The sequence below is a fragment of the Carica papaya genome, chromosome 6 (assembly GCF_054855325.1).
Source record: "Carica papaya isolate Zhongbai chromosome 6, ASM5485532v1, whole genome shotgun sequence".
NCBI classification, from domain to species: domain Eukaryota; kingdom Viridiplantae; phylum Streptophyta; class Magnoliopsida; order Brassicales; family Caricaceae; genus Carica; species Carica papaya.
In genome coordinates, this window is record NC_142314.1 from 1312781 (window position 1) to 1383042 (window position 70262).

The window sequence follows — 70262 nt, forward strand, 5'->3', positions numbered from 1 at the left end:
ATCATATCTGAATCAGATGCTATAGTCCACAATCCAGTTAAAATGTTCAAGCAGTACCTTATCTATTGTGCCATTTGGAAACACTGAATAAAACAAAAGTCCATCCCCTCTTCGTGGCTTCACTTTTAAGCCAATGCACTGCTTATAATCATAGCCAGTACCTATATTGGAGCCATTCTACAGGTCGAAGCAGTAGAGTAAATAGTTAGATGAGCAGTTTACCACTTTGTTATAATCAATGAAAGTAAACGCGATGGTCAAAACTTACTTCAAAGGGGAACATGGTTTCTCCACCTTCTTCTACATCAGATAAGTACAGCAAGAATGAAGCAATCTGCAAGAGGGTTAACAAGAAAGGTTCCACTAATTCATCAGAACTTATCAAGTGAGGTAACAATAGGGGAACGGGGGAAGGCAATTTCTCAGAGATGTACCCTTTGACTTGATTGTGGACCATATTCAGCTGGATTGAATACATCATAATGAGAATCATACTTCTGCCCAAGCTCGTATCGCAAAATGTTGAATGACTGCAGGATGTTGTCATGAACATATTACTAAGGGTAACATGGCTGATAGACATCGCCAAGTTAAAGAAGGGAAAAGTATTTCATGTTTCCAGCGGACGGTAGAATCAAGTATGAGAAGTAGAAATGAAAAACCCATGGACCAAAAAGAACTCAAACAGAAAAAGCATGATTACGTGCAAACCTGCCAATATACATGTTTTGCATAGAGCTAAAAAACAAAACCACTTAAATCATTATATAAGAAACAACTGTCTGCATAAACATGAGACCAAGTGTAAAAGTAACAGAATCCTGCAGCTCTTAAGTACCATCATCACCATTTTTCCAATGTCTCAAATTGATCTAGGACAAAACTAAAAGTTTGGAACAAAAACCAAGTGGACTTAAACCATTTACCAATTACCACTATTTCCATTTTTCTAACTTTTGCTAGAGAAAACTTTTTCAACCAACTCAGAGACAGTAGAACCCTTGAACTCCAACTATGGATGCCCAATATAACCAGACCATTTAAAGCCAGTTGGTTAAGTACATTCTTTCCTAAATCCTTCGCTTGCAAAACAAATTACAAACAATGTAAATGAAACAACAGATCAGTACAAAAATCTCACCTCTCCATGGGTATGAGGAACCATTGTGGCCCTTGCAATTTTTCGTTCAACAGCATCCAAGACACCAGTTTCATCTTCTGATGCACTAATAAATGTTCCTGAACTGTTGAAGAATAGTGTAAACAAACATTTGTAAGGTCTAAATGCATCAACATTGACACAAGGTTTGGGAGTTAAAGAGGGGAAAGAACAGTATCCTTTTTAGAGTATGGGATAAATAAGATTGAAAACCTCATTTTTTTTATTTAACCAAAAAAAGAAACCCTTCTTTTTTAGGAGAGTTTCACAAAATACAGAAGGGAAAATTTTTTGATCCTGTCACATCTGTAGAGAGAAGAAAAACTGACACAACCTAATCAAACCCAAATCAAATAAGAAAAATCACTTGAAACCCGAATCAACCAAACCTGAAATAAATTGATGTCCACATTACCCAAGTCCTTCGAGAACCCTTGAACCCAAATAACATGATATCCAAGACAAGAGGGCTAATTTAGGAGGCAAAGGACAACTAGTATACTTCCTCATTCCTTTACTTTCTGAATACCCAATTCCTGGGTTGAAATTTGGCTGTTTGAGGGATTTGGGCAAAATTTATAACACTCTTAAAACCCTATACGCTCTTAAAAACTCACAAACAGAGCCATCCAGTGCCTTTCTTTTACTCTCCTTATTCCCACCTGCGAACGCTCCTCCTCCCCCGCCGAAAAAAACACACGAAGTGTTGCCTTACCAACTATTAAAATGTGAATGACTTTACCATGTTATGGCCAAATGCTAAGACCGTTTGGTTTATATCTTCAATTATATACAATCTCTTGTCCTGAAAACCAACTATTTGTAAGATCTTGCAGATAAATGGACCCAGTAAACTCAAATCTAATATTGTTGGGAGTATGAAAATGAAATGAGAATGCACAGCATACCTTGTTCTAGTGCCCTTGGTATTCTCAACAGTTTCTCCCTTTCGCAAAGCCAGGGCCGAAGGTTTAAGGTTCGCCTTTGCCATTTCAATTATCCTTTCACATTGTTGGGCAGTTGCAAACTGTGGGAAGTAAAGAGCTCTTGGTCTCCAACTTAAGACCTATATCCAAAGAATAAGAAGGAAAATTTTTAACTAGAGCACTATCCAATGCTTATGGTATGAAGACTCTAAATGTCAATTTAACAAACAACTTTTTCAGTTTACCATCATTCTTTCTGTAAACTCCTTTAATTATTGGCACCATCTTAATCTATTGTCATTGTAATTTATGTTCTACTCTTCCTCTGCAGCTATCCCATGAACACTCTAATGCTTCCAGTTATTGACAAAAGAATCTAGAGCGCCCCTGTGGTAGAGTGCCTACCAATGGATCTAGTTATGGGTCATTTTACATAGAATTCTTAGATAAAAAGTTCTGAGTATTTCTTGGTTTCCTTCCCTTCACCTATTTTGAATCTAATTTATGGGCTCATTAAGAATGAACTTGTGAACTCTTAACTAAGCACTCAACACTTATCTTGCTAGATTTGTCAATCTTAACAAACTACCAAGACTACTCAAGTACCCTTGAAAGAATGAAAGGCATGCAGATTATCAGGTCAACCATTTCTAAGATCCAAATACACGACATACATTTTCCGAACTACTTCACCAAAATTTTTTACAACATCATCCACGATTATTAGAATCTGGATTCAGCAGTATGAAATTCCAAATTCCGATCCGATTACAAAACCAAAATTTCCCCCGATTGAACACGAAATTCACCTGAAACGGAATGGATTCAATAAACTCTTCCCCAGTCTCACCGTGTGCCATCGGAACACGCTTCTTTTCCTCCACCACTTCAAGCATCCTCAACCTTGGTCTAACACTAGGCGCATCCTGCAATCAGAAAATCAGCCCAAGCAAACCAACACCTGGATACGGACACTTACAATTATTTGCACAACGTACCTGGAAAATTAGAGTGGATCCAAAAAAACCAGCAACAAAGAAAACAGAACAGAATAAGAGGGCAGCGGGTAACCCTAGCTTCCGCTTGGAGAACTTTCCCTTCCCTTTCATTTAATCTATTGAACTATATAAAAAAATTACGTGATTTCCTTCTTGGCCAATGCCACGATCACTTCATTTAATTCTTTCTACTTCTATTTAGGGTTTGTTCATGCAATGCTCACAGACTCGCAGAAATTGCCGAGAGACGAAACCGTTTCTTTTTTTCTTTTCAACACTAATTAATGCACATACACATATAATAGATGTGTATCTAAATATATTTATATGTATGTTCATTTTTTGGGCTCTTTCCCTCTATGGCTATATATATAATATATATATACATATATACTGTCCTTTGAACAGAATGGCATGAACGCGTTAATGGCGGGAGTCTAATAAGCTCTCTTCGCTTCGACGGCAAGAGGACGTGGTCCGCGCAGACCCAATTTTAGAAAATAGAAGTTTTTGGACACATATTTTATTTTATTATTAAATAAAAATTGGCTTAAGTTTTTTTATATATTAAGCGATATAAAATCAAAGAAAAATATACGTGAATAACTATAAATATTATATTTTAAGAATAAATTTTAATATTTATGTTTTATTCAAATTATACAATAAATTTGTAATCTTCATATCCAAAAATCAGTTCGGTATAATTTTTTTATTAGATTAATTATCTAATAATTATATAAAAATGATTAATTTATTTATTTTATTTTTATTTAATTAAATTTTTTTAAAAATATGAATTAGGGACGACGACCCAGCAATCCGACAGCCAAGGTTCGATCCTGTGCACGTGAACTAATCAAATTCGTTCTTTTCTTAAACACAATCAGGTGAACGAGATTAATCGTGATGAACAATACAGATTTGCTTACGCAATTAACCTAAATAGGTAAAGATCGGACGACCATCCTCTCTCCACGTCGACGTGAATGGACGGTCCAGATCGATGCAGGATGAATATAAATACCTCGCGTCACAGGGGAAGTCAAACCCTAACGCCGAAGAAGAAGAACTAGGCGCTAAAGAAAAAGGCCGACCGCCGATTGCCGTTGCACTGGAGCCACCGCCGACCGCTAAAAATAGTAAAAAAATTTCTTACCCATTTGGAATTCGATTCCAAGCCTCCCTATGACCATATCGAAGCAAGAGAAACAGCGGGTGAGCCGAAAACTACGGATAAAACCTAGCGGAGCTGGTGTGGTCAAAACTTAAAAATCTCTTTAATGAGTCTCTTTCCGCTTCCTGTTTTACGCGATTTTTCAATCATTATGTTCACCGTCCTTTTCTGTACATGTTAACCAAAGAAAAAACCCCAGCCACGAATGAGGACTGGTGGAGCCGCCGCACCCGAAGACTCCTCCGTCGGTAGGTTTGATTTTTTGTGATTTTTTGGCCAACCGATACCTCCTAATGTATTTTTTCGCTGGGATACATGTAAAATCGGTCAAAACCAACTAGATCATAACGAACCGCCGCCATGCCATAACTTCAAAATTGGCCGAAAAGAGTTTTGGACACTGATTTTAGATTTCTGGAGTATTTTTAGGTACGTGACAAGTGTTTTGGATTTCATATGAAAAATTCAGGAAACTCGGGACCCGTTAGGAAGTGTAGTAAATAGTGCAGCATCTCGAAACACTAATTCGGGTAAGGATCCCTCACTCTATTCCCTGTTACGGTAAAATGAGACTTAACCATGTATAATTTTATATTTTTGTGAAAATTTAAAAAATCTTAAAAATAATTACATGTCACTAGTGAAGTCGGAACCAGTTAGTTCACAAATTTCCTGATTTCTTATTTATTTTCCTATATTATCCTATTTACTTGTTATCATATTGTGCATATTCTAAATTTATAGTTTTTATGATTTTATCGATTTATCTTGTTTATTCGATTATCTGGTTACTCGATCCCTTATTATGATAAATTATGCCGTCTAATTAATTTGTAAATACAATATGAGATATTGGTATGCGTTTGTTATTTGTTTTGTTAATAGAAATCTTCATGTGAAAGACTTACTAAGTACTGAGAAAAAAGACATACGAGTCCGGTACATAAGAAACCCTACCGTGAATCCCTTACCGAAAAAGTTCGAGAGATATGGTTCACTCTCATATCAGACGGGATATCGAAGTGATGAAAAATTTAGCGCCCATTACCAGACGAGGTGTGAGGACGACTGGTTAATTGTTAAAACTGGATATTAGTTTCACGAATAGAAAAATATCTCTATGAACTCCCAAAGATACCAGTAAGCAAATAAGAGAGGAAAATTATCGTATTTTATGCGTAAAAATAAAAAGTGGTATGGGTATGAGTTTTAATATATTATTTTTTGAAAAACTCGTAACAGTAAGTATCAAACAAACATTTTTAAGTTAAATGTATTTAATTAAAGTAATTACTACATTAGTTGTTTTTCTTATTTTTATCAATATTTAGTTTTCCGTATCAGTGAGTAATGTGATATTTTTATTAGATTCGTGTAACTCGTTCTTTCATTAACCATTTCAGATCAATATACAGACTCCGATCAACAAGAAAACTGTGAGTAGTTTACCTCCCGGATCCCTTCAATAACTAGTGGAGGTTAACTCTATGATATTTATCTATTTATTTTAAATCATTTATTTACTTTTTTTTTTACGAACTACTGTAGTAGTAACATTCTCATAACTCTATTAAGCATTTTAATTTATTGTGTAAAGAATGTAAACCATAACATATTATTCGCTTTTGCATTTAAATTATAAATTCATCTCCTTTAAGATTCCGAATTTTTATAAAATTTATTCAAAAAATATTTATAATTTAAATAAAATATTACACTAATTACTTAATTTTCGAATCTGGACACTTATTACATTTTAATCGTTACTATTTTTTTATAATTTTATTTATAATATTTTTTATTTATTTCAAGTACTTAATTTATTTTTATTTTTAACAAAAAAATTTAAAGATCTATATTATTTTTTTTTACTTTTGAAAAATAATTTTTATTAATTAATTAATTTAATAATCTAAAAATATTATTATTATTAATTTATTAATATATTAATTAATTAATTAATATTATTTTTAATTCAAAAATAACTTAATCATTTTTATTTTTTCTCTTATAAAATAGAATAAAATTAATTATTTGAAATGTTTAAAAAACATCACGAAATCAATTGTAACATAAAAAAAAAAAATTATGAATCAAATTAAGTTTTAGAAATTAATTTAATAATTTATTCTAAAACATTTTAATATACAACTTTTCTAAATAAAATATAAACACACACATTTGGTCTGTTACTCTTATTTTACTAGAAAACAAAGGATTAAGTGACAACGACCCAAAAGGAATAATGAACCAAATTTCAATAATTAATTATAGAAACTATATATTAATTTCCTACATTATTTTATAAATTATTAAAATGAATTTAATTTGTAATATAATTTATAAAATATTTACATTTTTAAATTTTTGTAATAATTTTTGATAAAGAAGAATAAGTCCTTGTTATTGTGAATATTTTCTTAAATATAAGAATCCAATTCCACCCACCCTCTTTTTTCAGACATTCTTCATTTAATATAATATTTAAAATACATTAAAAAAATTTAAATATTTTTATAATATTAATATTTATATCATTTTGTACTACTATAAATTAATCGGGTTTATCTATGTAATTAATGCGTCATTCCTTATAAAACAAGGTGTCGACTCGAATAAAATTATAAATTTATAAATATTTTTTCAATGTTATGATATGATGAATGTGTATGCATAATTTTTTTTTAAAAAAATAATTATTAAAAATTTATTGTATATACCAATAATTTATTATTTAAATTGTGAGAAATTTTATTCACTAAGTAAAAAGGAAAATTTCATAAAATATTATACATATTTACTAAATCAGCAATCGTATTAAATACGATGTATTATAAAAAATTTACATTTTTAATTGGTTGATATAAATTGGATCAAAAATAATTATTGAATGAAATATTCAATTTTATAAATTAATTAAAAATATATATTTATTTTTTTATAAATAAATAAATAATTAAAAAAAAAAGTTACATCATCAATGATTTAAAAAATTTAAATTAAAAAAAAATGTAACTCTGATACTAATGTAAAGTAATGATCTGAAATTTAAAAAAATAAATAAATTATAAATTGAATGAAGAAACGAAATAATAAAATTAATTTATATAAACTGATATAATATTTGAAATCGAATCATAACTTTGGATACGTAAAATGTACGAGTTTAAATGATTAGTTGTGCATTCCTCACATGTTCTATTCAATTGGGTTATAATTGATTTATGGACAGGGTGATTACTTAATAAAAATATGTGAATACACACATACACATATATATGTATATATATATGTATGATCGACCATAATTCCAACTAGATCTCAACTCCAAACTTCCTCTACAGAACTAAACAGTAGAACTCGGCTACAATCCAAAGAGAGGGAAGCAAAGAGTCACATCTAATTTCCTTTATAAATCCAACTCAACCACTCTTTTCAAACAGATCTATATATTCTAAATGTACCCTAAACAAGATCAAACGCAAACGAAAGCATCAATCTCCCACAACCCTTCTTTAAATCCATTTATGAACTAAAAAGCATCTTGTAATTTTTCATTTTTTTTTACAGCCGCAGATTGCTCTCTGAAAACAGAGCATCACAACATGTCTTTGAAAAACAGAGCCCTCCATACTACCACTTGTACTTTATTACCGTCTTTACCTCTTTTTTTTTCCTCTGAAATTTCACCAGATGAGTCCAAACGAACATATTCTTGAGTTTCAGTATAAAATACTGCGTTTGTTTGTTGTAAATCTCCATTGTTTTTGAAGTTTGTATACTGCAGAGCAGGAATTCAGTGTGTTAGTTCTTCTTTGAGTTGCTCTGTTTTTTTTTCAAGAGATGGCAAGAGCTGGGATTTCGAAAACTAAGATGTTAATCTTTAGGTAAATGTTTTAAATTTGAGAGTTTGATGGTTTCAGAGTTCATAGAGATGAGGAAGTTTATTTTTTTGGGATTTGATTTTGGATTACCGATTAGTTTCAGTGAGTTTACTGGGTTTTTTTTTAAAAAAAATTCCTATATTTTTCCTCTTCTTGTTACTGAGATCATGCTGGTGATTCTGCTAAGGAAAACACTTGGGTTTCTTTTGATCTTGACATTGTTTTCGGTCTGCTAATTATCTTCTGGTTTCCACCATTGTTGATCATGATTCAAAGTTCATGAAGTTGTAGACTAAAAATATAGACCGAGTCAGTCGGTCTATTTTTTTTATTTTCCCACTCTTTTCCTGTTCTTAATTAGTGAGATTAAGCTGATGATTCTGCTAAGAAAATCATCTGGGTTCCTTTTGATCTTGACGTTCTTTTCGGTCTGCTAATTATCTTCCCATTTCCACCATTGCCGATCATGATTCAGAGTTCATGAAGTTGGCTAGACTGAAAACATAGACCGAGTCAGTGGGTCAACTGGGTTTTTTTTTTATTTTTCTACTCTTTTCCTGTTCTGGATTAGCGAGGTTAAACTGGTGATTCCGCAAAGAAAATCCTCTGGGTTCTTCTTGATCTGTAAATTCTTCAGTAAAAATAATCTGGGTTCTTCTTAATTCTGACATTCTTTTACATCTACTTATTATCGTATACTTTTATCCGCCATTGTTGATCGTGGTTTTACCAGTTCATGCAGGGAAACTCAGCGAGTTGAGCGTCCATTTACGAAGCTTTCAGGGGCAAACTACTATGGGGAGAAATTTCGTGGGTCGTCGTCGGGGAAGAGTGATGAGAAATCAAAGGTCGAGGCTCAAACGACGTCGTCCTGGGTTCCTCATCCTCGAACAGGCATTTACTTCCCCAAAGGCCACGAATGGGTAATGGACGATGTGCCGGCAACGGCTGCTTCTTTTCCCAGGACTCACTGGTTCAGGAATGTTGACGGCGTTGACAAACCAGACCCCTGAACATATATATATACATACACCCATATCTTTCAGAAAGTGTCTACAAGATGATAGTATATATATATATGTATGTATGCATGGGCATGTGTATGTATGGGTAATTAACTTAAGGTAATTAAATATATGAATAAATTATTAAATTAATTGTCCATGTTTATTATTTAAATATTTTTTATTTGGTTACAACGTTCAGTTTGTTTTTATCTTTTAACAGAAAAATTAAAATAATTAAAATATATTTAAATATTTTACAAATAACTTCAACTAATTAATTAAATCAATAATCTAATAACAATAAAAAAGAAATTAATATTACAATTAATTGACTAATTTTATTAATGTAATTAATTAATTGTTTTAAATTATTTTTTAAAAAATTAAATAAATTTTAATTATTTTAAGTGTTTTTATTTAAAAAAATTATAAATTTAAAATAAATAGAAAATATTAAAAATTAAAGTAAAAATTACGAAAGAGAAACGTCAGCACCAAATACAACTTTCCTTTCCGTTTCGTGTTTTTAAATTCAACAACCTGACAAGTAGCATAATAAACCTTCAACGACCATCCATCTTCAGCCTGTCCCAGTCTATAGAATTTATATATATGTATATATATACACACCAGTTATATGTCTCTCCCGCTCTGCAGAAAGACCTTAAACAGAAAAAACGCATTCATCTTCCTTCCCATTTCTCCGTCTCTGCTCTGTCTTTTCCGGATCTTTAAAATTTTAGTAAAAAATATTAGAATTTATACACATATATATACATATACATTTGTATTTCTAGTTTGTCTTTGTTTAGCAAGTTCTTCAGCCGCCGCGCACTTAGCTCCTCTCTTCTTCTCGGTTATTTCGGAGGAAATATTTTGTTCTTGGTGCATGACGAGCGCGTCGGAACTTTTTTACAATCGGAGGTTACGATTGGGCCGGGATGACCAGGATTTAGGATCTTATCCTTCTAGTGACCGCAGTTTTCACAAGAATTACAACCGTCGCCACCATCGTCATACTCACCGCAATGATTTGGACGGTGGTGACCCCTTCCGGCGCCCGCAAACCGCGAGGCTCAGTCCCCGTGCCTCTCACTACGTAAGTTCGATTCATTTCTCTCACTATTGTTGCTTTTAATTATGGTTTTGATTTAGTTTCTGTTTGCTTCTGGAAAAATAATAGAAAACAAAAGGAACTATGGATTAGGTTTATGAGAAGATTCGGGAATTATAAATACGGAGTTCTAAGCTGTGTTTTGGCTTAGCAATATTTCCGGTGCTGGTAATAACAAATAATAAACCAAATATGTTTCTCTCACTGCCTCTATTTGCTTCTTATCTGCATGGAGCATTAGACCTGATGGCAATACCTAATTGGTTTTGGCTTGACCAATAAGGCAACTCATGGTTGATTTTCAGTCAAACCTGCAATGGATAAAAACACTTATGAAGGAATGGAGCAAAATTAAGAACAAATTAGCAATTAACAAAATTAGAGGAAGCAAATTTCAATTAGTGACTCCATGCTGTTGATAAAATTAACTTAAAACAGAAGATGCTATGCGTTATGTCAAGATCCTGCGGATTAAGGTTGTTACTTACATTCTTTTAAAAGAAATTTTGTTTTCACTGTTTCCAAATTGAGGTAAGGATGAACAGATAGCCTGTATATGGTGTCAAGTCCTTAGGAAACACATTCAGGGAGAATAATATTAGTTTTGTTCATCATCTGAGTAACATATTAATAGAGAAGAAATCAGTGTGCTGAGCTGATGGGGATCTTGCTGTTAAGAAAGAACCAAAGTCCTAATCGTGACTGAATTGCCAGAGTATCTATCTTTTCTTATTGCAGCTGTTATGGGAATCTTATTACCTTGTACCTAGTCGTGTTTGACTTACTGTGTAATTGATTACTAAAAAGAAATCGGTCTTTAAGTTTAGTTAGAGGAGATACATTTTCTTTAAAAAATTTTTATTCATTGTTTTTAGAAGTGCTTTAACACGCCTTGATTTGTTGTCTTTTATACATACATACATATATATATATAGAAATTTGTGTTAATAGAATAGTTAAAGTTTCAGGAGACCTTATTTAACTGTTTACATCTGAACGACAATACTTCCATAATTTCTTTTTTCCCTTTCATGACCAGAAGAATGAGATTAAAGAAATGGTCTCGTCTAATATATTGATGAAAAACAACTAAACAACCTAGAATGTGCACGACAGTGCAAAATGTTAGTGCAATACTAAAAAATTTAAAAGGAAGAGGTCATGTCAGAGCATTCCTAAGAGAAAATTTTTAGTTGGTTGAAAGAAAAAAGAGAAAATTTTGGTCCACTTTGCGGATTATTTTTGCAAGTGGCTTGGCATGGATTGAGAGGACTGTCCAAACTGTAATTTTTGACAATATGTAAGATCAAGAATTGCCTAGGAACAGCAATTCCTTCTGATCTAAGCAAGTCTTTTAGGTCTTTACTCTATTGCTTTTTGATTGCCTAGGAGCGTGCATCAGTTCGGCTTGATCAAGGCACTAGTCAGTTTACGTCAAGTAACAATGTCAATATAGAAACTTTAAGCAGAATGAGGAGGCTGAGTTCAAATGGAAATGAGAGACTTCCAGGGACAGTGCTACTTGCAAGGGCAAGGCTTCTTGAGAGACTGAGAGGCGTGTCTGCTTCTCAGAACAGGTTGGTGCTCTGAACAACATGGGACGTTTGACATTAATAATGCATGGATTCATATCCTTTCTAATGGAAGCCATTAGACTCATTTGATCTATATATCTATGTACATATCACCAGATTCTTTCTTTTATATGTGCGGACTTCTGCATATTTGCTACTTCGACAGATTGCACTTTCACTTTAAAAGCTGCAGGAACTTTTTGATACTAGATAGATCAACTTCACACATTTCAATCCTCTCTATTTCAATGCAGGATGCTTTTTAGTTTGTTTGTGCAATGACGGCCACTGTTAGTTATTGTGAACATAAACTTTAGAACCATTATTACTGTTACAGTTACTAAATATTATAGTAATAATCTTGAATTTGTAATTGGCAGTTTCTTTTTCATGCTTGTTATTGTGTACAATATGACGATAATGATTCTATGTGCATGTTCTTTTCTTTCTCTTTGCTGTTGCTGCCAATCCTCAGCCCACTTTCAAGATAATAATGTATGTTATGTTTGCACTTATTCAGCCGGAGCAGCAGAGCTTCATCAGAAATTTCCCGAAGGGACTCCCTGATTGTGGATGACTTGAGACTTGTTGATGCAGGGGACTGGGGAACTGATAATTCTCTGGGGCAGTCTTCCCCATTTACTGACTTGAACATTCAAATGGAAAGATCACAGTTATTGCAACAACAGAAACCACCAGGTCTCAATCAGGAAGCTCTGGACAATCTGCATATGGAGGTATACAGTTGCACAGAAACTGATACTGAAGGAAGAGTATCAAGTGCATCAAGTGATTGCAGCATATGTTTAGAGAGTTTCATGGAGAATGATGTGCTTGTAAGTCTGCCATGCGGGCATCGATTCCACTCATCCTGCTTGAACCCTTGGGTTAGAACTCGCGGAGACTGTCCTTATTGCCGAAGATCCATACTCCTTGGTAAGGAGAGCCACACTTGTGAAATCAACACAATCTCTTCTTAACTGAATATCATCCTTATCTTTTTGTTGTAGCATAAACTTACTGTACCCTTTAAGATGTCTCAGAAATGCTTTGTACTCGTTCGATATTTTGTCTCTACCCCGATATTACACCATGCTGAGTTTCACATCTAATTTCATGTGAGAAAGGCTTATTCACATGTTACGATCAATACCATTCTCATCAAAATTTCAATCACTTCAATGATTGCAATGCATGACACTGGATGTGAAGGTTGGTTTGGTGAAAATTTTACAAAATCTGAACTATGTGCTTCACAACTCCAAAATTATAGGACTCTAGATGTTTACACGAAAACAAATAGGAGAATTATATTCTGATTGACATAAAAATCTTACTAAAATTTCCTTTTGGGTGTTGACAAAGAGAACTAACTTTGAACAATTTTGGATGATTGCATGCGTTTCTTAGAAATAAAGAACTGAGGACATGCTGCTTTCCAAGCAAGTGAAAGAATCTTTGGTCCACAACCACGATGGGTGCAATAAAGTTGCAGAAATCATATGACAAAAAGTGGTACCACACCTTTCTTTGTTCTTTCTTTTTCCTAGCAAGTTTATTCATTTTCTATTAAAAGGCCATCCATCTCATTTACTAATCTCACATCACTAAAAGTTTTCACATCACACAAAATTAACCTTCATTAACTTTCTTCTTCCTCCTGTTTCTCCATTCTTCCCAACTAATATTTTGATCATTCTTCTTCAAATTCATTAAAGAAACCGCAACCATCTTTACCCATTTCATGTGAAAAAACAAATCATAGCCCCTCCTTCCTTCACCCATTTCTTCTCGTTGCGGCATCTCTCGTAAAAAAAATTCAGACGAGTAATATGTGTTTTCAGAGATCAGCACCCATGAAAAATATCTTCATAAAAAAGCAAGATTCTATGCTATTTGCATCATACATAACCTTCCGAGTCTTCCAATCACATCCCTCACTCTATCACTACCATATATTTGTTAGCAATATATCAATTGTAACACACAAAAAGCAGCCTAACTGATAATTTAGTAACATTAAATTTTTTTAGTTGGGTAATCATAATATATTATAGCTAAATTTTTTATAAATAAAAAAATAAATAATTTAGTGGCCATAATTACATTGTTTACAACTCAAACTCTTAAAGATGATATGCAAGTCCAATTTGGATATTTGAAAATGAGATTTCTACACAATTTATTAGTCTTTGACTATAAATTTCACATGGGATTCAGGCTGTTTTTGTAAAGTTCTGAAAAATAATAAAATTTAGCAATAATAAAATAATAACGATTTCAAACTTTCTTTTTTTTTTTTGAACAAAATGGTTTCAAACTTTCCGCAATCAGAATATATATAAACTCTATTTTTATATTTTTTATAGATGCTTAAATTACACTGATATTAACTTTTCAAATTCTGTGTAAAAAAAAACTTTTCAAATTTACAAAAATCTCTCACAAGTTTGCTTGGATTATATACCAACCTAGAAAAGTTTATTTACCTAAACACTGTTAAAAAAATATACAATGTAAGCCTGAAAAACAAAATATCCTTTTATTTAAATCCCTACGTTTTTATTTCTATCTCTAAAAATACTAACTAATACATTTTAAATAAATTTCCATACTTTATACCATAAATTTATATTCTCACATATCATGAAAATAATTACAAAAACATCTAGAATATTTGAATTGCTAAATCCAAATATATAAATATATGTATCTTAATATCATAAATTCCTAATGATGCAGCTCATGTGCTTTTTCCTATTAAACCCAAATGAATCTTTTAGCTATTACACAATTTCTAGTAGTATGCAGAAATAGAAGTCCCACAACTCTAATATGTTGAACAGGGGGTTCTTTTCTAATTAAAACTCATAAATTATGGATAATAACCTCAATAAAACTCAAAAACATTAACTAGCAACTGTGGACAAAATCACCTTAGACCCCTATTCAGAGATCATAAGTTACAGCTCCAAGTGAGATAAGAACAGGAAAACCAAAAATATCGGGCATTTTGTATATGCTGATTTTCAAGTAATGTTTACCTTTGCCACTTTGATACCCAGAAAGGGAGATAGCACAACTGCATTGATTACTGTCTGAGTGTAAGCAATGACCATTGTCTAAGCGTTCTGGTAATGGTGCAGCTTGTACAACAACACTTTTCCAGCAGCATTTCCCACAGCCATGAAGCCACCAGCAGGACTGAAATCCATACAACGGGGATAACGAAGGGCCGCGTTCTGGGGAGGCCAGTTGGAGAAAACAGTAAGTGATGGGATATGTATTAACTTCATGCTGTTGTTCTTCACGGTGGAGCATATTGCCAATATCTGAGAATCATGGTTAAACTTCATGAAATCCACTCTGGTCGTCAGATTCTCGACAGTCTTGATTGGTTTTTTCTTTCCACCCAAAAACTCCTCCCTCTTGTAGATGTTCACTATCCCGCTATCCGAACCAGCTGCAAAAAGACTTCCATTGGGTGAAGTGCAAAGGACAGTACTGTTTATGCAGCCCTCATCAACAGCTTTATGGATGCATCTTCTTGTTCGCAAGTCCCAGTGGTACACGTGACCATCTCCTCCAGAGCTCAATAATTGCTTCCCATCCTCAGCAAAAGCTAAAGAACGAACAGTCCCATTCATTTTTAGCGTCCCAATCAGTTCCTTTGTTCTCGAAGAAACCAACAATATGTAACCTTCATTACCCACAAAAGCAATCGTATTTGAATCAGGGGAAACCTCGAAAACTTCTAAACTTTTTTCCTCCCTACCAACCAAGGGACCTATTTTATCAAATTTTGCTTTCACCAAATCAAAGCTGTAAAAGAACTTTCTTCTTCCAGCTACAATAACTTGTGAACCATCAGGTAAGAAGCTTGCCCTCCTAATTGGGCAATCATCAAGGAAAATGCTTTGTATTTTTGTATTTCGTTTCCCATCAATCTGGAAAAATCTGACCTTTCGATCTGATCCAGCTGTAAGTAGCAACTGAGCATTTCGATGGAACTGAACTGAGTTAATCACGCCATTTGAAGGATCCTCTGCATTTGCATCCACAAGTTTTGAATACTCAAGGAGTCCAGGCAACAATTTGACACTGCTCTTCACCACAAGTTCTTCATTTGTTCGAAGAATATTATCAGCAGCTTCAATATCTTTGTAACCATGGGCCAGTTCAACCCTATTTTCTTCATCTGACGATTCATCATCACAATAGTTATCACTCTTGGATTGTGAATCAAGCTGGGCCCACTCTGTGCCTGGATTCAACTTCGCATGGTGGGCCCTCAATCTTAAAACATACTCTGAACCAGAAATCAAACCCTCGTCTTCTTCTTTCCTCAGCTTCCTCAATCGATTAACTTTAGCTATATTCACATTGATCTGTTCTTCTTCCTCGTCCTTCCAAACTGCTTTCCTGGTCTTTGGGTCTTCTTCATACCCACTCTCTTCTGAAATCCCGTCATCATTTTCATAAACAGTTAGTTCTCTATTTGCAGAAGGAACCACAACAAATAAATCATCTCCGTCCTTTTCTTCTTTCTCTTCCTTTCCAAAGACAACAGGGGAATAGAGAGATCCAAACAAGAAATTCTCCAGCTTCTTCCTTTCTTTTTCTTGTTCAATTTCTTCTTCCCTTTCTTTCTCTTTCCTTCTCTTCTTTGTCTTTGTGATGTCTAGATCAGAATCTGTTCCATTTTCAATGTTTCTTTCATTCTCCAAAAGTGCAGCCTCATCATTATCCTCCCTTTTCACCTTGCCTACACTCCTAGATTTCACATTCCGCGGTATCAAACTCATCTTTTTCAGGAAGAAAACTCTATTCTGCAAACCAGAACATTGCAGGATCAACAATACACTTTAAATCTCTCAAAAATATACATAATAAATAAAAGGGTATCTTATACAAGACTTCCACCACAATCTTTAAGTAATGAAAAACACCCTAGAGTAATAATTAATTGCTACACTACTCATACTTAATAATTATCACTACATGTGAACTTGGGCAATATTAAACTTCAATTACATTACCCAATCATTTCACAAACTGTAATTATTTATCTATATGCCAACGCATAAAAAGTTCTTTACATACAGTCTCTTTGTAATTCACTACATGAGCACGACACCTTCTAAATCCTACATCACTAATCCCCATATTCCTTCTTTACAAAATCTATGGCATTTATTGGCTTCTACTTCATTTAACAGGCTCTGAAAATCAAACTTAAACAAAAATTCACCTTTCAACGAGTAGTCCAACAACAACTCCAACTTTTTTCAGAAAAAATAAAGAACAATATCAACTTACCAATCATAAAAACTACTAGGTAAATAAAAATCACAAGGGGAAAACCAGTTTGGTTTGCCTGTCAAAATCGCTATTGTCACAATGGTAAGGCGGGCATAACTCCACAAAAATAAAAGTTTTTCAATGAATTCAAAAGGAGCCACCACTTATCCATTTAAGCCAAGATTAGACACCAAAGTATACACTGCCCTAATAAAGAGAAGCTAAGTCCATAAAACAAAACTAGATGGGAATCGATAAGGCACTCATCCAATGACATAGGATTTCAAAAAATCTGCCAATGAAATAATCTCTCTGTCCAAAGTAAAAGGCTAAACCTAAAATACACTAATTTATGCAAAAAGGATTCCTCAAAAGATATATTATCCATTTAGGACACATGCAGTCATAGTTTTGATCTTTTACGTCTCAAATCCTTTCAGTTAATCATGCTTAAAAGCCCAAGACAGCCTCTGTTTTCCTATTCATTTCATCTCCAAGTAGCAAGTAAAATGTCACAATCCTAGCTTAAACAATTCCAAGACAGCACCTTAGATCTGAAGACTTAAACAGTGACCACAATAACCTAAAACAGCTCCTATTTAATCCATATTAGCTAATCTGCATAAATAAAGCCCAAACAGCCTCTAATCACAAAGACCGAAACAGTGAATTTGGAAACACAAAACAGATCCAAGGATGTGCTGTATCCTAAAAGATCAAGACAACTTCATAAAGTAGAAGGAATAGCCAGACTGGATTCATGACGTGCAAACAGGTCTAAAACATAAAAATAAATCCTGAAGCAAAATTGCAATATTCACAATTTAAAGAAAGAAGTAGCTTGGGTTCTAAACAGCGTAGGTAACTCCAGAGAGAACCATAAGTAATTTTTAAGAATGAAATTTAAAACCATTTCGAAAACATCTTCAACCGAAACAGGTTACCTAAACGCAATCAAGGTAGATTTTCTGGTCCGTTGTATCAAACAGCCCCTTGAATACTTCAAAACTTCATCCTTTAACATAGTTAAGCATCTCAAATGTTCTTAACCTCATCAAACACCCATGAAAATTCAAATGATAAAAAAATCTCCTGCTCTTTTCAAACATTAACAGACACACATTGGATAAAAATGAAAGTGTACTCTTAAATAGTGATAAGATGTCCAAATAAAAATAAAAGAGTGAAGGAAACAGCGAACAGGTGGTGGAGGCATGGGGGGGAGACTTCAAAACAGATTTGAAGAGGGACATGACTGGCATTCAGAAACTGAAGTTTGCAAGCACAGAACAGGACTAAAATGGGACTTTAAACAGATTTGAAGCCCCCTGAATAGACCACCATGGAACTCAAAAAAGGCAAAAATGAAGAGCTGCAACAAATTTAACACTTAAAAACCAATGACCATAGAAATACAACCAGATTTAAAGAAAGAGACAATTCCTAATAACCTGAAGCTTCAAAAGGTTTAAAGGAGAGCATGAGCCATCTTTTCTTAATCAAAGCAAGAAAAAAAAAACCAATAAAGGAGGCCAAGACAGATTAGATATCGTGTGAAATGTCTTCACTTAGAGTTAGAGGCTCAAGATTGACTTACATGTCCTCCTCAACACACTGTTACCTCCAAATAGGCATGCACTGAGCAGGCATACATGTAAAGTTCATTCATGGGCGTACACCTTTATTCATCATTCAACCACAATCACAATCAATCATTCATAAGCACACACCTTTGTCCATCATTCAATCATAACAACTTAACCAATTACGAATCTTAAATTAGTAAAACATCCCCCATATATTCAGCATACAGAAACATAGACAACATAGAATTCAACTACACTTTCCTTTCACATAAAAGTCATGTAGAAAATAATAAGCCATTGTTACAGGTTTTAGAAACTTTACCTAACAGACCCAGATTGGAAATTCCTAAACTACTCTCCTATCGTCTCGGTATCTCCACCACTGAACCTCCTTGTTCTTCGTTTTTTCCCTTCCAATCTCTGTTTATCCTCACTCTATTCTCTCCTTTTTGCTTGTTTTTCGCCTTTCTTCTTCTTTCTCTCCTCTCCAATCTCCTCAGCCGAAACCCTAATCTCCCTTTTCCGTGCAACAAGGATTCTTCTCTCTGCTCCTCGATCTCCCCCGCGCACCAGGAAAAGAGAGCCGTTATTCCTTCACTACTTCAATCGTAAACAGAAAAACCCCTGCAAAAATCTTACAGAAATAAACCTAGGGTTTTCCTTTTATCGGTCCGCTCAAAACGACTCCGTTTGGTGTTCTGGGCTGCTTCCTGGGCCGGGGTAATGGTCTCAATATTTGGGTCGGGTCTGCTCCGGTCAAGCCTCTCTTTTCTATTCTCATTTTTCTTTTTTCCCTTTTTCTCTTAATTCAATTTTTCTTTTTGTTTTTCATCATTTTTTTTTCCTTTCTTTTTTCTTCTCTTTTTCATTTTCTTTTATATTTTTCATCTTTTATTTTTTACCATGATATCAACAGTAAATAATAATAATAATAATGACAATGATAAATTAAACTGTGGGTAAATTGAATTTCACTTTGTTTAACTTTCGTGAATTTATTTTTTTTATTCGTTATTTTCTTGTTTTAATTTTTTTATTTATTATATTTAAAATTTGGCAAAATTAAAGTGCTATAATTACCGTTGAAGGATAATTTATGGTAAATTTTGGGTAGTGCTTCATATATGACTTGAGTGATTATAAATTGGTGAACAACATGTACCTAAAAATTAATTTTTCATTAATCATAATTTATATATTAAACAACCATATAATATTTTTGTAAACATTTATTTAATGGCCTTAACTTATATAATTAATTTTATAATTCATGTTATTAATTGTTAAGTTAAAATAAACATCAAGAAAGTAATTAAATAAAGAGATGAAATTAAAAAAAAATAAGAATTAAAAAATTACAAATAAAGGGTTTTTTTTTTGTATCTTTGTAATTATTGTTAAAAATATAGCAAATATTATATTTTTATATTACTAAATGTAAGAATTAAATATTAAAATTGATTATAAATAAAAATAAAATAATCCCAAATATAATCTAAAAAAAATTATTTAAAATATTTAAGTTACAAAATAATTAATTACCCAAAAGAACTGAATTGTAATTTCAGTGAATAGAGGGACTGAAATTGCAATTAAATTTTATTTGAAAATAAAATACAAAAGAATTTAAAATTTTGAAAAAAAAAATGTAAAAAAGTCAAAGTTGACAAAAAGTAGCGATTGTGATATATAAAAAATAAAAGAAAAATAATTTTTTTAAAAAGGAAAGTATAACTTTACCAACGCGTTAGTGTAATACACCTGCAACAGCTACTTCTCAAGTCATCTCTCTTCTATTTCCTCTTCATCTTCTTCTTCACGCGGCATATCCTCTTCCCCCATTAACTTTCCTTTCTCTTTACCTTTCCCTACTTTCCATAAACCCTCTCTCTTTCTCTCTCTCTATCTCGGAAAAAACCTGCAAAACAAGCAACCTTACCCCCTCTATTTCACGAGAGATTCCCGAATCAACATTGTTATTTATACAGAAGAAATCTGTGTATCTGTTTTTACTAACAAACAATTCAGAGGATCTATTTTGCCGTTTCAGAAAATCAGAGATAAGAAAGGACGAGAAGCGGAGAAGATGATGATGTTGCGGTCCTGCTGCAGACCGTTGGAACGATGCCTCGGGAGGCGGGTCGGGAGTGGTGGAGATGGGCTGCTGTGGCACAGCGACCTCAAGCCGCACGCTTCCGGCGATTACTCGATCGCCGTCGTCCAGGCTAACTCCAATCTCGAGGATCAGAGTCAGGTTTTCACTACTCCTTCTGCAACCTATGTTGGGGTTTATGATGGCCATGGCGGACCTGAGGCATCCAGATTCGTCAACAATCATCTCTTCGCTTATCTTAATAGTAAGTTTCTATCTCTCCCCTCGCTTCTCGTAAAACCCTTTTCGCCGTAATTTGAAATTTGGATGTTTCCCGGGGTTTTTGCGTGATGTACTGATATGAGATGTATATACTTGTTTTGCTGTGATACTACATGCATGTGTCAGTGTCTAATTCATCTATCTCTGTCATCTGGATTTGTTAGTATCTTTTTGTTTTTCCATATGGCAATCCTCTATAAACCCTTTAAATAATTTTTGTTTGAAATTTTTGTTTGATTTTGATAACTGTCTACACATATATGTACATATATATATCTGTAAATTGAATTCGTATCGGATATGGCAATCCTCTATAAAACCTATACATAAACCTGAATTTTTTGTTTGATTTTGATCATTGTACACACAGGTTTTATAGGCCTAAGTACTCATTAATGGGTGTAAATTTTTTTCATTTTGATCATTCTCTAGAATTTTCAGTTTAGTCTTTTAATTTTACTACTACCCATTTTCTAATTTAAAAATGTTTGTTTCAATTGTAGAATTTGCTACAGAACAGGGAGGATTATCTGCAGATGTTATAAAGAGAGCATTCAGTGCCACCGAAGAGGAGTTTTTGCATTTGGTGAAGCGATCATTAACAATGAGGCCTCGAATTGCTTCAGTTGGATCATGTTGCCTGGTTGGTGCAATTTCAAATGACGTCTTATACATTGCGAATCTTGGGGATTCACGAGCTGTCCTTGGGAAGAAGGTTTCTGGGGATAACAAAAACCCGGTGGTGGCAGAACGGCTATCCACAGATCATAATGTTGCAGTTGAGGAAGTGAGAAAGGAAGTTGAGGCACTCCATCCGGATGATTCCCACATCGTGGTATACACCCGTGGAGTTTGGAGGATTAAGGGCATAATTCAGGTACAATTTGGCAATCTCTTATTTTTTATTAGTTTGTTTCACGTATATCCACTTCCTTACTGAAAGAACCATGGGACAGCAATGAATTTGAAGCTTGGCTAACTAATGTTGTCATGATGCTATCGCGTTGAAACCTATGACTTCATGTGCCTTGAGGTTTAGTGTGTTACTTCTTTATTAGTGTATTGTAAGGCTATCACATCGAGCTGTTAATGCAAGTATTACTTGATTAACCTTACAATTCATTCAAGTATTTTGAATTTGCTTTCGAGAACCTAATGATTGATACTTAAATGGGCTTCTACAGTTTGTTGTTTATTATTAGATTAATGCACAAAAGCTTCTGTATGTCAAGGTTGTTCTGAAGTAGGTTTCTACCGTACTCTTCCTGGAATCCTTTGCTCTGGCTCCTGATCTACCGTATCAGGCAGCTTAGTGAAATTTAGTCCATCTTCCACGCCTGAGATGTACATGAAGGCCCCATGAAGCATAACACGAAAGACTACGTAATTGGGAATCATATTTTCTTTTTCTGTCACTTTCAAAATCTTCTGCATTTTACTTTGATCTGATATCTGATAGTTCATATACAACAAAGTAATGTATTTGTAGAGCTGTTACTTTACCACTGGATGTGAAACAAATAATCTGGTACCTTAAAACATTCAATGGAGAAACCTGATGTGAATATTTTCCCCCCTCTTTTCAGGTCTCTAGATCTATTGGTGATGTGTACTTGAAGAAACCCGATTTCTACAAAGACCCAGTTTTCCAGCAATACGGGAACCCTGTTCCCTTGAGGAGACCTGCGATGACAGCAGAACCTTCAATTCTTGTTAAAAAGCTTAGGCCACAAGACCTATTCCTGATCTTTGCATCGGATGGCCTGTGGGAGCAGTTGAGTGATGAAGCAGCTGTGGAAATCGTTTACAAAAATCCACGAGCTGTGAGTTCCTGCATTTTCCTATTCGAACCGACTCAATTCCAACCTCCATAACATTTACTCTGCATTTGATTAATCCTTATTGAGTTTATACTTTTAACTTCTATATTTACACTTGGTGGTTTACTTGCTTTATCCTCCTTGCAGGGAATAGCTAGGAGATTGGTTCGAGCCGCCCTTCAAGTTGCTGCCAAAAAGAGAGAAATGCGATACAAGGACATTAAGAAGATCGAGAAAGGAGTAAGACGCCATTTTCACGATGACATAACCGTGATTGTGGTTTATCTCGACCACCGCAAAGTCAACTCCGGTCAAAAACTCAAACGAAACAACATTGGCAGCACTTGTGCTCCTGTTGACATCTACTCCCTCAATGCAGATGAAGCAGAAGATGATCTGTTTCCCAGTCTCATAAAGTGACCCCCAAAAAAAACAAAAAGAAAATTTGAAACTTTTGAAAAGGGTGGGCGGCAGACTGACTTTTCTTCAATTTAGGTTATAATATATATATATATATATAATAATAGTCAAAAAGAGAACTTTTGTGTAGATACAAAAAGTCATTGAAGGGTAGGTAAATGCTGATGGAAAAGAAGTTTTTTTCTTCACAAGTTGGAAGTTCTTCTGAGTCCTGACCAATTTGTCCATCGTTGATTTGGTTTCTTGAGTTTATATATTTGGTCACACCCAGAATGACTGAACCAACAATTTTGTTTTTCTTTGATCTTCTGCATATGGAAATAACAAGATTCTTCTGTTCTTTGATTGTTCATCCGTGCTCCCTTCTATCATTTTCCTTTTGTTTTTATTTTAAATTTTAATTTTATAAAAATATATACGTATATATGAGTGCACAGTATAAATAATTATTTACATATTAAATAATTAAATATTCATGATTATTTAGTAAAATAATCTCCTTTTGAAGTCAACTGGGTTTTTATAAATGTTTAGTGAGCAGGAAATGCTACATTACAATTATTCTTTAGTTATATTATATAAATTTTATTTTTTAAAAAAAAAAAAAATCAACTTGTGAATTTAAAAAGAAAGAAAACCAAGAACGTGGTCTCTAGTTCAAAGTAATTAAGTCGTGAATAATTGCGATTACGGAATTAAAAATCTATGGTGACTTTCAAGGTCATAAGTTCAGTGCTTGAAATTTTCATGTCTAAAATAATGGCAGCAGCTGGAATTTGAAGCTTTCAACTTTGGTATTGGAAATAACATATATATATATATATATATACACACACACACACGTACATATGTATACATATATCCCTCTCCTTTCATGGCCAAAATTTGACCCTATATTATATTAGTATTATTTAGTAATTTCAGCTCAATAAATTATTTTTCCTATTGATATTAATATTATATTTTACATATATGAGTCGGAAAAAAAAAAGATTCGACTAGAATATATACATATATATATATATATATACACATATGTATATACATATCCATATCTTTGATCTTGTATTAGATTAATATTAATTAGTGATTTCATATGAATAAATTATTTTTTTATGAGTAACTGTTGATACTAGTATTATATTTTACATATGTGAGTAAAAAAAAATAAGATTCTAACTAAAATAAATGTGGCGAACAAGAATTTGAAATGAAATAAATTATAAACTGAACGTAGAAGTAAAATAATAGTGTTATGATTTAAATTCCTTATACAATAATTCAGAATACCCAATGAAAATACGAAAATGATATTTTTAAAAGAAACAACGAAAAATCAAAATAATAAATAGAAAATAAACAACTGGACATCATATTCGCAACCCTCTTATAGATCAGAATTTAAATATTGGTTCTCTTAATCTAAAATGATTAATAAAATAGTGAACTATACTAGCACAAGAAGAATGTCACACTACTCACTGATACATAAATAAAAATTAGTAAAAATCATGAAAATAATTAATATAACTATTATTTTAAGTAAATTCATTTATTATAAGTAAAATCATTTATTATATACTTACCGTAACGAAATTTTCAAAACTAATATATAGAGACAATAACATAACCAATATCATAATCTCATATTCAATTAACCAGAACAACAACTTTCACTTTTTATTTGTATATTGGTATCTATAGGAGTTCATAGGGATATCCCCACTATGCGTAAACCATTATTTAATATTTTCAAGTAACCAGTCATCTCCATACTCCGTTCGGTATGAACGCCAAAAATATCATCCCTCAATACCCCGTCCGCTATGAGAGTGAAAGGGGTCGTCCCCTTACCCCGTCCGGTATGAGCACAAAAATATCAATCTTCGATACCCCATCCAGTATAAGGTAACATTCACGGTATGGTTTGCTATGCACCCAGTCCGTCCATCATCTCTCAGAATATCCAGTAAGACTACCATTCAATCATTTACTTAATTACAAAATTTTATGTTTACATTTAATTTCCAGTTACAGAATTTAACTATAAATTACGCAAAACAAGCAATACATGCATTAAGGAAACACCACTGAATCATCATGCCAACTTCAGTGTATTATTATGCATTTAAAACAGTAAAGTCAATCAAACATGATCAACAATAAATAATAATCGATTCCGCCTCCATTAGTAACATGCGATTAATTATCAAAATTTTATAAATTGTACAAAATAATACATTATTTATAATTAAACTTTAATTCTATAACAATAAATAAGGTGAGAGATTTTTACTCGAATCGATGTCCGAAACGTTAAACTTTTAGCTGCGCCTACTAGCGGTCTTTAGGTTTCTTAAATTTTTTTTCGGAGATTAAAACACGCTCCAAATACTTATAAATACCCTAAAAAAATTCAAAATCGGTGTTAGAAACTCTTTCCAACCAATTTTGAGATTCTGACACGGCGGTGCTGCCGCGCTCCAGCGATGGCACCATCGCTCGCGGCGGCGGAGTTTTTCAATACGGCGGCGCTGCTAGCTCACCTTCGCGATTGGACATTTTTCTTTTGTTAACCTGTGGAAAACAAAATGGTGAATACAACGGTGAAAAAATTGCACGAAACAGGAATCAGGAAGGGTCTCATCAGATGCAATTTTTGATTTTTTATACTACAGCGCCGCTAAATTTTACCCGCAGTTTTTGGCTCATCCGTTGGTCCTTTTGCTCTGATTTAGCAATAGGAGTGTTCAAAATCAAATTTTGAGCGACTGATAGAATTTTTATCTTTTTTGGCGGTCGGAAGTGGCTCTGGTGCTACAACAGAAGACGGTCGGCTCCTTTCCCGGCGGCTGGTTCTTATTTGTGAGGGAAGGAGGGGCTAGCGGCTAGGGCTAAGGTTTGGTGTGAACTAAGGTATTTATATCCGTCTCATTTTAATTTAAACCATTTATCGCGTTTGATCTGAACTGTTCGATCACGTTTAAATAGGAAGTGAATCTATACCGTTCATCGCGATTTGATCTTGACCGTACGATCGCGTTTAAAGACGAAATGAATCTGAACTGTTCATCGCATTCAATCGCAACCGTTTGATCGCGTCTGAGGAGGGAACAGATTCAGACTGTCCACATGCGCGAGAACAAATCTAGAGCGTCCAATCGTGGGCACACGGATTGCCAGTGTGGCCTCCCGCATGGCACTGCGTCAACATGCCTTGTCACGCGGTGCGCTCCGGTTCGTCGATGCTGCTGACCGGACGGTTCTACGTGATATATTTTTTTAAATTACATTTTGACCTTTAATTTCTAATTTTTATTTAAAAAATACTATTATAACCTAAATTTTCACTTTTTTTTTTCAAATTTGTTTTTAATTTTATCATCTATTTATTTTTTATTAATTTTTACATTAAATAAAAAATTGATAAATTTAAAAATTATATTTTATATAATAATTTTAAATATTTTAAAATTAATTATGAGTATTACAATATATATATATATACATACATATGTATATATATATTCTTATCATTTTATTCGGCTCAATAAATTATTTTTGTATGATTAACTGTTGATACCAATATTATATTTTATATATGTGAATAAAAAAAATAAAATTCCACCAAAAAATATATATATATTCTTATTTGTTTATTGACAAACTTTAATCCTATATTAGATTAGTATTATTTAGTAATTTCAAGTCAATAAATTATTTTTCTATAACTAACTGTTAATACTTATATTATATTTTATATATGTGAATGAAAAAAAATAAAATTTGATTAAAATAATATTATATTATAAAAAGAAAAGATGTCAACTCTTCTAAATTATTTTTACAGTCGTATTAATATTAAAAGTTTATCTTATATCGTTTTATACATATATTAAATAACATCTCAAGTCTTATATTTATAGTATTAGTAATAAATTTTATATTTAATATAGGAAATACCTTTTTATTTTGTATTATTTTGTTTATTGTAATTTAAAATCTATAAGATCTTTAAAAAAATTATTTTTTATGTTTTGGCATTTTATTGTTTTATATAAAATTATAAATTTTTTTATTATGTACGCTTATTTATTTTAGAAAAAAAGGCTAGAAATTAAATTATTAATTTTATAGTTAAAAAATTATAATATATGAAGTAAATATTTTGTACACATGTTTATACTTTTAAATAATTAGATGGATTAAATTAAGAATATATATATATATATATATTATTTATTGTTTGATTTATTAACACTTTCCCTCCATCCCAACGCGCGCGGGGGCGGGAACACACACACACAGAAAATCGGAGGAGGAACAAAGAAAACAAAGTGAAAAGATGAGCGCAAGTAGTTTGGTTGCAGAGGCAGTGTGGAAAGCCATTGAAGATACTCGATCAGGTACTCTTATCTGTCTGCTGGTGGCTTTTTTTTTTCTTTTTTTAATTTGTGATCACATGAATGCTGCTTTTGATTGAAAATAAATAGATTATTTGAATCTGTATTCACATGTACTGCTTTTCATTGACAAGAAATTAATGGAAGTGTTGCAGTGACCGAAGATCAACTCTCCATGTTAGTATACATCAAAACCTCGCCCATTCTGAAAAATTTTACCCTAGATATCTAGATTTGAGTACCAGTGTGCTAGTGTCTGCGTGAATTTAGTATTATTGCAGATTGCATTTCTTGTTCGGGAAAAACCTCGAGAGAGCGACCAGGATAGTGGATCAAAGAGGTGTTAAGAGAATCTCTGGTGAGCCGAGTGGCCGCTCAATCTTCCAGGTATTTTAGGCATGTAACTCAAAATCAAAGCTAACTTGTCAAATCGAAATAGAGGGGAACGTGATGTAGAAACTCGAATCTGTGAAACATTTTGCTAGGTGAATATGAAAACCTAATTGTGAAATTTTGAAGTGTTAAATTTGAATTCTACGGTTGGAAATAGGTGATTAAATTGTTGAAAAATCTTGACAAGGTCGTGGGAGAATCACGGAGGAAGGAGGAATATCCGTGCTTTGCTGAGAACTATTGTGGATGTTATTCATTCTTTTACGACGTCGTAAATAAAGGAGAACAGCTTTGTGTAAGATTGTTCATTATGCTCTTGCTTAATCATTGTTTTAATCAATCTAATTGTTTGATTTTTCGTTCTGTGATTTATTTTCGTTATTCGTTTTAATTCTTCTTTATGTTTTCCTTTTGTCCAGTGCAAGCATCAATTAGCTGCGAGACTTGCTGCATCACTGGGAGTGTGCATTGAAGTCAAGGTGTCTGATGAGCAGCTAGCATTGTTGCTTTCACAGCTCTAAAGAGGTAGGACCAGATTCCTTGGATGTACTTTTTCCTTTGCATTTTTGCTGGCCATTGAAGACATTCTAACGATAGTTAAATTATTATGAAATACAGTGTAAAATTATTAAAAAAAATATATAAACTTTAGAAACTGAATCTTCACAAAATAAATTACAGAGTTTGCATTGTTGAAACCATAAACTAAATTGCAGTTTGCTCTAGAGCTTTTTAGTATTGGAAAAATTCTTTGCTTCTAATCTTCTTAATGTCTAAATACACAATAATTTGATGTTTTTCCTTGTTTCTTCTGAACAATAACATCTCTAGCTATAAATTCTGGAATTTTGTCATTAATCACATGCGCAATAATTAATTAAATGATAAATTAATCCAAATTTAAGCTTACAAAAAAATTATTCAAAATATTACTTGTATTGATAGTTCTTTCTCTTTTTTATTTTTTATTTTTCCTAGTCGTTATGAAAAACAAGACTCGTATTTGAATAGTCGATTTTACAAACATAGTTATTTGAGATAAATGCTCCTTGCTTAGTTCTCTGCTTCCGTTCTTTATCCTACTTGGCAATGAACCCTACAGGTTTAAGTAAAGAAAATAAAGAATAACTATTAGGTGAAATCAGAGAGGTGTAAAGTCTGGCATAGCAGCCATGTCTGATCATCTCATTCAGCAGGTGACAACAATCTCGAACTTCTTCACATGTGCTTGTTGTTAAGTTTCATAGAAGTGGTGCAGGATGAGGCTTGGCAGCAGTTAAAGACATTGCATGTTGCCTATGCATAGATGCTGAGTCTTGCATTTGACGATAAATGCTTCAAGTTCTCATGTTATTCCTGCATTGCTATATTCTTATGCATCCCTTCCATGTTTTCGTCATCATTATTGATTGTTCAACTGTGGAGTAAAAAGTCTAAAGTGCCTTGTCCCAACTCTTTAACTAGATTTTGAAAGCAATTTCTTGCTAACTATGGGAAGATATTTTTGCTTAATAACAGCGGAAACACAAGGCAAACAACCAAACAATAACCATCTATTGAATCTTCATATATTTGAAAATTCTTTTCTAACCAAGAAAAGAAAAGCGATGTAGCAGGCAATGACCATCTATGGTGTCTCCATAAAATTTTCCTAAACTAACAAAAGGCCAACAAAAATAAACATAATAATCAGTACAAAACCGGGATTCTAGTCCCTCTCCAAAATAGTCAAGACAACACCACTAGAAAACCATGGACCTTTAGCGGACAAGGAAAACAGTTTATGTCCAATGAAATACTTGAAGAGTATAGAATCCTGATCCAATTACAACATCCATGAGAAATGCAAATGGCTGATTTATCTTCCGCTTTATGTATTAATTCTTACATTTCCTATTACATGTAAAGTGATAGTTTTGGTATATTGAGAGATATCATCATTCGTGAACCTCATGCTTATACTATATTTGTCGGTAAAAGGATAGTTGACCAAATATTGAATAAAACAGTCTCTGAAGGTTCAAATGCAGCTGAATTCTGCAAGGACTTATTTGATTCAGTTGTACCATTTTAGTGGCTGAGTTCAAAACTCTACTTCTATAGCTCTCCCTGAATGAGAGCTTGTAATATGAAATTGCTAAGGCTTCCCTTCACGAACTCGTTCTTCTTTCATTCTTCTTAGGGAGGTAAGGATGACATTTGTGAAATGATCATCATAAACCATTACACATAAAAGCACTGTCCATTAATGTAACAATGTTGATTAAACAACTAATTACTGCAATATGTGATTATGGAACAGATAAACCCTAATTCCCAAAAAATTCAAATACAAATTTGAGACTGCACATGCTGATTTCCCTTCTTTTGCTATATGAATGATTGTACATATCTTTACCAACCCAACTCTCCTTTCACCCTCCCCTTCCCTCTTGATCTCATTACATATGTACAAGTACAAGGTCACTACCAGTACCAAGCACCAAGAGGTTACCAATCATTGGCATGACGCCAAAATACAAATTTAGTTCTTGTGCCTCAAATTCTCCAGGGAATTACATAAGAGCGTAACACATTTCTGCTCATCTTCATGGCCAGGCAAGGTACTAACTTAAGCACTCAGAAGAAAACAAATGATCCACTCCATAGCATGCAAATCAAGCTGCAAGTCCAGTCTAGAAGAGATCATTTATCACCATCTTTTCGTTATGCGCTCTAGTAGCCTACATTCCTCTGCCTTAGGAATATGTGGATCAAGATTCCGAAGGTTGTCAACAAACAGTCTCGCCTCATCCTGTTGATTGAGCTTACAGTATCCATCTATAATGGAGTTGTATGTGTTCTGGTTTGGTCTGCATCCTTGCTTGATCATATATTGAACAACATCAATTGCCTCCATAAACATTGAGTCAGCTGCATAACTTGCAACAAAGGTATTATAGGTGATTACATCAGGCACAAGCCCAGAATCCCTCATCTCGGAGAAGATCCGGGAAGCCTCTTTCATCCGGCCATTTCGACAATAAGCAAAAATGACGGTGTTATATGAAATTATATCAGCTTTCATTCCTTTTGCCAGAATTTCCTTCAAAATTTCTTCCGACTTGCCAAAATTTTCAGACCGGCTGTACATGTACATCAAGCTATTGTAAGTTGTAAGGCTAGGGGTGAACCCACTTTCCTTCATGAAATTCAAGATCTCATTTGTTTTGCCGATCATCTGCCTCCTGCCATAAATAGAAACCATGGCATTCAGAGTAGTTATGTCAGGCGAAAATCCCTTTTCTCTCAGCTCGAAGAAGGCATGCTCTGTTTCGAGTAGAAGGTCACTTTTACTATTAACTAAAACCAGAGTTTTCAAGAGAACAGCATGAGGTTCAATAACCCCAGAATATATCTCTTCAGCAAGAGTGTGCATCCGCTCAACCTCTTTGCCATTTGCATAGGCATGAAGCAATGAACAGTAAGTTAGTTCATTGGGCTTACACCGACCATCCTTCATCTCAGCAAGAAGTTTCTCGCACTGTTTCCAGAGTCCTCCCCGAGCCAATGCTGCCAAAACAGCATTATAAGTTGAAAGGTCAGGAGTGACTCCAGCTTCCAGCATTCTCTTGTAAACATCCATAGCTTGGTCAAAAGATCCACAACGGCTGTAGGCACTTATTAGTGTGTTGAAAGTGTCCCTCTCAGGAATAAACCCAGCCCTCTTCATCTCTTTGAAAACACCTGATACTTCCGAGTCCATTCCATTTTGTCCGAAGACTGCTAGTAATGTGTTCCACGTAACAATATCCGGAGAACAATTGCACGCCTCAATCTCATCAAAAATATTCATCATCTCCTTAAACTTCCCCCTATTACCGTACATCTTAATAAGGGCATTGAAAGTGCAAATATTTGGCTTGCACCCACAGCTTCTCATATCGTCAAAAACTCTCATTGCATATTCATCCTTTCCGGCCTTCTCAAATCCTGAAAACAGTGTGGTATAAGTAAAAACATCAGGCTTAATTCCCTTGGCCATCATCTGGGTTTTAAGTTCCATTGCTTCCTCTAACAAACCGTCTCTAGCATACGCTGAAATCAACGAATTATAAGTCACAATGCTTGGGGAAAACCCATCAACTTCCATATCTTTCAAAACCTCCATTGCCTCCTTAGGCCGTCTTGATTTCCCATAAACATCTAACAAAGCATTATAAGTAACCTTATCCGGACTAAAGCCTGCTAACTTCATTTCCTCAAAGACCTGAGCTGCTTCCTCATGCAAGGAACCTCGCCGACAACAACTTATAAGTGTATTAAAAGTATACGCATCTGGGGCAACCCCAGCATTTTTCATCCCTTCAACAAGTGCCTTAATCCTATTCCACTGCATTCCCATCTTCCCATACACATTCAAAATTACATTATATGTAATCAAAGTAGGTTTACAACCCTCTTCCTCCATCTTCTTAAATACCATCACTGCTTCCCTATACCTCCCATTACCAGCAAAAGTAGTTATCAATGAAGTGTAAGCATATACATCAACACCAAATCCATCTCTCTGCAAATTATGCAGCAAACTTGCCGCGGCCGAGACACGACCCTCTTTGCCTAGCATACTAATCATTACAGCAACAACAGAATTATTCAACACAGACTGAAAATTCTTACGATTCCTAAACCAATCAAACACACTCAATGCCAAGTCGCATTTCTTGTAAAACCCTAAACCCTTAACAATACCCAATATTTCCCCAGCCAAAGTTTCCAGTTTCTCACCGGGATTATCTTTATATGGTTCAAGTAGCTGCAACAAAAGCTTATCCAGCTCATTGGAATTAAAAGATGGGTCAATTAAGGACTGAAGAATCTTCTGACCTCGAGGAGACAGGTTATGGTTGGACCAGGGCTTTCCGCGGTTCGGGTCACCGGACTTGCCAATTCGGGTCCGCGCTCTGTGCAAGCGAGGTTGCTGGCTAACGGGTTGCTGCGAATTGGTGTCTTGGTGAAGAAAAAGCTCGTGGAGAAGAGGAGTTATAGGTGATGGCGGTTTTGAAGTGTTTACTGTAGGTAGCTGTTGGTGGTGGTGGAAGATGTGGGTTTGGGTGGAGAAGAAGGGTTTTGAGGGAGGTGGGTTTGGGAGGAGAAGAGGGAGAGCTAGTTTGTCCGCCATTGTTGATGTTTGAGTTGAGCTCAGTGTTGAATTGCTAGTTTATTAGTGCATTGGCGGTGTCTGTGTTCAATTCACTCATTTATGGGGCACAGGGATGAGATGGAAGGAGGATATTTGCTGTCATGGGTTTTGTGTCTGGTTCTGTTGTGCTAATGGCCTAATAGGTCAAATGGGTTCGGGTCGGTTGACCAACCCGAGTTTGCAATTTATCGGTCAATCCATTTCTACTTTGCAAGTCATCAATTTTGTTCTATCTATTCAATTAAATTGATTTTTTGGACCATTAGAAATATTTAGATCAGATATAATAATGTTTTTGTTGGGGAATTAACGGCTCAAATTTGAGTTTTATCTCTCAATCTTATCTTTAAAAAAAATGATATATCTCATCTGAATAAGATAAATGAGAAGTTAACATAATTCAATTCGAAATAAATATTTAAAATATGTAATTGGCTTCAAATAATATATATTATATATTTATTATATAAAATAATAAATTTATGCATATACATGTAGGAAGGATTTAGTTTAACACTATGTAAAACCGAAACTCAACCGGATACTAACTGAAACTAGATTTTAGGTCAAGGTGTTAAAAGAAAATAATGAAGAGAGAAGAACTTAACAGTGGTTGAAATTCAAACTGAATAATCCAGTTCAATTGAAATCAAAGTTGGAATCTGGTAATTTCAATCTAATAGAAATATTCTCCCATCAAAGAAATTTTATTTTGTAGATGAGATAAATAACCATATGGCATTCAAAATATGGGAGGCACTTGGTTTTGGAGTCAGAATTGGTACCATCTTCCTTGAATACTGCTAATTAAGATATGCAGCTTACAAATTCAAGCAAGCAAAATTTCACTCTATGCACTGTGTTCTACAGAATTTCACATTGGTTATACACTGATGCAGAGAGAGAGAGAGAGAGAGAGAGAGAGAGAGAGAGAGAGATTCGATGTTCAATCTAGTTATTGAATTAGCACTTCCACCGATTTCAACTATCCTGAGCTAACTCAGATATCATGAGTTTGTCCGAAGCCAATAGTATATTCAGATATCCAAACGTGGTCACCCAGATTCAATTATGCGAAACAAGAAGAAATGCATTCAACCAGAGAGTTTCAGTAATTTTGAATTACGAACTTACTTATAAACAACTCTATCCCAAATCTGAGTGTCAAAACATCCACAAAGTAGAAGGCACAAAATAATACTGCAACAAAGCCTACTAAAGATCTGAAACAAAACTCTTAAGCAAGGCCACTTCTGTATGCAAGTAGTAAAATTAAGAACACTACTAATAGCAGAAAGCAGCAGTCTAGCATTTGTCACAAGTATCATCAACAAAAACAGCCGGTAGCAACATCCACGTAACCTAAAGCCCATCTCAAAATTCATTTAAGGAAGTGTGGACTAATCAACCCTGCAATCTCAAGAAATCCAACCCGATCTCTGCCACCAAATATCTTCTTTAGCTTCTCATCACAAATTATAACCTTCTTGTTTTCAGGATCCTTAAAAATGGCAATAGAAGACCAATCAATTCCAAGCTTGTAATAACTGGGTAAGAATACCATCACTAATTAATAAAATACATTGAACTGAATATTGGCAGACAGTTTGAGCAACCGTGTAAATTAGCAAGGCATTAGCAAGGAACCTCACATATTGTTTATCAACGAAACATAGTAGCAAATAATGTAATGCTACCAGTTTCAAAGCATAAGACAATACTGGTTAAACCAAGTTACAGTAAAATTAGACCTAATAGGTCATTGAGAGGAACTCTTTTCAATATAGTTATACTGTAGCATAAAATGTGCAAACAGAAACTTTAAAATAACATAGAGATCAGATCAGTGTAAACCCACATCATACCTGTATTATAGACTAAATTAGAGACATAAATCATCTAAAAGAACTAGCAAGAAAATCATAAAGGCCAATCACACTCATTAGAAGGTCATATAGTTTCATTGATGATTACAAACAAAGCATGCCGACTGACCCCCCCCCCCCCCCCAACCCACACACACACACACACAAATTCCCTGTGTCTCTCTTCCTAAAAATCCAAGCCCTATAGGAAGGCAAAAGAAGAGTGATTGACAGAGAATTCGACAATCCCATGAACAGAACAACCTGCAACAATACATCATAACCGAACAACAGCACAATGGAGCCAGACATTTAGCAAACCAAAGTATGCTAAGATGCACAGCCTTATCCAAGCACAAGAGCTAATAGAATAACCAAGAAAATATAGTCAAAACGTATAACTGAATTTTAGAGCAGAAAGAACATAATCCACCATTTTTATCAACAGAACCTTATCCAAACATCAGACCAAACCCGATGGCACATTGAAGAAAATCCTTATCCAAACGTCCACGAGAATCAAACAGCTCCATCTACAGCAACACAATCTCTTATAGTGTGTGTGTGTGTGTGTGTGTGTGTGTGTGTGTGCCTGCCAGAACTCCCATGGATTCCAACAAAATATAAGTTCGTCAAACAGCAAGCTGGGAAAAAAAGGTCTAGTAAAACCGAAAATGTTCTAGAAAGTCAAATTTGTTCTTGGAACAAGCATGAAAGCAGAAAATGTCATATCGGAAAAATGCATTACATAGTTCATATCACAACAAGAATTTAATCATGTCCAAACAGCTATTCATCAGTCACAGACTCGAAAGAAAACCACAAAAACCCTAAAAACGCCAGAAATTTCCGAGAACCATAACTACTTAAAAAGCAAAAAGTATCCGAGGAAGGAAGACAGACCTGTAGATTGTTCTCCTTGATATAGGCCCAAATCAGTTTAAGAACTTGAGTTCGTGGAATCTCAGGGACACCGACAAGAGCCTGCATTTCAGGTGAGACGCGGCGCGGCTTCATTATGCCACGTGGCTCCCGCTTTCCGGTAGCCGGCTTGGAAGCCGTGGCGTATGTGACCGTGCGAGCCATTTGTAGGTTAGCAGGAGGAAGAGATAGAGAAGGGAAGAGACGGAGTGAGGAAGGAGATGAGTTGGAGAAAAACGGCGCCGGTTCAGAGCAGAGAAAGGTGGAGAGAATCCCTGAAGAGACCGCCATTTTTTCGCTTCTTGAAGAACTCTCTGGTGTCGCTGGAAGAGAGGGTTTTGTTATCCCCTTCTGATTTTTCCTTCCCTTTTTTTATTGATAAAATAGAAAGAGATAATAGAATGTTTTTTGGATTTTTGGGAGCCCGCCTCAACCCCTGGCACCTAAAATTACTAAACTACCCTCTCACCCGGTCGGCCCAATTTTATGGGCCGGAATTGGGCTTGAACCGTTGGATTGCAACTCAACCCAAGTATGTTAATTAGCCGAATTCTCAAAATTACTAAACTACCCTCTCATCCGGTCGGCCCAAACCCAATTTTATGAGCCGGAATTAAGCTTGAACCGTTAGATTGGACCTCAACCCAAGTATCTTAATCATCTTGGATTTACAACATTTATGGGTTTCTATGTTCAAGCTTTATTCATTTATCATTGTGGACTCAAAAATTAAATTTACCCTATGGTCTTGGGTTTCGGCTAAACAATTATCCGAGTCATAGTTTAAAATAAATATTCTAATTTTATCACAAGATATTCATTTTATCTATAAATACAATAAACTTGTCGAGACTCAACAAAAAATCAACACATTTCTTATAAAGCACTAATAAATTAAACTATCAATTCGATTGAATTAATTCCTATAATTGCTTTAATATTATCGCATAGAGATCTAAATTTTTTTTCGCCCAAACTATATATTTTAGCATTCCAAAACTCTATAATAATGAATAAATATTTCATGAATTTATATGACATTCTTGAATTTTAATACTAATAATCGTTTTAAGTCTTGTATAAGTTTTATTATATACTACAAAATTTATAAATATTATAATTGGAATATACTAAAAATAAAATAATATTCTAATTCAAACAAAATAGAAAGTAATAGTCATTAAAAAGAATTATAAGCAAAGGTGAGAGAGAGAGAGAGAGAAAAAGGAATAAGATTATTAAGATTGATTTATAAGCAAAGGTCTTGCTATCAACTTTTGCCAAGTATGGTAACCAATTTGACAGAGACACGTGACCCATTTCATCATTCGATTTTGTGGTTTTTGGAATTGGAGACCTACCAAATTATTGATTATATTTTTCATTCATCTTTTTATATAAATTAATTAACTATATAATATAATTTTAATACATAGTTCGTTTATAAGAAAATCTGTTTTTTTTTATTGTATTTAATAATTTAGATTTTAATGTTGGTAGTAAGAAAATTAGGTAATATTAAATAATATCATTATAACTACTGTTTAATTTAATAATTTGTATATCCTTTTTTTATTAAAAATTTTGGGTTTGAGATGAGATGTGATTTTATATATTCTCATTTTGTTTCTAATGTATGACGATTTATATAATATGTTTATGTATCACCTATTAATAAATATAATTATTCAAGTGTTTAAATTAATATTAATGTGTATTTTTACACTTTAATTCATTAATTTAAATATAAATTTTTGATAATTATTTTTAGTTTTAATTAACAATTTAAAATTTTTTATTAAAGAAACATGTTAGTCATTTAAAAGTATAACTTATTTTTTTTTTTAAACACGTGTTTTCTTACGTAATAAGCTAAAAACTATTTTCACATTTTTCGATACGCTTACTCATCTATCTCATCACTTGAGCAAACAACAAGCGAACAATTTGAATAATTACTAATGGTATGATTGAAATATTCAATTGTAATTATTAATTAAAATTATATAAACTACGAGCTTCATAATTTTATATTATATCAAATGATAAGATTAACAAGTCACACTTCCTACCAAATTATATATTTTTAATTTAATTATTTGTACGAATTTTTTACTAACATTAATGGAATTCTGACCATTGATGTTCACTTTCATTTTTTATACTAAATAAAAAGTATTAATAATAAATTTTAGAATACAATTTATACATATAAATAATATTTTTATATTTTAACCCACTTAATCTAATCAATTTGATCCCATTCAATACGTTTTTTTATTAAAATAAAAGTTCGAATCTAATTTGATTTAAATTTACAAAAACAAAACAAAATAAAACAGTTTCATATTTAACCTTATAAAATTCGATATAACATCTCCTAGTTTTACTCTTTATAATAACTAATCGAGCTCAAATTTAGTAAAATCTATTCGAACCCATTTCGTTGGCAATCCTTATGAAGATCATAACTTGTCTTTCACTTTCAAAAATCCGTTAGTTTCTTCAGCATTTGATTTATACAACGTTCTGGAAGTAGCAAATATGGTTGGTGGCTCTAATCACTAGTAGTACCAAAGATTTCGTTTTAAGCCACCTATCACGGCATCGCACTCCACCAATGTCCCACAACATATACTTACCAACTAAAAATGTTCATCATGAAAAAAATATATATATATTAAATTAGCATATCACTATTGTGAATTTTATAGCACATAAATTAAATTCGAATTTATTCAATTGGGTTCAATAAATTGATTATAAAATAGACGTTAATTATATTTTAAGTTATATTTTTTAATTTTTGTTTATAAATATATATTTATTAGATTATAAAGATCTAGATTTCAAAAAATTGGGTAAATATGATTTTTTTTTTTTATGAAATCAGAGTAATAAATTTCAAAATTTTAGTAATAATTATATGATTTTAAGAAAAAAAAAATGAAATTATTAAATATTAAATTGTAATTACAATTAATATTTGGATATTAAATTGATAAAAGCTTTGCACCAAAGCAACCCACACATCATATTTAATCATGCTAACCCAAAACCCACCACCCGGCCCCCCTGCACTCCTTTTTTTCCCATGATACCAAACGCCAAAGAAAGAAAATTAATTTTAAAAAAATAAAAAAAAATGCTTTGTGTAATTAAATACCATAAAATAAATAATTAAAATTACGCCACGTCGCACCGTATTTAACCGAGTACTGCCACGTGGCATCAGATCTCACGGGAGGTTTCTCTCTCTGGCCAATTGGACGCCGCAGATTATTTTGGTGGCATCCTGGAGTGGGCCCTCCCGCGCTCTAAACCAAAACGTGGAATTTCGTCGTCGTTTTGATCCTTCCGGAGTTTTTGCACGTCTATTTATTTGTCCACCGTCTTCATCTGATTTTCACGTACTTACACTCACTCACAGAGTGTGCACGTTAAGCAGCGAGCTGGTGCGCACGTTAACCGAAACTCACGATGATGGGTCGGAAATTGGTTTTCTCGGTTTTCTTTCTGATGATTGTATTAGCCAACGTGGCGGCGCAGTCTCCGGGGACACCTCCGACTACTACGCCGGCTCCTCCTACCACTACGCCACCTCCAGCTTTTACTCCACCTCCAGCGGCGAGTCCACCACCGGCGGTCACCTCTCCACCTCCGGCGACACCGCCGCCGGTTTCCTCTCCTCCTCCTTCATCTCCACCTCCTGCTTCTCCTCCTCCTGCATCTCCCCCTCCTGCATCCCCTCCTCCGGCTTCTCCTCCTCCAGCATCTCCTCCTCCGGCTTCACCACCTCCTGCTTCACCACCTCCGGCATCTCCTCCTCCGGCTTCTCCTCCCCCTGCTAGTCCCCCTCCGGCGTCTCCACCTCCAGCTGTGCCTCCTCCTGCTCCATTGGCAGCTCCACCAGCTCAGGTCCCGGCTCCTGCTCCCAGCAAGAAGAAGGTAAAGTCTCCGGCAAAATCGCCGCCGGCTCCCCCGACGGAGGCTCCCGCGCCAACTCTCCAGTCCATCTCCCCCGGCCCATCCTCACAGACTGATCAGGTAACGCTCCTTCCTAATTTTCCTTTCTCTCCCCTCTGTTGTTTGTTTCGTGTTCAACGAGCACGGGTTTAAGGAGGGTTTAAAACTTTTAATGCCGGCGCATTTTTTCAAAAAATGAGGCGGCATTATCTATCGTAAGCTCCATGATCTGCTTATCTATAGTTAGACCGGGTGAGCTCACGGTTCGGTTGACTAATTAATCAAACTGACCAGTCAACCCAATAGATTCCTGCCACGTGTTAGAGTTGACTAGATAACATCACGCATGGACTAATAATGGGATTAGGAAAAAAACAACCCGTTTCAAATTTTATAGTATCGGACTGTGAATTTAGATGCCAAAAGCCGTGTTTGGGATTTGGGGTTTTAAGCAGCTTTTTTTGGGCACAACAAGTAACAGAATTTCTTTGTTGCCAAACAATGATTTACAGAGTGGAGCAGAGAAAGTTTGGGCAGTTCAAAAAATGGTGGAGAGTCTGGTGGGTGGATGGATTCTTGTTTGGTTGCTTCTCTAGACACACGTCTCTCTGGGGTTCCATCAGTTATTTTTTTGGTTTAATTCTTCTGTGTCGTTACATTTTGGTTCTTTATAATATTATTATCATTGGCTGCCATTTGATGGATTATGGGACTTCATTTTTCTATGTATGTGCGCATATATATATATATATATATATTATATGTATACAAATTCTGTTGGATTCTTTGGGAGATTTTGAGGGCAGCTTTGAATTTTTGTATGGTATTATCAGGGGAGAGTTTATTTTGTATGGATTTTGTTGGTAGCTCATTCTCCCATCATTTTATTTCTTCTTAATTTTCAATAATCACTCCACTCTTACCTTTTCATTTCATTCCACAAGTATATACATACACACACATACACACACACACACGTATATGTATACCCACGTCATATAACATATAGAGACATAGTTCCTCCATATAAATTTGAAGATATATTTTATTAATTATCAAAAAATATAAAGTAAATTTTTATAGAGAAGCCCATTTAATCCAATGATGGTTTTAACATTTAGGTGAAAAGAAGTGCAACAAATTTTTGGTTATGGGCCTTATTGTTATGGGCCTGTCATTAGATGGGCTTCGGGCTTGAACCCGACTTTATGGAGCCGTCGTTGCGAACATCAAACTAATTCGAAAAATTATTTTATAATCAAGATAAATTAATTAATAAAATATATTAATTTTGGTATTATCATTATTATTTATTTTTTTTTTAATTTAGAGTTTACTATTTTTATATAATTTTAAATTGTTAACGAGAAAGATAAAAGATAACAAAGTTTTGAATATAGTATCTCAATGCGCTACGTCACAGCTTAGCCCAAAACGAGTAAATACTCTATCCATCATGTTGCATAAAATTGGAAACGTCCACAACACCCTTTGTAAAAAGACATAACTCTTTACGAGATTGTAAGGAATAAATTCTTTGTTAAAAAAAAATAATTTTCGGTGAACATATAAGAAAAAAAAAATTATTTATGTTTAACGAGAAAGAAGATAACACCCAAAAAATAATATATTACAATTCTCTCTCGCATTGAGTCGAACCATAAATAAAATTTTGGGTTTGAGGTGTGAAGATTACCCAAAATTCTAGTAGCATCTGGGAGAAAACAGAAGCAAGTTAAGAGAGTCGACAATTTTCTTATATTTTTTGTATAAAAAATTAAAAATATTTCAAAAAAATCAATCAAAATTTTAAATACAATTATACAATCCCTTAAGTGCACAACATTCTTTAGCTAATTTTCATTTGGAAAGCATATATATATATATATATTTCAATTTTATATATTAAACTTTCTTACTTCTGTTTAAAATTTCATTAGGAAAAAAATATATTCATTTTTTAGAATAATTTAATCGAATTAATTTAATTTTTTAAAATTTTGCAAAAATATTTTAAACCCACTAAAATTTTTATATATTTTATTTCTCATCATTCACATAAATTCAACCTACCAAAACCCAAGTTATTAATTTTATAACCCAAAGTCCTGAGTTTTAATCATTAACCCGGAAAAGTACCAAACAGGGCGCATGAATATGTTATTTTGCAGAGCTAACTCTTTATAACCTTACAGAAAAGGAACACACACACACACACACACATATATATATATAGAGAGAGAGAGAGAGACACACACACACACATACACATACATATATATATATATACATACAGAGAGAGAAAGAGTGATGAGATAGATAAGACTTGTAGTGGACTAGGGTACCCTTGCTTGGAGGGCATGGGTCCTATTTCCTTCTCATAAATATGCACCAAATAATTGGTACCCTCTTAAATGTGCCACACTATATATATATATATATGTATGTATGTATGTGTGTGTGTGTATATCTATATATATATATATATATATATATATATATGATAATCAAATCATTCCACATGGGAAAAACCAAGAGGAAGTTTCCTCTGCCGACACTTCTTAGAAATCTATGATTCCCCAAATTTTAAGTTGCCCACTTAATGCATACACACATACACAGATATATATATATATATATATATATGTATTGATTCGATCCAATCCCGTGCATATTTTTTGAAATGCTGAACATGTCCTTCAATTTAAGGACATTTCCTAAATTCCTGCTACAATTTTTGTGTTATGGGTTTAGAGATTTAATTAAGCAAGACAAATGGGGATTAGAAAGTCAAAGTATTTTAATTGAAGCTTATTATTCCCTATATATATATGTATATATATGCTTTTATATTGAACACCATATAATAATGTAACTGTTAAGAAGAAGATAAAATTAAGCAAACATGAATTTAACACATTAGAATCTTCTTAGTCATCCTAGGAAATGAAAAGGAAGATGGGTTTTATGTTTAAGCACGTACTAAACAAACACTAATTAATTACTAATTAATTAAAACACATTAATTAATTAAAACACACTAATTAATTAGATACAAGTCTCCATATCATATATATATATATATATATGCTTATGTATTAAATATTTATAAAGAATGGAATATAATATTTGATTCCCTTTGTTCCACCAAACACAATGGAGCCCTATCTCCCACACAGTTCAGGCCATCATCTCTTTTAATTACTTCCTTTCTTTTTTTTTTTTTTTTTCTCTTTAAAAAAAATTCAAGGTTTTAATATTTTTTTTTTTGAATTTTTTTTGTTTATTAATACTTATTAAAACAATATATATATATATATATTTTTTTTTTCCTCCTTAAAAATTTACCAGATTGGTAAAATATCCAAAGGCTCAACTACCTTTTCTTTCCCCAAATATCATGAGATGCAGGCTGAAAGTCTTTCCCTATATGCTCATACCATACCACCAGTTTTTTACCATGAGAGATTTTCTCATGGTAGAGATATATATATATATATATATGGGAATAACCCTTTAGAAGAATTATTTAAAATTAAAAGTTTAATAAAAGAAAAAAAAATCTACATGCATTGTAACGGTCTCGGAAATTTAAAAGGAAATGCATATAAAAATATGAGTGCGAAAGCGTAATAAAATATGTTTGTTAATATTCCTTACACAATAATTTAAAAGTATTAAATAATATTAAAGAATAAGTTCTCTAAAGGGAATATGAGAAATAAAAAAAATAAGAAAACTATAAGATATCTAGTATTTATTCGCCGTCTTCTTGTGGATCGGGCTCGGGAACCAGGTCCTCATGATCTGAAACGGTTAAATAAGGAATGAACTACACTAACCCAGTAAGAACGTCACACTATATCACCATCACAGAAACAAATGTTAGTAGAAAACCAAAAACAACCAATGGAGCACAAATTTTAAACGAAATCATTTATTTAAAATAAAACAATTTATCGTCCACTTACCGTAGTGGGATTTTATAAAAACAACCTATGGAAACAATAACATTATAAATATATCTGTAACATAGCACATATCATACTTTTATATTCAGAACATCAAACAACAATTGCCCTCTTTTATCAGTTTACTAGTATCCATAGGGATCTATAGAGGTCCCCGCTATACATGAACTATTCCCTTTAACAAACTTAATTTTAGGGCCGTCCTCATACCCCGTCTGGTATGGGCGCCAAAACAATATGCCTCAATACTCCGTCCGGTATGAGGGTGAAGCGGACTATCCCCATACCTCGTCCGGTATGAGTACAAAATGACCAAGTCTCCATACCCCGTCCGGTATGAGATAACGTTCACGGTAGGATTCCTTATGAACCCGGTCCGTCCACCATCTCTTAGGATATCTAGTGAGGCTGTCATTTTATCCATTTATTAAATCACATCTCATTCCTATTTGTCCTTAGTCTCCGTTACCAACTCAAACATGAATATATATACAAGTAACGTGCATCCAGCAAAGTAAGCATATCTTAGATTCCCAAAACTAAACAATAGTGAAGTAAGCAGTGATATATGCATTCAAAACCATAAAATAAATAAACCAGATACCATAATGCATTTAAACTGTAAACTAAATCAAGTAGGAATCGACAGAGAATAATATCCGATTTCGGACTCAATTAGCAACCTCAATTAATTATGCATATCTATTAATTTATAAAAATATAATATTATCATTTATTCGAACTTTAATTCCATGATAGGAAATAGGGTGAGGGGTCCTTACTCGATTCGACGCCGAAAACTAGACTGTTATTACGCCTACGGGCGGTCCATGGATTTCCTGAATTTTTTTTTTGGAACTGAAACGCGCTTACGGTACCTACACATGTCCCACAAAAACCCAAAAATTAGACCCAGGGCCTACTCGGCCAATTTCGAAATTCCGGCACGGCGGCTCTGCCGTGCTCTGACGACTGTGATCCGCCTCGGGTTGACTGTTTTCAGCTGAATTCAGCCAAACTTGCACCGGTTCCTGCGATAAAACACACATAAGGCCCTCGGTGGGCCGAAAAAATACAAAAAACTGAAACTTACTGGTGGTGGGACTCACAAGTGCGGTGGCTCCTCTGGCACACGTTGCGGTTGAGTGTTATTGCTTCGGTCAACCTGTAGAGAAGGAAACGATAATCACAAAGGTGGAAAAATCACGTCGAACAGGAATCGGGAAGGGCCTCATCGGAGGCAAAAACCAAGACACCCTACGACGGCGCCGTTGGGCTTCGGTGGTATTTTTCAGCCAGTTGGTCGGTTCTTTCACTCTGATTTGACCATAGGTGGGTTTAGAATTGAATTCTTAGCAAAGGATAGATTTTTACCTCATTTGGCGGCCAAAAATTGCTCCGGTACAACGGCGGGTGGCGATAGTCGGCTCCCCGGCGACTAGGCTGTCTTCTCCGACGAGGGGCTCTAGCGGCTAAGGTTAGGGTTTGGGTGCGGATGAGATTATTTATAACCATCTACTTTTGATCTGAGCCATCCATCGCATTTAATCTGAACCGTCCGATCGCGATTAAATAGGAAATGAATCTGGGTCGTCTGTGCGCGATGCAATTTGGGCCGTCCGTGCGCGTTTTTTATCTAGACCGTCCATGCGCGGGGGAACGAATCTTAGCCGTTCGATCGCGCGCACGCGGCTCCCTTTCGCGTGGCCTCCTGCGTCAGCGTCTCGGCCACCTGGCGTGTCCTGGTTGGCCGGGGCTGCTGACCGAGCAGCTGACGTAGCGCAATTTTTTTAAATTACGTTTTAACCCACAGTTTTCGATTTTTCTTTTAAAAATACCCACCCCATAACCCAAATTTTCACCCCAAAAGTTTTTTCAATTAAATCCTTAAATAATAATTACCCCTTGTTATTATTATTATTATTATTTTTATTATTATTTCTATTAAAATAAATTAAATTCTATTAATACTTATTTATATTTATATAGAATAAATTAAATTAAATTAAAATAGAATAAAATAATAATAATGAAAATAAAAAAGGAATTTCTTGGGTGTTACATACATACTGCTATACCCGGTCCTGAAATTTGACTCGGGATTAATTTTAAAAATTAAAATTAATATATAAATTTTAAATTTGTAAATTTTTATTTAATATAAAATTAGGAAAAAATAGATGTAGGATGAAATTAAAAAAAAATTTGAGAAAAATAGGTGAAAATTTTGGTTCGGGAGATGTTTTTGAAAGAAAAAATCAGAAATTAGAGGTCAAAACGCAATTTAAGAAAAATGCACCACGTATGACCATTCAGTCAGAAGCCTCGACGAACCGGAGCGCACCGTGTTATAAGGCACGCTGACTCGGTGCCACACTGGCAATCCATGTGCCTGCGATCGGACGACCCAGATGCGTTCTCGCGGGCGTGAACGGTTTGAATCCGTCCCTCCTCAGACGCGATCGGATGGTCGTGATTAAACACAATGAACAGTTCATATTCATTTTTTCATTAAACGCGATCGTACAGTCTACATCAAATCGCGATGAACGGTGCAGATTCATTTTTTCATTAAACGCGATTGGACGGTCGAGATTGAACGCAATGAACGGCTCAGATTAAAGAAAGACGGGTATAAATATCTCACTTCACACTGAACCTTAACCCTAGCCTCCAACCCCCCACCGGAGAAGAAGAACCAATCGTCGGAGAAGGGAGCTGATCGCTGTCGGTCGCGTTTATTCGCTCAAATTTTGATTTTGAACACCCCCACAACTAAATCAGAGCAAAAGGATTGACGAATAAGCTGGAAACTGTGGGTAAAGTCCAGCTGCGTAATCGCAGAAAAAATCAAAAATCGCCTCCGATGAGCCCCTTCTCGATTCCCATTTCGTGCAGTTTTTCTACCATTATATTCATCATTCTGTTTTCTACAGGTTAACCGAACAAAAACACTCAACCGCGAAGGTGAGCCGGCGGAGCCGCCGCATCAAAAAATTTTACCGTCGGTAAGTTTTTGTTTTTCGACTTTTTCGGCCAACTGATGCCTCTTAACGTGTTTTCTCGTAAGGATGAGTATGAAATAGGTCAAAAATGGCCAGTCCGAGACAAACCACTGTCGTTGCACAGCGGTGCCGCAGTGTTGAAATTTTAAGATTGGTCGAAAAAGGTTTTTAACAATAATTTTATATTTTTGGGGGTATTTCTAGGTACTTGAAGTGTATTTTATCCGATTAAAAATTCAGAGAACTCAGGGACTGCCAGTAGGCGCAATTGAAAGTTTAGTGTTTTAGACACCGATTCGAGTAAGAATCCCTCACCTTATTTCCTTTTATGAGATTAAAGTCTAATTATAAATAATACGGTATTTTGCGAAATTTATAAAACTTCGATAATTAATTACATGTTACTAATAGAGACAGAACTGGTTATTTATTACTATTTGTCCTGCTTTAACTGATTGTTTGATTTTACAATTTCGAATGCATGATAATACACTAGAGTTAGTAAGATGATTCAGTTGTATTTTCTTGATGCATGTATTGTTTGTCTTCTGTGATTTACAATTAAATTGTGAAACTGAAAATTAAATGTAAACAACAAATTTACTTTGTCAAGTAAATGAATAAAATAGTTGTCTTACTGGATATTCTGGGAGATGGTGGATGAACTGGGTACATAGGGGACCCTACCGTGAATATTACCTCATACCGGACGGGGTATCGAGGAATGATATATTTTGGCGCTCATTGTAGCAGCCCCGGAAATTCGTAATTGAATTTATATTATAAATATCAAATGCGGAAGCGAAGTCAAAATTTGAATAACATCCCTTACACTGAAACCGAAACGTGCTCACAAAATATAAAAGATTAAACTACCTAAAGGAGAAACTTGAAAGTAAAAACTACGAATGTGACTATGGAGTCTTTAGGCATCCCCTTCGTCGTCCTCCTGCGGAATCGGCTCGGGAACGATGTCCTCTTGATCTGAAATGATTAAATAAGGAATGAGCTACACTAGCCCAGTAAAGACATCACGATATCTCACCGTCACGGAGGTAAAGGTGGGTAGAAAACACAAAACGACCAATGGAGCATAATTTACAACAAATCATTTTATCGATAAATAAAACCTTTACCATTTACTTACCTCGGTGAAATTCATAAAATAATATACGAAAGCAATAACATCATCATCATCATGGAAACATATATATGAACTGTATAACATAATACCTATCACACTTTTCGTAATTCAATCGTTACACAACATATTTTTCTAATTCACCAGCCCACTAGTATCCATGGGGATCCATAGGGGTCCCGCTACCCGTTAATCCTTAACACTTGAAATCAAATTTCAGGGCCGTCCCCATACCCCGTCCGGTATGGGCGCCAAACCATAGATCTCATACCCCGTCCGGTATGGGCGTCAAAACACATAAGATCTCCATACCCCGTCCGGTATGGGAGACCACAATCCCGGTAGGGTTCCCTACGGACCCGGTCCGTCCACCATCTCCCAGGATATCTAGTCAGGCTGACCACATTATACCATTATCCATTTACATAATTGTTCATTCTCTTTTTCCTCAGTCAGCATCATTAATCCACATACAAGCAAGCAAAACGATAATTTATGCTAAGCAGACAACATACAGCATCAATAACCCGATCATTTAATCCATAATCAATAAAACAATAAAATATGCACACGAAACTATAAAATGAAAACATCGAACCTCATGCTACGTTTAAAACTGTAAAACAGGTCAAATAACAATTAACCGACAAACACACTAGACTCGGGCTCCATTAGCAACCTTAAGCAATTTCACACATTCGTTGATTCATGAAATACCATTTTATCATTTATTAAACTTTAAAACCGTGATAGGAAATAAGGTGAGGGGTCCTTACTCGTTTCGGGGTCCGAACACGGCTTCACAGTGCGCTTGCAGGCTGTCCCTAATTTTCCTTGAATTTTCTTCGGGGAACTGAAACGCACTACTGGTACCTGCACGTGTTCCAAAAAAATCCCAAATTAGGCCCAGGGCCCCTTTCGGCCCTAATCGCAACTCCAGCACGGCGGCTCCGCCATGCTCCGGCGACGGCGCTGCCGCTGGCGGCGGCAATTTGCCTCGGGTTGGCTGTTTTCGGCCGAATTCGGCCACACTCGCATCGATCCCTGCGAGAAAACAACCCTAGGGCCCTCGGGGGGCCAAAAAATCACGGAAAAACGGAGCTTACCGGCGGCGGCGCTCTCGGGTACGGCGGCTCTCCGGCGAGGTTCGTGTTTTGGTGATTCGGCTCCGGTCAACCTGTAGAGAAAAGAGTGGTGATCATGGTGATATAAAAATTGCATCAAACGGAGGCCGGGAAGGGCCTCATCGGAGGCAAAAACCGAGAAGGGCGCGGCGGCGCCGCTGGGCTTCGGCCGTTTGGCTGGGATTTTGGCTCCGATTTGGCCACAGGAGGAATTAGCGTGGAAAAACGAGTCGGGGGTACGAAATTTACCTCGATCAGCGGTAGAAAGTTCCTCCGGTGCGGCGGCGGGTGGCGGCGGCCGGCTTCTGGTTCGTCTTCTCCGGCGAGCGGCAGGCGGCTAGGGTTTGTGGTCTGGTGTGGGGGTTCTATTTATAACCCCTTTCCTTTTGATCTCAGCCGTCCATTTTGTTTTAATCTAGGTCGTCCGTTTTTGATTGAATCTGGGCCGTCCGTGCGTTTAAATCTGGGCCGTCCGATCGTGCCCACGCGGATCGCCAACGAGGCCCTTTTTGGAACGACGTGGTTTTGCCACGTGGCAAGTCCCGGTTGGTCGGGACTGCTGACCGGGCCTGCTGACGTGGCTGCCGACGTGACTTTTTTTTTTTTCGGTCCGGACGCTACACTCATATCGGACGGGATATGGGGACGGCTCGATTCACCTTCATACCGAACGGGATATTGAGGGATGGTATTTTTGGCGCTCATACCAAACCGCGTATAGGGATGACTGGTTAGTTGATAAGTTTTGTTATGGGTTCACGCATAGTGGGATATCCCTGTGGACCCTCAGGAATACTAGTAAGCAAATAAAAAGAGAAAGTTGTTGTTCTGGTTAATTGAATATGAGATTATGATGTTGTTTGTGTTATTACCTCTATAGATTGGTTTTAAAAATCTCGCTACAATAAGTATGCAATAAATGATTTTATTTATGATAAATGAATTTATTTAATTTAAGAGCTCTATTAGTTGTTTTTATTATTTTCACCAATCTTCATTTCTATATCGATGAGTAGTGTGATATTTTTATTGAGCTACTGTAGCTCACCCTTTCATTAACTATTTCATATCAAAAAAACTAAAATACAGATCCCGATCAACAACGGGGTTGTAAATAGTTCACCACCTGAACTCCTTTCAAAGGCTAATGAAGGTTGTCCTATGACACATAATTGCTTACTTTTCATTTATTTCTTGATTTTTCACTTGTTCTTTTAGAATGGTATTCTCGTATCCCTATTGGGTATTCTAACTTATTATGTAATGAATGTAAACCCTAACTCTATTATTTCGCTTCCGCATTCAATTTATAATTTATTTTCTTTTAAGTTTATAATCGTTACACACATGTTTTATTTATATTTGTTAGGAATTTATAGAATTAATATATAATTCACAAACAAAAATAATTTTTCAATATATCTTTTATCTATATAAAAATATTTTCCAACATATATAGTCACATTATCAAATAATAAACTATATAAAAACATTTACGACATAAATTTCTCTTGTAAAATTCTAAACTTTTGAAGAAAAAATCAACAACAAAATTCATTCTTCTTCACATGAATCACATAAGAACTTCAACGAGAAAGAGAGAATAATTTCTCTTTTACTTGCGCTCTAACGTTATGTTAGATAATAGTAACTAACTATTTATCTGATATACTGTATTAACTGTTAGACAGTTATCACTACTAATTAATAATTAATTATTATTAATTTAAACCGGATCCACCTGATTAATTTCAACAATATATGTCCATTATATTATTTATTCTTCTTTATTATTTATTTGATAACATAATAGTATTAATTACATGAGAAAAAAAAAAAAACTAATCCAAATGCCTTTGTAATAACCCAATGATTAGATTTATTTTAATTTATAAATCAAATTTAAAATTCAATTTTTTTTTCAAAAAATGTAATTTTTTTCCCATGAATGTTTTAGTCCCAATATTTATAATTATTTTTATACAAATTATTGAGAAAATTAATATTAGCATTCAAAAACCGATCGATAGTATATAATTATATATAAAAAAAAGCTAGAGAAAATATTACCCCATCAATTATTTTATTTTAGAAACAAAAATTAAGTAGAATAAAGAATTATATATTATTTGTTTTTTTATAAGTAATATTTTGTCAATTAGTGTGAAAATATTTTACAAAAAAAAAAAAGCAATTAGGGAAAAGGAGAAAAGAAATTGCATGTTTTAATGGTTTGTAGTGAATGAGTTGAATGTAGATGGTCCAATTAATCTATCTAGTAATAATTACACACCCCAATCATAGATTCATACTTTGCACCAACCAAGATAGCCTATGGTTTCTAATTAATGATGGTAAAAAATATAATTTTTTTAAATAAAAAATTTAATAAAATGGTAATTTAACACTAAAAATTTTGATATATTGTATTAATTAATTATATATATATATAATAAGTCATATATTGTTGAACTTGTATTATCTTATTATTTTAAATTAGTACTTAATTTAATAGTTAATATATTATTTTATGTGCAAAAAATTATACATTCGAGTCAAATTGAACTCTTTTGTACATTCTCGTTTGAAGGTTATTATATATGTGTATATTTTAATTGATGAATATATTTTTTATCCGTTAAAGATATATATTTATCAAATATAAGTATATGTATCCTAATTTAGATTATTTAAAAAAAATAGTAAGATTAACTAATGGTTTGAATACCAATTTTTACCAAAAACATGTAAATTTCCAATCATGTGAACAATTGTGGTGCATTTACTCTACAAATTAATGCAGGATCTTTCCCCCCCCATCCATTAAATGGGAGAATTAAGAGCTAGGGTTTGCACTTTTGTTATTTGACTCTTGGGTTCATCTAACATTAATGTGGAAATGAAAGTGGAAATGAAAACTGAAATCAAAGCTCTCTGCTGCAAATCCAATTGGGTTTTCATGGAAACTCCCAAGGCAGTGTTTGGATGAGAGGGAATTGGTTAGTTCCCAGACATTAACTCAGGTAAGTTTCAATTTGACAATACTTTACATTAGAGTTCACAATCCTTGCAGGCAGGTATATTAAATACAGCTCTTTACATATATGGGTGAACTGTATATGTATGTTTTATATACATGCACATGTAGGCTTTGTTCTGAATGAGACAAACAATGCCTACCCCTCCTCATCAATGGGGGAACTTGACCTTTCAGGGGACACCATTATGATGATGAAACACAACAAATCAGAGAGAAAAAGAAATGGAAATAATGGTGTTTCAGAATGACACTGCCCTTCTAAATTCTAAATCAAGTAAAAAAGTTCATGGTCAAAATTTTCATTCATTTGTTTATAAAGATTACTTCAGTGGAAATGATCTAATTGGTTCTACTATTTTATGTCTTAACCCTAAAATGAAGTTTTAAAAAATCACTATTATTTTTATATATGTTATCTGGGTAGTAAGTGTCTTCTTACCCCAATCGAACAAACTATTGGTTTACAGTATTAAATGGTAATTTTAGGGTTATGGCACCAACCCTCTCATCCTAGAGTACTTGCTTGTCCTAAAAGAGAAAAGAAAGAGAGCAAATGGAAACACCCAAAAGTGGGGTAAAGGACTAAATAAGTGATGGCAGTTTCTGCTACAAGGAGGTAAAATAAAATATGTATGTGTGTGTGTGTGTGTGTGGAATAATCGATAAAACAAAACAGCCAAGGAAAATGGAAAGAAGGTGAGAGAGTCACATGGATGTTGGGTGACTTTAACCCCGTGCCTAGCTGTAATCATATATATTCACACACATAGGGGTTTTGCCCTAAACGATGCCAACCCTACTTCATAAACTAACCCCCCATAATAATTTATTCATATATGTATATATGTATGTGTGGATAAAGAATACTCATGGGTTTTGGTCAGATAAAGTGGTCTTACGCTTAAAAAATAAGTGTGTATTTCAAAAGCTGCAGGCAAAGGATAGAGAGACCCCACAAGGAAACCTCCTTAGTCCTCTAATTCCATTGGAGGAGCAGGTAAGACCAAAGGGTTTAAAGGGCATCAGTACTGCTGCTTAATTTTCAAACACCAAGCCTAGATGCTGTCATGCACCCACACCAGAAAAAAAAAAATATATAAAAAGTTCTAATACACATGGAGATGGTGACTGGGTCAACAAAGAGAATCCAAACAAGCTTATCAATTCAAAAAGCTAAATAAATGGGTTGAATAGGTAAATTGCTTACCTGATAAGCATTCTATTCTCAACCTCTGAAAATTTTGAGATCAAACGGTCCATCACTGCAATTCTACCATGACAAGAAAGAAGGTTTACAATACAAAAGATAATCACTGCAGTTCTACCAAGATGCAAAAGAGAGTTCATAATACAAGAGATAATCTTACACCGTAAAATAATAGAATTTACTTGTTCTTTATATCTTAAAGAAAAGCATTCAAGAAAGTCAAAATGCACAATTCACTGAACTAAGAACATAAAGATCAATATACTGATCTATGTATTTATGAGCACTCAACATCTTAATGGACATAGTTTTTTTTTTCCCTTTTCTTTACATCATTTTTCTTATCCAGAACACTGTCCAGCCACTGCTCCAGTACAAAAAAGAACATCATGAAGACATTACAGTCAAAGGCAAGCGAGTGAAGAAAGTACTTCAATTCCCTTGTTCACCCGGCTGTTGCCATTTACATTCCTTCTCCTTCCCAAACCCATAAACAACCTTTAAATCAAATAACCACGCAAAAATAACACAAGGTTTAACAGTAAAAGTAACAAAATCAGACATTAGCGTCAATCTCACCCCTAACAAACAGCAGCTACCATTTTTTACTGCTGTTGCCATGATCACTGAAGCAAAAGATAATTAGTAGAATCATAAAACGTTAATGGTTCTACTGTATGACGACTTCACTACTCCCTAAAACCATGGAAGGTAAACGAAAAATTAACCTCCATTTGCTCCAATCCCTAAATGGAATACCAAGCTCCAACCCCACGGCTGGATTCTGCAATACGAGTATAAATTCACCACGGCCATGTTTGAGCCTGTGAATGATTATGCTGGTATTTACAGATTAACAGAGGCATACCCCAAAATAAAAAAATTTAGCCTGACTCCTACTCTGTAACTTCTACCGGGTTAGTCAAGTAATATGAACTATCAATATAGACAATTGCCCTGGTCTGGTCCTATCATATGTTAGAGTTCCGTCTTCCAGATCATGTTATCAGTGCCAGCACTATGATCTTTCTCCAGTGCTGCAACTTTTGCCCGATGTGCAGCCAATGCGATCCCACTCTTCCCTTTTTCATCTTGAGGGAGTTCACAGGCTTCACTTATGGATCCTGTTCTTAAGTCAGCCGGGGGGATAAAACAGTCTACTGAAAGGCCAGGAATATTAAATGCAACCTCTTCGATTGTCCAGGCTTCTTCCATCTTTGTTTTCGTATGACTCATTGCCACCTCACCAAATCTGAAAAGTGTCACAACAGAACGTCCTGTGTGTGCTATCATGATCCCTTCGACAGGTCTGTAATCTTCAAGGAATGAATTGATTGTTGTTTCCCAGTAAACTGCATCGCCACCATTAGATTGGATTCTGGTCAGATGTGAATCCTCCATGTGGACAAGAAGTCCAGTCTTCTGGCTGAAGTAGCCGAACAATACATGCCTTATGATCTCTGCAGGGCCTTCGCTCCTTGCTCTTAGTGTTTGAGGATCTGCACAGAGTTTCAGAATGAAGCAATCCTCACCATTAATGTTCTTCTCCCCAATACAGCGCGCATTGGCAAACATACTAGCTGTATTTCTCGGATCAAGGCCCTGAAATCAAACAACAAGCAAACCTCAAGTCCCCTAGAAAAATTGCAAGGACAACTAAAGAGTTATCAGAATTTGAGCAAGTGAAATGACGAGGGCACAGCAATTGGAGAGCAAACTTCACCTGGAGTGCTCGACGCAAGGGTCTAACAGGCCCTTTCGCTGTGTGGGCACCAAGCCAAGGTGTATGCCTCCAGACAAGCTTGCCATTGCAGCCAGCGTGAACCTTACTCCCACCAACAGCGAGCTCAACATACCACATGTCTGGATTCATTTGCCAGAGAACAAACCCACCTGATTCTGAGGTCCTCGAGGAATGCCTATTCTTAACTGTTCTAGTGGCAGTTTCAAATTCTGAAGCTACCATTTTCAGCTTACCCATGGCATAGGCATTTCGAATGGAGTTCTGCAGTTTCTGGCCACCGGAAGCAGCTGTGTACTGCTGCAATATGTACTGGGCAGAGGAAGTTTCCTGTAAAATTCCAACCATGGAAAATGAAACCCAACTTCAATCTGTTTTCCAAAATCCACTCCATTTATAACTTTAAATCAAAGAAAAACCCATAAAGTGATCAATGGAAATTTCATCCCATCTGTACTCTGGTGTCTGCATTTGCCGAAGGAACTCACATTTTCTATAGCTAATTTCTTCAGTCTATAATGCAAACTACAATTTTTTTGGCTCCTACTGTCTCTAGATCACAGAGAACCTGTTAGTTTCTGAGAAAATACAGGGATAATGGGTGGGAAGGTAAATCTAAAATAATATCCAGTAAGCTGGGATGAAGGAAAAAACCGTACTTCAGGTGAGAATAGTTATATACATCGTTTTCCCAACAACCAAATATACAGTTGACCCAATAAAGAAAAATGAATAGGTAAAAGAACAGACCCATTTGATGTACAGGAAACTTGTAAAGCAAAATATTAAACAAATTCAGACATGGAAACACAATATTTATTTAAGATTCAACGTGTCTGTTGATTTCTCCAAATCTAAGCAGAACACAAAAGGATTTCATAAATTATTAATTCAATTCTAAACTACCAAAAACCGTAAGAAACACGCTAGAAGCTTTTTTCCATCACATCAAAAGAAAATAAAATAAAAGGAGGACTTAAACCGCCATTCTTTTTAGTAAATCAAATCCAAACAAGCTCCTTACTCATGACGACAGCTTGACAAGAACATCAACCAGAAGAAGAAATAATAAATCAAACCAGAGAGCTTCAAAGAATACTCGGCAAAAACAAGAGAAGACAGAGAAATCGAATCACGAATTTCGTGGTAAATTAAGTTAACCTAGTTTTTTCTTTACCCTGAACTGGTGATAATACCACCAAGAATAATGGAAAACGGAAGAGGCAAAAAGCTTTGCAGTGAAAAAAAAAACAACAAAAAGAAACGAACCGGCACACACGTACAGTATATGAAAGTATACAGAGCGACAGAGAAAGGAGAAGGGTATAGAAGATGAACTGACAATGGGAGTGTCCTTAATGCTCAGGTGAGGCAGAGGGTCGGTGCTGCTGACATGAATAGGGGCGAGAGGTGCGCCCATGACACCAAGCAACAATCTCAGATCAGACCTCTTACAAGCCATGGCGGTCACCGATGGAGTCCTCGATAACTGGCCCTTAACCCACTGGCCCAGACCTGATCCACTCCGTTTCGAATCCCCGATTTCACCTCCATCCGGATCCGGACCTTCCATCAACGGCGCCAACGTTTCCCCTACCGGCCTCAGACTCCCGGATCTCGCAATCAATAGCTCCGGTTGCGCCACGTAATAGTTGTAGTTATAGTTGTTGCTGCTGCTGCAGCTGCTATGTTTCTTCCTCCGGAGCAGTCCCGACATCGGAGACGCCGTTCGGGCCGGACTGTTGGCCCGAGAACGCGACGGAGAAAGCCCACGCACTACTTCTTCCTTGAGAGCAGAGAAGAAACCCTGTTTTTTCTCCATTTTCCTCTCTGCACAACAAAAACAAAGAGTTGAACGGCAATGGCGGAAACAGATACGAAAGCGAGAAACTCTCTGATTTTCTAGAGATTGCAGTCAAGAGAGAGACGAGAACGCGAGTAACGGTCTCTTCATAGAGCTCACTGTAAGCTGTAGAGCAAATAAGCAATAGTGTGAAACTAAGTTGCAGACTACGACTGGGGAGAGAGAAAGAGAGGGAGAAAGGGAGGCTGTATTAGTTGATGGTTTTAGAGTGAGAAAAAGTGGTGATATATACATGTATATATATATACACACTGAGAAAATGAAGACGACACTTTTTTTAGAGAGAGAAAACAAAAAAGGCGAAAACTAATCAAGTGATTTTACTATTTCGGGCCATCCTTTAATTAATTTATTAATATTTAAATTTTATTTTAATTATATTTTTATATAACTTAAATTAAAAAAAATTAAAATTACCATTAAATTTATTTATTTACATAATTATAAATGTTTATAAACATATATATATATATCAAATTTCATATATATTTTCACAAATATTCATTTACATTAATTTATATAATTAATTTTGATTTATTTATTAAAAAATATTCTCAATTTAATATTTTTATCTAATTTAACCAAATATATAATACTTATATTATAATTAAAAAATTCGTAAATAAATATTTAATATTTTATTTTAAGATAATCAAAACTTTTAATATTCTTTCTAACTAATTATTAATGCCCTTTTTAAAGTTAAATACGAATATAAAATATTAATTTTTTAAATTATATATTTTTTAACCCGTAAATTTTTCTTCATTATTAAGATAAGTATGCATTAGGAATACACTTTTAAATTATTTTCATAGTATGATTTTGAAATTCATACTAATTAATTTTTAATTAGCGCATAAAATTAACAAATTCATATACATGTTTAAGAATAAAATGCAACAAATATATATAAATAAATAATTTTAATGTGAGAAAAAATTTGAAATTTAATTATTTTTTAAAAATAAAAACTAATATATATATAATTTTTAGAGGTAGATAATTGATAAATTGAATTTTATTAGTTAATTTTTTTTTTTAAATACAATACATATTAATTTTATTCTAAATTAAAATTAACATTAAAAAATTTTATAATAAGAATTTCACATCTCGAGAAGGAAATAATGAAAATGATTAGAAGGTGAGGCTAATAATAATAATAATAATAATAGAGATGGTGGGTCCAGAATTAAATAGGATGATGTTGTTGACCATGGCCCTCGTTTGACTCAACCATGCTCGCTCCCATTGCAACAAAGAAATTGCACGTGTGCCACATTACCTCCATACTTTTAACATTTTTTTAAAAAAAATTTAATATTCAAATTATTTTAAAATAAAGTAATATTTATTGAGTGTAGTAAAATATTTTACACGATTTTTTCATACTTCTTTTAGAAAATAGGTTCATAAATATTTTTTTTTTAATTGTAAAAACATTTTCTTGGTTAATTTCTTATTAAGAAATTAATTTTTTTAAAATAATTTCAAAGTGACATTTTTTAAATTAATTCATATTGAATTAACTTTTGCGTGTTGAAATTAAATTTCTTTTTAATTGAATTTAAAGATAATTTTTTTCATATGTATTGACATATTTATGATAACAACGAATTCTCTATCTTTGTGTGGATGTCGTGCCTTAAATTTTAAGAATTCAATAAAAAATTACTGCGAGACAAGTTATTTATTATTACGATAAGTATTAAGTGAAAATGCAGTGATGTATGCAGATGATGTATCATAATAAATCGGTGGGCTTGAACTTTATTCCTACACGACTCAATCGGTTCGATCATATATTTACCGTCTATTTTTATTATTAAATTATTTGACAACGTGAAATTATAAAAAAGTCTTGTCCTCTCTCTTTATCTGTCAAATAGATGGAAGCGCGGAAGCCTTTAGAATCCCCTCCCGTCAAAATTAAATTTTCATGATCACTAGCTAATATGCTTTTATTACGTGTAAGGACTAGAAACAAAAAAAGAAAAGAAAAAAAAAATAAATTTCTAATAGGTAGGAAACGACGTCGTTTTAAAGAGGAGAAAAACGACGTTGTTTTGAAAGAAAAAAAAAACGACGTCGTTTTGGGATGAAGGAAAACGACGTCGTTTTGGGTAGGCTAGCAGGGTATAAAGGGAGGTCGGGAAAGGGAGAAGAGAAATAAAAAAAAAAGAAAAAAAGAGAGAAAATGAGGGAAAGAAGTGAGCGGAGAAGAAGAAGGGAAGGAAAGTTCCATAAGAAGAGAGGAGAGAGTCGGAGCGAAGGGGAGCGAGAAGGGAGAGGGAAGGAGGCCGTGGACGGACGACACGACCGACAGAAAGAAGGAAGATGGAAACGGGAGGTACGGTGAAAATTTGAGTTGTTTGGTGTGGTGTGTGTGTGGTGAGTTTTTGTTGCAGGTTGCGGAGTCGGTAATGGCACGACGAAGTTGAGTGGTGAAGGTAGGCAGTAAAGCGTGGGGTTATTCCGCACGTTCGCGGAGGAGACCGGGGGAAGAAATGAAAGTATGGCGGTGTTGGAGGCGTACGGGGAGCCGTGGGGGAAAAATGGGGGTGGTGCGGGTAGAACAGAGTGAGGAAGATGTGAGAGGACAATCTAGGGAGCGCGGGTTGGAGAAAAACCCGAGATGACAGAAAGAGGTGTGTGCGTGGGTGGAGGAGTGGAGGGAGTCGCTAATAGGAGGCGATGTATTTTCCCGAAGTGCACGGTGGTAAGGGCGTGTGTATGGAGTGAGACGGTGCAAGCCGAGAGGTTAACCGCCCTAGGTAGGCAAAAGTGTAGAGGAAACGGGAGGAGGCAGAAGGATAGGGGAAGTGGTACGTAGGGGGCGGTAGGAGAGCGAAGGGGGCTGGAAGGTACGGTAGAGGGGACTAGGAATCAGGATTTGAGGGGGTTCGAATGAGAGAAGAGGGGTAATATGAACAGTAGGGGTTAGTAAGTTAGAAAAGGGGGGGGGGGGGGGGGAATAGTGTAGAGCACTTGGGATTAGCATGGTGTAAGGGTAGATGGGAGCGTGCGGTTTAGGATGGGAGATTTGGAGCACGTTGGTGGGGGTGGTGTGAGCCGCCGATGTTGGTGGCGTGAGGAGATGATATGTGTGTGTGTGTGGCCTAACAAGGTCGAGAGGTGTAGGAGAGCGTATGAGTCACCGGTGTTGGTGACGGGAGGTGGAAATGCTTGTGTGTGTGCGTGGCCCAACGAGGTCAAGAGTTGGAGGAGTGAGTATGAGTCGCCGATGTTGGTGACGCGAGATGATGGTACTTGTGTGTGTGTGTGGCCTCTTTAGGTCGAGAGGTGGAAGAGTGAGTATGAGTCGCCGATGTTGGTGACGCGAGATGATGGTACTTGTGTGTGTGCGTGGCCTATTTAGGTCGAGAGGTGGAGGAGTGGATATGAGTCGCCGATATTGGTGACGTGGAATGAAGGTGTTTGTGTGTGTGTGTGGCCTCATGAGGTCGGGCGATGGGGGAAAGAGTATGAGTCGCCGATGTTGGTGACGTGAGTTAATGGGTGGTTGTTGTGTGGGTGTGGTTGCTTGACTGTACTGTTTCCTTGGGGTAGGACCTTGATGATTAGTGTAGGGAGGGGGGTTATGAGTTGTTTTGGGTTGGGTAAAATAAATGCATATAGACATTTATGAAAATTCATGTCACTGTATACTGCACCTACAACTTGATTTTTATCGTATTGAGTTATGTAAACTCACTTCTCATCATTCACAGGTGGAATAAGAACGGAGTCGGGATCCGAGCGGCTGGTAACGGAGCCCCGTCGGTAGTGCCATAGGGCATAAGTTTTGTTTGTGATTTAAAGTAGTTTTGAAAAGGTGTCTTAGTTTGAGTATTGAACTTCTAGAAATGTTTGATAATGTGTTACTATGTGTTGTAGAGGTGGAGATGTATGTACAGTTGATTTGGAGCAATGAATGTGGACAAGTTTCTCTTATGCATGGTTGGAATGATATGGGATTTGTGTGTTGAGTCGTACGAGTGCTTTATCTTATACTATTAGAAGGAAAAAAAAAACGGGGTGTTACATTACGTGTCTTTATTCATTCGTGGTTTGATATTACGGTGTCATAAGTATAACGGAACAACATTAATCCATCCTAAATTTGGTGGTTAAATTCTACTACAATGACAGATTATAGTAGATGTCTTGCGAAAAATTTAACTCAAGTTATAACACAAATTTTTAAAAATAAATAAAAAATAATATTAAGCAATTAACCAAATTAATAAAAATAATAAACATGTTCATCATTGTTATTAATTTATTAACTTAATTAATTACTAAACGAATTTTAAACTATATTTAAAATACCCAAACATGTCATAACAATTTAAACTATTCATATTAAAATTATAATTACAATTTCTTCAGATATATATATATTATTAATTTAAATTAATTGACATAAATTATGTCTCTATTGGAAAAGAAAAAGGAAAAACACGTTATAAAAAAAAAATCACAAGTAAAATAATAATTTTAAATAGACTTTTTAGATCCAAAAAATATATATAATAATTAATTTTTTTTAAGTACATATTAATTATTTATTAAGCTTAACCAGATTCCCATTTATTTGGAGTAATGTCTTTTCACCGAAAGGGAAAAAATATCAATCGGTCACGAAACTAATCCATTTCTATATTTTAATTAATTTATATATAATTGATCTTCGTTAAAATTAAGATTAAGACGGCTCAAAAATATTTTATATACACGTATCCATCCGTATATATATATATATATATATATTAGTACATAAGGTAGACATATCTAATAAGTAACAATTTAATTATTATTTATAGCTTTTTATATATAATTTAAAGCAATTTATAATTTTGTACGTGTCTCGATTAAAATAAAATAAAAATATATTATTATGATACAATTTTGGAACTGTAAATATTTATATTGTTTATTTTTTAAAAGTCGTATAACCTTTAATTCACATGTATATGAATCATGTGAATGTACGTAATTATGTAACATTAAATTTATACCATCACGGTGTTACGAAATTGAAAATGTGAAATTCATGAGCTCGTATAAATTCCTTTTTAAAAAAGAAAATTTCTATGATTGTACAAAGACTTAAAGATATATAAATTGACCACTCAATATATGTATGTATATATATATATACACACATGTGGGTGTGTGTGTGTGTGTGTATATAGACGTATATATTTATTGAAAATTAAATTGATTGGTGCAATATTAAAAAGATGAAGTCGAAGGGGTTATACTTTTTCCAGTTGTAGAACAAGACAATTAAGCACGTGAAACGATAAAAGTTGCCGCGTTTTGGACTCCAAAACGGACGCGTTTTTAACCTTTTCTATTTTATGTTATACAGCTAAGCTCATCTCTCTTTTACCTTTCTTAATACTACTAGTAATACCAGAAGAAGAAAATCCCCAAGAACATAATTAATTATTAATTAATTAATTAATTAATATTCTTTAATTAATCAACTTGTACAAATAATTTTTTTTGAATTCATTAATGATATGGTTGAAATATATTTAAACTTTATGTAAATTTTATTTAAAAATTCATTTAATTATTTAAATAAATAATAATTTTTTAAAAAAATTATTAAAATTAAGATTTTTTTAAAAAATCTAATGTAAATTAGAATAATGTATTCCAAATTTCATAATTTTTGGTGGAATTTGGATAATTTCATACGAATTTCCATTCGAATTCAAGTTATATTATTTATTAATATTCAATTTTGTTTGAATTCCAAATTTATTAAATATAAATGAAGATATATAATATAAATATAAAAAAAATACGAGTAAAAATAATATTATAATTCCAATTAGTTAACCCTCATTCAAATATACAAATATGCATATTGCATTATTTTATACGTGTACAATGAGTTGATTATAGTCGACATATAATACTTAATTTAACGAGAATAAAAAGTTAATTAACTAGTGCCTTAGTGGAACTGTATGACCGAATTAAAATTAGTCTTAACAAATTTATTATATTTATAAAAATAAAAAAATTAATTTACTTATGAGTCAATAAAACTGCGTAAATAAGTTGAAATTTATTTTAATAAATTTTTTATGTTTACGAGCGAAATAAACATTTAAATGCCATTAAATTTTTTTAATTAAAATAGTTACAATAAATTAAAATTTAATTTAGTATTTTAATTTATAAAATAAACTTTTTATATATTACAAATATGTAATAGTAGGAAGTTGATATTTATTTTTATATAGTCAGCAAATAATATATATGTATATATATATGTGTGTGTGTATATATATAGTGATGTGCAACTCACATCAACCAAATCTGGCAAAGGTGGGATTGTGTTTTGTATGTGTTAGCATCATTCATGTGATTAATAAAACTAAGATTCTATATTGGATTCCAATTGATTTTCCCATTGGTTTATATATATATGTGTGTGTGTATATATATATATATATGTATATAATCATTTATTTTCTGATTAATTTGGAATTGTTGTCTCTATGATATGTGACTCCAATCATCCATGAGGCGAATATCTTAACCAACATTCTTATATCAATTATCACAACCCAACAAATTTTATTTTATTTTTTTAAAATATTAATTATTATTTTTATGATAAAAGATTATTAATTATTGAAATAATAAGTAAATTTAATTTATTTAGAATAAATTATTAACTTTTTTTTTGTAATTGAATATAAAATTACATACGGATCATAATACAAATGTATATGACTAAAATAATAAGAAAATCAAAATCAGAATCTTAATTTAATATTTTTATAAATTGATACGATGGTTGATGTTGTGATGAAAAAATATTTATTTTTTTATTATTAATTATAAAATTATTCTGTAATTAACGAAGTATGTATAATTTTATTTTTATTATTTAAAAATGAAAGTGAGCGATGAGATTTACAACTTGGTTTAATCATAGCGGGGCACGTTCAATATTAATTATATTAAAAAAGAAAAAAAGCCAATTGTAGCAGACAAAATTGATGTTCCTTATAGACAAAGGCATCCTCTTCGAGCTTTATTCTAATCTTATAATTAATTTAGTCAGCTTCTCTTTTTAATTAACCCCAATTTATTGACATATAAATCATGGCTTATTACCATATATATATATATATGAATATATTAGCTTAATTAGCTGTGCTCATCAGTGTGTGTGTGTGTGTAAATGTATATATATATGTTTCTAGTTATGATTGTAATTTTTTTTGAGAAATAATTATGATAGTATATTAGTTTTGAATATATATATATACATATACATATGCTTTTCTGAAAATTGAGCAATGGGCCAAACTTAATTTGTTACATGTGACAGTGAGGAGACAAATCTTAGCAGGAAGCAGAAACATGACCCATACAAAAAATTATGTGCATATATATATATATATATATGTATATGTATGTATTAATGTGTGTGTGTGTGTGTGTATTGACAGGCTAAAAAAAATATCTGACAAAGTAATTAAATTATACTGTTAAGAGTGCAAGTTAGTTCTGAATTTGATGTCTGCACTGTATTTAGATGTGTGCACACATTAAATTCATAGTTTGTTTTTTTTATAAATAAAAAATTATATCAAAATTTTATCTCATTATTATAACTAAAAAAATTTAATTATTATAAAATATTTATTTATCTTATAAATATAATAAATATATATATACATACACATATATTGTAATAACTGAAAAAAAGGATAGGAAAACGGCGCCGTTTTAAAAAGGAAAAACGACGTCGTTTTGCAGATGAGAGAAAACGATGTTGTTTTGAAAAGAAAAAAAAAAACGATGTCGTTATGCAAGGGGGAAAACGACGCTGTTTTGAGGAGACTGGTGGGATATAAATAGGAGGCGGGGAAGGAAGGAAAGAAAAAGAAAAAAAAAGGGAGAAAGAACAGAGGAAGAAGGGAGCGGGAAAGAGAAAGAGGAGAAGAATGAAGGTTCCAGAAGGAGAAAGAAGGGAAGCGGAGCGAAGGGAAGAGGAGGCCGCAGACGGTGATAGCGTGATCGACAGGCAGAAGGAAGATGGAAATGGGAGGTACGGTGACATATTTCAAATACGTGTGTTGATTTGAGATTGAAAATGTGGATGCGTAATCTGGAGCTGTGGTGTGTGTTTGTGAGTGTTTACGAAGGTGGCAGTGTACGGAGGAGGCCGTGTAGGGTGAGTGTGTGTGATAAGGTGTGTGGAAGGAAGTTGGCCGTGTGAGAACCGCGAGGGGAGAGAGAGAAAGAGGTTGTCGGTGTGTGGAGTCCGAGAGTGCCGAGAGAGAGAAAGACATTGGCGGTGCGTGGAGTCCGAGAGTGCCAGGAGAGAGAAGGAGGTTGGCGGTGTGTGTGGAGTCCGAGAGTGCCGGGAGAGAGAAGGAGGTTGGCGGTGTGTGTGGAGTCCGAGAGTGCCGGGAGAGAGAAGGAGGTTGGCGGTGTGTGTGGAGTCCGAGAGTGCCGAGAGAGAGAAACAGGTTGGCGGGGTGTGTGGTGTCCGATAGTGAGGTAAGGGTGGGGGTGAGTAGGGGCCAGGAGTGAGAGAGGAGTTGGTGGAGTGAGTGGAGGCCGAGAGAGAAGTAGAGGTGTGGAGTGAGTGGAGGCCGAGCGAGAAGTAGAGGTGTGGAGTGAGTGGAGGCCGAGGGAGAAGTAGAGGTGTGGAGTGAGTGGAGGCCGGGAGAGAGCAAGATTTGTGATGTAGGGAGTTCTGTGAGAGGGAACTGGATTGTGTGAGCCACGCGGGGGAGGAGAGAGAAAGAGGTAGTGGCGGTGAGGATGAAGTCTGAGAGAGAGATAGGGAGATGAAGTGAGCGAAAGCCGATGTTGGTGACGAGGTAGAATGATCAGAGTGTGTGTGTGTGGCCCGATAGGGGTCGGTAGGTGGACGATGGTCGTCGATGTTGGTGACGAATGTAACGGCCCCGGAATTTTAAAATGAAATATGTGTATTAAAAATGTCAAATGCGGAAGCGAAATAAAATTTTGATTAATATCCCTTACACTAAAACCCAAAATGTGCTCAAAGTATAAAAGAACGAACTAACTAAAAGAGAAACTTGAAAATAAAAACTGTAAATATCACTACGGAGTCTTTAGGCGTCCCCTTCGCCGTCTTCCTGTGGAACGGGCTCGGGAACAATGTCTTCCTGATCTGAAATGGTTAAATAAGGAATGAGCTACACCAGCCCAGTAAAGACATCACACTATCGCACCGCCACGGAGGTAAAGGTGGGTAGAAAATACAAAAAGACCAATGGAGCATAATTTACAACAAATTCTTTTATCAATAATAAAATCCTTTACTGTCCACTTATCTCAGTGAAGTTCATAAAACAACATACGAAAACAATAACATTATCATCATCATGAAATCATATGAACTGTATAACAGAATACTTACCACGCCTTTGCATCTCAATCATTAAACAATACATTTTCCTCCTTTACCAGCCTACTAGTATCCATGGGGATCCATAGGGGTCCCGCTACCCGTGAACCCTTAACATTTATAACCTGATTCTAGGGCCGTCCCTATACCCTGTCCGGTATGAGGGTGAAACGGGCTGTCCCCATACCCCGTCCGGTATGGGCGCCAAAACACATAAGGTCTCCATACCCCGTCCGGTATGAGAGACCACAATCCCGGTAGGGTTTCCTACGGACCCGGTCCGTCCACCATTTCCCAGGATATCTAGTCAGGCTGACCACATTATACAATTATCAATTTACATTACCTTTTATTCCCTTTTTCCTTAGTCAGCATCATCAAATCACACACAAACTAGCAAACCAGTAATTTATGCCAAACAAGACAACACACAACATCGGGTTCTCAGTTATTCAACCCATAATCAATAAAACAGTGATATTCGCACACGAAACTATGAAATGAAAACATCAGACATCATACTGCATTTAAAACTGTAAAATAGAACAAACAACAATTGACCGACAAATACACCAGACTCGGGCTCCATTAGCAACCTTAAACAATTTCACACATCTATTGATTCATGAAATACCGTTTTATTCTTTTATTGAACTTTAATACCGTGATAGGAAATAGGATGAGGATTCCTTACTTGTTTCGGGGTCTGAATACGGCTTTACAGTGCGCCTACAGGCTGTCCCTAATTTTTTCTGATTTTTTTTTCCAGGGAACTGAAATGCACTACTGGTACCTGCACGTGTCCCAAAAAAATCCCAAATTAGACCCAGGGCCCCTTTCGGCCAATATCGCAATTCCAGCACGGCGGCTCCGCCGTGCTCTGGCGAAAGCAATTCGCCTCGGGTTGGCCGTTTTCGGCCGAATTCGGCCACACTTGCATCAGTCCCTGCGATAAAACAACCCTAGGGCCCTCGGGGGGCCCAAAAAATTACAAAAAACCGAAGCTTACTGGTGGCGGTGCTCTCGGGTGCGGCGGTTCTCCGGTGTGGTTCATGTTTTGGTGATTTGGCTCCGATCAACCTGTAGAGAAAAAAATAGTGATCACGGTGATATAAAAATTGTATCAAACGGAGGCCGGGAAGGGCCTCATCGGAGGCAAAAACCGAGGAGGGGCGCGGCGGCGCCGTTGGGTTTCGGCCGTTTGGCTGGGAGTTTGGCTCCGATTTGGCCACAGGGGAACTCAACATTGAAAAACGAGCCGGGGGTATGAAATTTACCTCGATCGGCCGTCAAAAAACTCCCCGGTGCGGCGGCGGGTGGCGGCGGCCGGCTCCTCCGGCGTCTGGTTCGTCTTCTTCGGCGAGGGCTGGCGGCTAGGATTTTTGTGGTCAGGTGTGGGGGTTTTATTTATACCCTTTGCCTTTTAATCACAACCGTCCATCTTGATTTAATCTGGACCGTTCGATTGCGATTTAATTTGGATTAAATCTAGGCCGTCCATACTTGATTGAATCTGGGCCGTCCGTGCGCGTGCATCTGGGTCGTCCGTATGCACGCTTGATATGGGCCGTCCGTGCGCGCGGGGACGCATCTGGGCCGTCCGATCGCGCGCATGCGGATCGCCCACGTGGCCCGTTCCCGGGTCGACGTGGCCTTGCCACGCGGCAGGTCCTGGTTGGCCAGGGCTGCTGACTGGGCCACTGACGTGGCCGCTGACGTGGCGCTGACGAGGTGCAATTTTTTTAAATTGCGTTTTGACCCCTGGTTTCCGATTTTCTTTTCAAAAATACCCCCAGAATCCAAAATTTCACCCATTTTTTCCAAAATCAATTTCAATTAAATCCAAATAATATTTTTACCCAATTTTATCATTATTATTATTTTTATTTTTATTAAATTAAATTAAATAAATCAATTAAAATTTCAATAATTACAAAATAAACTAAATAAAATAAATTGAAAATTAATAATAATAATAATAAATAAAAAAAAAATTAATGGGTGTTACAACTCTCCCCCCCTTAAAGAAATTTGGTCCCCCAAATTTGTCTCTTACTCTTGGTCGAACAAATGGGGATACTGGACTCTAAATTCTGATTCCAGTTCCCAAGTAGCCTCCCTGGGCGTGTGGTTCTGCCACACGACCTTTACAAATGATATTTCCCGATTGCGGAGTATTCTGCTCTTTCGGTCCGTGATACCGACCGGTACTTCTTCATAAGACAAGTCCTCTTGGAGTGGAAGCGGTTCATGAGCCAAGACATGAGAAGGGTCCGGGTTGTACTTACGTAGCATGGATACGTGGAACACGTTGTGGACTCTGGAGAGCTCTGGAGGCAGTGCTAGTCTGTAGGCAATAGTACCAACCCTGTCTAAGATTTCGAACAGCCCAATAAATCAGGGGTTCAGTTTCCTCCTCCTGCCGAACCTACTGATCCCCTTAAAAGGAGTGACCTTAAGAAACACTCGGTCGCCTTTTTCAAACGCTAGATCCCTCCTCCGGGTGTCTGCATAACTCTTCTGTCTACTCTGGGCTGTCTGAATGTTCTTTCTGATTTTGGCTATCTTTGAAGTGGCCTCCTCTACCAACTCCGGACCGAACAATCTTCTGTCACCCACTTCCTCCCAACAAATCGGTGATCTGCATGGGCATCCATATAACGCCTCATACGGAGCCATGCCAATGCTCGCTTGATAGCTGTTGTTATAGGCAAGCTCTATCAGGGGTAAATGGTCGTCCCAATGGCCCCTAGAGTCAAGGGCATAAGCTCGGAGCATATCTTCTAGTGTACGAATTGTTCTTTCTGATTGTCCATCGGTCTGAGGATGGAAAGCAGTGCTGAGTGACAGCTTTATTCCCATGGCTTGCTGGAAGCTATTCCAAAACCGAGAAGTGAATCTGGGGTCCCTGTCGGATACCACTATCACTAGGACTCCATGAATCTGACTATCTTCCGGATATACATTCTTGCCAACTTGTCGAAAAAATCAGTCATTCTGATGGCCAGGAAGTGGGAAGAGTTAGTGAGTCGGTCAACAATTACCCATATAGCATCATGTCCTGATCGTGCCTTGGGTAGTCCCGATACGAAGTCCATGGTGATATGTTCCCACTTCCACTCTGAAATCGGTAAAGGCTGAAGTAACCCACCTGGGCGTTGATGTTCTGCTTTGACCTGCTGACATACAAAACACTTAGATACAAAGTCAGCTATATCTCTCTTCATCCCATTCCATCAGAACCGAGGTCGCATAGTTTGGTACATTTTGGTACTTCCTGGATGCATGACAAACTTTGAACTATGGGACTCCGTCATGATGTCTCTTTTTAACTCACTGTCGTCTGGGACACACACTCTGTCCTTGAAACGAATCAATCCGTCGGCAGAGATCTGGAATTCTGAACTCACTCCCTGTTCTGCATCCGTCTTGCGGGTTACTAGGGCGGGGTCGACTGACTGGGCTTCCTTTATTCTTTCGATTAACTCGGGTTGGACTGCTAGGTGGCCCAAACATGTGACCCTTTTCAGATCCCGCAGTCGAACCTGTTGCGTGGCCCCAATTGACCTGCATTCTGAAACCATCAAATGGGCTAGGGTGCCTGCACTTTTTCTGCTGAGGGCATCGGCTACCACGTTGCCCTTACCTAGATGGTATAAGATATCACAATCA

The 70262-nt window shown here is 35.1% G+C and overlaps 10 protein-coding genes across 16 annotated transcripts in view; 5 read left to right on the forward strand and 5 right to left on the reverse strand.

Annotated features, from left to right (window-relative positions):
• Positions 1-3547, reverse strand: part of LOC110806687 (2-oxoglutarate (2OG) and Fe(II)-dependent oxygenase superfamily protein) — a 4370-nt gene extending 823 nt beyond the window's left edge. The window contains exons 1-7 of the mRNA XM_022031607.2: positions 3084-3547; positions 2895-3011; positions 2068-2225; positions 1142-1244; positions 435-530; positions 269-334; positions 58-177 (exon numbers count right to left, since the gene is read on the reverse strand). Coding sequence (XP_021887299.2) covers positions 58-177; positions 269-334; positions 435-530; positions 1142-1244; positions 2068-2225; positions 2895-3011; positions 3084-3194 — 771 coding nt within the window. The 5' untranslated portion in view covers positions 3195-3547. The remainder of the gene's footprint in view (positions 1-57; positions 178-268; positions 335-434; positions 531-1141; positions 1245-2067; positions 2226-2894; positions 3012-3083) is intronic.
• A 4217-nt stretch (positions 3548-7764) lies between these two features.
• LOC110806703 (glutamate racemase) lies at positions 7765-9306 on the forward strand. 2 transcript variants are annotated; one of them, XM_022031622.2, is made up of 2 exons: positions 7765-8147; positions 8887-9306. In XM_022031622.2, exons 1-2 carry the CDS (start codon positions 8104-8106, stop codon positions 9155-9157), a joined length of 315 nt encoding a protein of 104 aa, XP_021887314.1. In that variant the 5' UTR covers positions 7765-8103; the 3' UTR covers positions 9158-9306. The 2 variants fall into 2 exon arrangements, with proteins under 2 accessions (XP_021887314.1, XP_021887313.1); XM_022031621.2 differs by having other exon boundaries at positions 7822-8147; positions 8878-9306.
• Positions 9307-9713: 407 nt separating this feature from the next.
• LOC110806679 (putative E3 ubiquitin-protein ligase RHY1A) lies at positions 9714-13015 on the forward strand. Its single transcript, XM_022031598.2, has 3 exons — positions 9714-10250; positions 11655-11842; positions 12360-13015. The coding sequence occupies exons 1-3, from the start codon at positions 9789-9791 to the stop codon at positions 12817-12819; spliced, it is 1110 nt and encodes a 369-aa protein (XP_021887290.2). The 5' UTR covers positions 9714-9788; the 3' UTR covers positions 12820-13015.
• On the reverse strand, positions 10270-19368 carry LOC110806677 (Transducin/WD40 repeat-like superfamily protein). 3 transcript variants are annotated; one of them, XR_015821423.1, is made up of 3 exons: positions 19049-19368; positions 14884-16668; positions 10270-10576 (listed from the first exon to the last, which is right to left on the reverse strand). XR_015821423.1 is itself a non-coding variant. In XM_022031597.2 (2 exons), exon 2 carries the CDS (start codon positions 16642-16644, stop codon positions 14962-14964), a length of 1683 nt encoding a protein of 560 aa, XP_021887289.2. In that variant the 5' UTR covers positions 16645-16668; positions 19049-19368; the 3' UTR covers positions 14496-14961. The 3 variants fall into 3 exon arrangements, 1 of the variants encoding a protein (XP_021887289.2); XR_015821422.1 differs by lacking the exon at positions 10270-10576 and adding an exon at positions 12815-12947; XM_022031597.2 differs by lacking the exon at positions 10270-10576 and having other exon boundaries at positions 14496-16668.
• A 1117-nt stretch (positions 19369-20485) lies between these two features.
• LOC110806704 (Protein phosphatase 2C family protein) lies at positions 20486-23692 on the forward strand. The gene is made up of 4 exons (XM_022031623.2): positions 20486-21083; positions 21604-21977; positions 22687-22923; positions 23068-23692. The coding sequence occupies exons 1-4, from the start codon at positions 20813-20815 to the stop codon at positions 23338-23340; spliced, it is 1155 nt and encodes a 384-aa protein (XP_021887315.2). The 5' UTR covers positions 20486-20812; the 3' UTR covers positions 23341-23692.
• A 3914-nt stretch (positions 23693-27606) lies between these two features.
• SSN2 (zinc finger SWIM domain protein) lies at positions 27607-29613 on the forward strand. Of its 4 annotated transcripts, none has more exons than XM_022055549.2 (6): positions 27607-27746; positions 27878-27920; positions 28025-28130; positions 28294-28431; positions 28556-28661; positions 29239-29613. In XM_022055549.2, exons 1-5 carry the CDS (start codon positions 27686-27688, stop codon positions 28655-28657), a joined length of 450 nt encoding a protein of 149 aa, XP_021911241.2. In that variant the 5' UTR covers positions 27607-27685; the 3' UTR covers positions 28658-28661; positions 29239-29613. The 4 variants fall into 4 exon arrangements, with proteins under 4 accessions (XP_021911241.2, XP_021911242.2, XP_021911243.2 ...); XM_022055550.2 differs by having other exon boundaries at positions 27899-27920; XM_022055551.2 differs by having other exon boundaries at positions 28324-28431; positions 29239-29588.
• A 746-nt stretch (positions 29614-30359) lies between these two features.
• LOC148253174 (Pentatricopeptide repeat (PPR) superfamily protein) lies at positions 30360-33536 on the reverse strand. Its single transcript, XM_088222424.1, has one exon. It carries the CDS (start codon positions 33295-33297, stop codon positions 30829-30831), a length of 2469 nt encoding a protein of 822 aa, XP_088078550.1. The 5' UTR covers positions 33298-33536; the 3' UTR covers positions 30360-30828.
• An 894-nt stretch (positions 33537-34430) lies between these two features.
• On the reverse strand, positions 34431-36480 carry LOC110806691 (SWIB/MDM2 domain superfamily protein). The gene is made up of 2 exons (XM_088222425.1): positions 36087-36480; positions 34431-34819 (listed from the first exon to the last, which is right to left on the reverse strand). Exons 1-2 carry the CDS (start codon positions 36393-36395, stop codon positions 34700-34702), a joined length of 429 nt encoding a protein of 142 aa, XP_088078551.1. The 5' UTR covers positions 36396-36480; the 3' UTR covers positions 34431-34699.
• A 3013-nt stretch (positions 36481-39493) lies between these two features.
• Positions 39494-41000, forward strand: AGP9 (arabinogalactan protein 9). Its single transcript, XM_022031612.2, has 2 exons — positions 39494-40151; positions 40583-41000. Exons 1-2 carry the CDS (start codon positions 39585-39587, stop codon positions 40664-40666), a joined length of 651 nt encoding a protein of 216 aa, XP_021887304.2. The 5' UTR covers positions 39494-39584; the 3' UTR covers positions 40667-41000.
• Positions 41001-54356: 13356 nt separating this feature from the next.
• LOC110806690 (glutamyl-tRNA (Gln) amidotransferase subunit A (DUF620)) lies at positions 54357-57260 on the reverse strand. The gene is made up of 3 exons (XM_022031609.2): positions 56642-57260; positions 55282-55629; positions 54357-55160 (listed from the first exon to the last, which is right to left on the reverse strand). The coding sequence occupies exons 1-3, from the start codon at positions 57119-57121 to the stop codon at positions 54537-54539; spliced, it is 1452 nt and encodes a 483-aa protein (XP_021887301.1). The 5' UTR covers positions 57122-57260; the 3' UTR covers positions 54357-54536.
• Positions 57261-70262: the final 13002 nt, after the last annotated feature.

Bases quoted from the DNA above. Each gene is read 5' to 3' on its own strand.
- AGP9 (XM_022031612.2), top strand. From the start codon at position 39,585: ATGATGGGTCGGAAATTGGTTTTCTCGGTTTTCTTTCTGATGATTGTA. The intron at 40,152-40,582 runs GTAACGCTCCTT...AATGATTTACAG, and splicing joins CATCCTCACAGACTGATCAG to AGTGGAGCAGAGAAAGTTTG.
- LOC110806677 (XM_022031597.2), bottom strand. From the start codon at position 16,644: ATGAGTTTGATACCGCGGAATGTGAAATCTAGGAGTGTAGGCAAGGTG.
- SSN2 (XM_022055549.2), top strand. From the start codon at position 27,686: ATGAGCGCAAGTAGTTTGGTTGCAGAGGCAGTGTGGAAAGCCATTGAA. The intron at 27,921-28,024 runs GTTAGTATACAT...GTATTATTGCAG, and splicing joins ACCGAAGATCAACTCTCCAT to ATTGCATTTCTTGTTCGGGA. The intron at 28,131-28,293 runs GTATTTTAGGCA...GGTTGGAAATAG, and splicing joins GTGGCCGCTCAATCTTCCAG to GTGATTAAATTGTTGAAAAA.
- LOC110806691 (XM_088222425.1), bottom strand. From the start codon at position 36,395: ATGGCGGTCTCTTCAGGGATTCTCTCCACCTTTCTCTGCTCTGAACCG. The intron at 34,820-36,086 runs GTCTGTCTTCCT...GCCATTTTTAAG, and splicing joins TCAAGGAGAACAATCTACAG to GATCCTGAAAACAAGAAGGT.
- LOC110806679 (XM_022031598.2), top strand. From the start codon at position 9,789: ATGTCTCTCCCGCTCTGCAGAAAGACCTTAAACAGAAAAAACGCATTC. The intron at 10,251-11,654 runs GTAAGTTCGATT...TTGATTGCCTAG, and splicing joins GTCCCCGTGCCTCTCACTAC to GAGCGTGCATCAGTTCGGCT. The intron at 11,843-12,359 runs GTTGGTGCTCTG...GCACTTATTCAG, and splicing joins GTGTCTGCTTCTCAGAACAG to CCGGAGCAGCAGAGCTTCAT.
- LOC110806703 (XM_022031621.2), top strand. From the start codon at position 8,104: ATGGCAAGAGCTGGGATTTCGAAAACTAAGATGTTAATCTTTAG. The intron at 8,148-8,877 runs GTAAATGTTTTA...TGGTTTTACCAG, and splicing joins ACTAAGATGTTAATCTTTAG to TTCATGCAGGGAAACTCAGC.
- LOC110806704 (XM_022031623.2), top strand. From the start codon at position 20,813: ATGATGATGTTGCGGTCCTGCTGCAGACCGTTGGAACGATGCCTCGGG. The intron at 21,084-21,603 runs GTAAGTTTCTAT...TTTCAATTGTAG, and splicing joins TCTCTTCGCTTATCTTAATA to AATTTGCTACAGAACAGGGA. The intron at 22,924-23,067 runs GTGAGTTCCTGC...TCCTCCTTGCAG, and splicing joins TTTACAAAAATCCACGAGCT to GGAATAGCTAGGAGATTGGT.
- LOC148253174 (XM_088222424.1), bottom strand. From the start codon at position 33,297: ATGGCGGACAAACTAGCTCTCCCTCTTCTCCTCCCAAACCCACCTCCC.
- LOC110806690 (XM_022031609.2), bottom strand. From the start codon at position 57,121: ATGGAGAAAAAACAGGGTTTCTTCTCTGCTCTCAAGGAAGAAGTAGTG. The intron at 55,630-56,641 runs GTCAGTTCATCT...GGAATTTTACAG, and splicing joins GCATTAAGGACACTCCCATT to GAAACTTCCTCTGCCCAGTA. The intron at 55,161-55,281 runs GTGAAGTTTGCT...GTTTGATTTCAG, and splicing joins CCTTGCGTCGAGCACTCCAG to GGCCTTGATCCGAGAAATAC.